Raw genomic sequence first — 72089 nt, 5'->3', positions numbered from 1 at the left:
TTGTCCTTGCTGTTTTGTTTTGTTTTTGTTTTTGTTTTCTGTCAAATTGACACAAGCTAGTCAACTGAGAGGAAGCAAATTTAATTCAGAAAATTCCTTCTAAAGAGTGGATTGAAGCCAACTCATGGGGGCATTTTTTAAATTGAGGATTAGTGTGGGAATGCCCAGATCACTGTGTTAAATGCTAAAAAATACATGAAACTAGAGATTGTTAAGTGAATTATGTCAGACTCAGACAGGTGAATTATTTTATCTTAAATGTAGAATGTAATTTTTAAGACATGAAGGACTGGGATATGGATCATTGGTAGAGCAATTTTTAGCATATATGAAATCCTGGTTTCTCCTGAGTTTCACAAAAAGGGTCATGAAGATCATGTGTGATGGCACATGCCTTTAATCCTAGTATTTGGAAGGCAAAGGAAGGCATGTCTTTGTGAGTTTGAGACTAACCTTATCTATAACAAGTTCCAGGACAATTAGGCCTGCATAGAGATATCCTGTCTGAATAACCAGTCACTCTCTGATTGGGGAATAGATAGATGACAGACAGACAGATAGATAGATAGGCAGACAGCCAAATGACAGATACGGATATATAGCTATAGTTTGAATGAAGTTATTCCATTGGGGTAATAATGTTACCCCAAGAATTATAGATTATCTACCAAATCCAGAGTTCCAGGCATGGGAAACTTCGCTTCAAGTTGTTGGTAACAATCAAAGAAACTTCTAAAATAAGTTATTGCTTCTGAGAACTTGAAGGTAAAACTCCATTGCTGAGGACAGCATGCACTTCAACACAAAAAGGAATTTAGAGGAGTCAGTCTGGAACTGACCTGGAAGCCTCCCAGTGAGGACTGTTTCTCATAGTATTAGAAGGTGCTATGTAGTTGCTCATGGAGAAAAGCCATCAAAACTCAAAAATCCTGCTCAGCAATCAGCCTGCTAACCACAGCAATGAGCAGCATGACAATATATCATGCCACTTATATCATGGCAGCAACCACAGCTGTCTAATTGGATTTAAGATCTGCACAATGGGAAGGAAGTATACCTTGTATGGTACACTAACTAATTACCCACAGCTAGTAAGGCAATGGACCCAAGAGGAAGACCTTTTACTGCTACTTTTCTAAACCTAACTTACTTTTTTTTTGTTTGGTTTGTTTTTTGAGACAGGGTTTCTCCATGGAGCCCTTGTTTGCCTGGGATACCTTGCATAGGCTAGGCTTGCCACAAACTCAGAAATCTACCTTCCTCTGCACCCCAAGGACTGAGATTAAAGGCATGCATTATCACACCTGCCTATAAATCTAAATTTCTAGCTGCATTTTAAATACTTATTCTAAATCCACAGATAAGCATATCTCTCATCAAAGAAACTTCTATTTGAAGGAGATGGAAACCATTATAGTAATCCACAACAAGTAAAAATGAAGGGAATAACTGACCATGAAGTGCCCAAGCCCAACTGACTGAGATACATGAATACCTGATTTTAAGATATAATGTAGATCCACAGTAATCCAAAATATATATATATATATATATATATATATATATATATATATATATATGTATTAAAACATATACATAGACAAGAGTATTAGAACAGAGAATCTCATGCATCGTCTTTGGACAAAAACTTCCCTGAATATGCTTAATATCAGAGGTTAAGCAGGGTCAGGCCTGGTTTGTAACTGGATGGGAGACCAAAAATCTCCCCTTACCAACATTCCACTGCTTATACACAAAGTTTCCAAAAATGTACAAGACAAAACAGTTTTTTTCTGCAAATGATGCTAAGAAAACCAGTTTCTCATGTAATGTACAAAGACTTTCTAATTTCATTTTTCACATTGTACAAAAGTAAACTCACCACTGAACAAAGACCTAAATGGAAAACCACAAATTTTGAAGCTGCTAGAAGAAAAGTTAGGAGAAATATTTTAAAACATTGGTGTACAAAATACTTTTCTGGATAGGTCTCCAAAAGAGTAGAATGAAAAACAAACATTAACCAGTAGACTCACACACCAAGTCAAAGGCTCACAGCAAAGGAAATGATTAACAGAGTCAAATGAGAATTTACAGAATTGGAGAAAAGGTCTCTAAGATACTCATTGAACAGATTTTGAATACCTAGAATACATAAAAAATGAAGAAACTTAATGATCTAAACCCAAATAATCTAACTTAAAACTGGGCAAAGGATCTGACCAAACATTTTCTAAAAGTAGAATTCCAAATGGCCAATAAATATATAAAGAGGCTCATCATCATTAGCCATCTAGAAAATGTGAACCACATTTACATTGAAATACCATTTCTTCACATTTAGAAATGACTCTGATGGAAAGAAAACCAAATTCTTGTGAGAATGTGAACTAAAGTGAATTCTTGCTGGGTGGTGGTGGCACACACCTTTAATCCCATCTCTTGGGAGGAAGAGGCAGGCAGATCTCTGTGAGTTCGAGGCCAGTCTGGTCTACAGAGAGTTCCAGGATAGCCAGGGCTGTTACACAGAGAAACCCTGTCTCAAAAAATCAAAAAACGTGAATTTTTGTATACTGTTTGTGGGAATGAAACTTGGTATACCAATTATAGAGACAACCAACAGGAAAGCCAGCATATGATCTTGGGCATGTTTAAGGAAATGAAGTCAAAGTACAAAAGACATTCCTACATACCCATGTTTATTGTGGCATTATGAATAACAGAGAAGAATCAGCCTAGATGTCCATCAACAAATGAATGCCTAGAGAAAAATATAGGTTATCTACACTATAGACTAGTATTATTCATCCATGAATGATGAAATTATGTCACTTATAGTGAAATAAATGTTAGGACCTCACCCTAAGCAAAATTATGCTACAGATAAAAAGAAAATCACATATTTTCAAATGTGAGAAAAAATTCAAATTAAGAAAAAGTTGATGTGCAAGGAGGATAGAAATTATTGTGGGCTGGGCAGATGTCAAGAATTGATGGTGCTCTGCTTTGTATTCTGTTACTGTGATAAACACCACATCCAAAATCAACTTGGTGAAGGGGGACTTATTTCAGCTTACAGTTTATAGTCTATCATAAAGGGAAGTCAGGACTGTAACTCAAGGCAAAGACTAGACAGGAATAAACTTATTGGCTTGCTCCTCATGGTCTTCTCAGCTACTTTCCTTATACAAGCCAGGATCACATTGCCAGAGATGGCACCACTCAACAGTGAGCTGGGCCTTTTTACATCAAATGAGCAGTTGAGAAAATGTCCCACAGACATATCCACAGGATAATCCAATAGAGGCAAAAACTGAGGTTCCCTCTTCCCAGCTGTGTCAAGCACAATTGTTAAAAGCAGGAAGGTGGTCAGATGGAAAGAACTGTATTAAAATATCACAATGAAGTCTATAAATATGAAAAGTCAATGTCTATTAGAAAAATAAATATTAAATAATAATAAAATAAAATATATAAGCAAGAAAAAGCATATGGTGACCAAATTTTTGGTGATGAATTAGTATCCATATCACCACAGAGAATTATTTTAGGAATCATTTTTATCTTTTTAAAATTTTATCTTATTTCTTAGTTTTTATTATATATTTTAATTTATGTATCTAATTTACAAATGACACATATATGTATGTAAATATGTATATTTCTCTGTTTTAATCTTACAAGTCCTTTGCATATATATATATTATGGCTTCCAATTTAGTGTTTTTATGAGATTCCTGAATGTGTGAATGAGTGGGTCTCTGTGTCTATATGCATTTCTTGTGCCTTCTGGGGGACTCTTTTTCCCCTGTTTGTTTTGTCCTATTCTGATGTGTTAGTTTTTGTTTTATGTTATTATGTTTTATTATTATTTCCTAGAAACCTATTTGTTTTTAAATGAGAGACAGAAAGAGGTTGGATCTGGATGATAAGGGAGGTGGGGAGGAACTGAGAGGAGTAGATGGAGGGACAACCAATATTTGGATTCATTATACAGAAAACATCTATTTTCAATAAAAGGGAAAATAAGAAGAAAACTTTTTATGACCCTGATGTCATTTTTCATGGCATTGTTTTCCCTGTGAAATGTTTGGAAAATTTCATGCAACCAGAGTCTTAATATTTGCCATTTAGTTGAGGACAAGGCTAAATTTGTAGATAGATAGATAGATAGATAGATAGATAGATAGATAGATAGATAGATAGATAGATAGATAGATAGATGTAATCTCCAGCTTCAACTTGGTGGGATGTAAGATATTCCCCATGCATCTATTTGGACCTGTGTTCCTCTTGGTTAATAATTGTCTCAAAGATGTTATTTGGAAGTAAAGGAATATATCCCTGAATTATTTAAGAGTAGCCCTATTTCTCCTTGACTTTACTCAAATTTTTCTCTCACTGGTCTGTTGTTCATTTTGGAACAGCACCCATCTAAGTCAGTTTCACAAATCGTTCTTGCATGGGCCAGACTTTCTATAATAGTTATGAATAAACAACTTTCTCAGTAGAGAAAGCATCAGTAGGTCCATTTGCTTGAGAGCTTAGCTGTTTTGACTGCTTTAAAAATATAGTAGCTTTTTAAAGTTTAATTACTAAGTTAATGAGGTTATTTGAGACAAGTATAGCTAATGTTGTGTTGTTTCCTTTAGTCAAAGTGGCCAGTTCCTCTCCTAGCCCTTTTGTAAATGCAGAGTATATAAGGCATCACTTTTGCCATCCTCAAAGTTCTCAGGAAGAATCATTGAGTGTTGTTTGAAAACTTTATTATTCATATAATCTTTTATCTACATGCATGTTTATATGCCAGGTGATCTGCTCTGTCAACTATTTGAGTTCCCAGGATTGATCTCAAGTGGTCATGCTTGGTAGCAGGCACATTTACACCCTGGCCCTGTTTATTTTTTTTTTTAAATTCTGAATTGGGGCTGGAGAGATGAGTCAGCTATTAGGATCACTGGATTCCCTTGCAGAGAGTCAGGGTTCAATTTCCAGCACCTCCACAATGACTCCTAATTGCTCCTAACTCCAGTCCCATGAAATCTGAAGCCTTTCTTAATCTTCTGACCTTCTGACAGGTATGCACAGAGTGCAAAGACATACATGTAGGCAAAAGACTAATGCACATAAAACAATCAATGGATGTCTGTAAGTTGGTTATAGTTTTTCTTGGCCTTATCTTACAGGATGTCTAGTCTCACGAATAGCTTCTGGGAATATTTTTGGCACTACAGTGCAGAGTAAGTATCTTATCTTAGTGTTTTATAGGCAGTTTTACCATTAACATCTATTTTGTTAAAGTACTAATGGTCTTTCCAATTTCCTAAATGGAGCCACCCCTAAGCATTGTTTCTTGAAGCCAATAGCTCTAGTAATTTATATAAGTCAGCAAACCATTGCTCGTAAGTCAGAAAGATGTTCCTATTTAGTTTTGAAAAGTTAAGAGCACCCTGTACAGATCAGAAATCCCTATAAACAACATTTCTAAGCTACTCTTTTGTTTAGAGAACATAGCTAATATAAGAATCGTTCATCCCTTTAGGTTTTATTTTAAATAAGGTCATAACAAAATTTCCCTTTTATATGAAACTTTGCCTTTGGTGAATCTTTGAGAGGAGAGTGGGTTGGGATTGTGATGGAGGAGGAAGCTCTAATTGTTTTTGTGGAGAAGAAAGCGCAGAGGATAGAGAGGAGCAGGAATTTGAGAAAAATTAGTATTTAACTTTAGCTTGAATGTAGTCTCTAAATTTTTAAAATTGATCTTTTAGTTTTAACATTTTTATAAAATTATAATAATCTTCAAAACTCTCAGTTTGCATTGGTTAATATTTCTATTCATGTTCTTAGATGCTCGGAAATTTCAACCAAAGTATACTTTATTTTAATCTTTTTCTGGGTTATTTCCAAGGATTTTTAACTTAGTGCTCAAAAGAAATAATTTAAGAATATCAAATTTTAGTTTTCAAAATTTTCAATGCAGAACATAGCTCTTGCTCCAGAGATAATAAGATATAGTTTATTCTGAGCCAAATAGGAGTGAATGTGGCCCAACAATGGAATTAATCATGTTTCACTCTGGAAAACTTTGCCACAGAACAAGAGAAAAATCATAAATCAATGCATTTACCAAATACATTGTGAGGATTCAGGTAGGTTAGCTGCAGTGGAGAGGAGAAATATCTTTTATAGATTTCATATGTGTCTTAGTTAATTTTCTGTTGTTCTGAATAACTTACGGTTTATCAGATTCTTTTGAGCTGTAGTTACAGGATGCATATGAGCCACCATGTGGATGCTGGAAGTGATCCCAGATTCCCTGAAAGAACAACAAGAACTCTAAATCACAGAGCCAATTCTTCACCTCTGAGCATCATGTTTTGTGCTTGTAGGAGCAAAATGATGTATGTGGAAGGATCATTCATATGATCTCATAAAGAGGAGTCTGCATTTTCTGGAAAGTTGTCCTCTGGGGAGAAATAATAACTAAAGCCCTTAAAGAAGATATCCCTTGATCTGTATCATATTAGTATTGTTAGCCAACAAGCTCCAGGACTGTATTTTTCTCCCTCTGTATCCTATATGACATTTATTTATGACATACAGTTGTAGTATTAAACCTCAAGGTAAATTAGAATGGTCAAAACATAGCCTAAAGGAAGAGTTGCTATGTGAGGTAAATAGGCATCTGAACCAATGGAACGTACTCTGTCATAATACATACAGGAAAAGGTTACATGAACTCAAGTCACAAAACAAAACAGAAATTTAAATCAAAATTGGTGGGGTACCAGGTGGCCTACAGCAGAGCAGGAGAATATTTTCAATACATTTCTGATGATATATTACAAAAAAAATAGCTTTAGAATTAGCATAGGTTAGTGGTATTTTGTCAAACAGTACATTTCAAAACACTTATTAGTCACAAAGGTATTAGACATGATATAGAGTTGAGCAATAAAATGTTATTAAGAAATTTAAATAAGAACTGGGTGGTGGTGTTGCACACCTTTATTCCCAGCATTCGAGAGGCAGAGGCAGGTGGATCTCTGTAAGTTCAAGGCCAGCCTGGTCTACAAGACCTAGTTCCAGGAGAGGCTCCAAAGCTACAGAAAAACCCTGTCTCAGAAAACCAAAAATAACAAACAAGAAGCAGTAGTGAATCATTTAACACACATGTGGCTACTTCAGAAGATACCAATCTATAGTGGTATCATAGTTTTCTTTTTGTGTCCTTCTGAATTTTTCAGGTATTGAAAATGATAAAAAGTTCTTGGTGAGATGCTTTACTTGGTCCTTATATGATGAATATTAAAAGTAACATGATCATCTTTTCTTTGAAATCTGTTATTCTGAAAGGTTAAAACAGAACTTATACTGGACCTTTTTTACAGTTTTATCTGGTTCAAGAGCAATATCTGGAATGTTTGTATCAACCAAGGAGAATAAGTTCAAAATCAGATTTGAATACCTCCTCAGGTGGAGAAAGGCCATGTAACATTGCTTTTGGAACTCTTGGTAGTGCTCACTCTGCGTGCCACCCATTCCTCCCATCATGTCTTTATTCAGCTTCATTGGAGGAGGAAGAGGCTTTGTATCTTGGTCCAAGATATACCCAAAATCTATGTGGAAGAGTTTGCCTGCTTTTGTTAACAGAAGGTTATCCAGGTGCCAATCTCCAACTCCAAGAATGTACATAATCACACATTAGCCAGCAGAGCTTTTGACGTAAGTGTCCATGACCTTGGCACTAATGCCATTTGGTCCAGTCTTGCTTGGGGCATACTTCCTAAAAAAGTTCTGAATGCTTCCCTCTGTGTCAAGTACTTCAGCAATAGGAACTGACTGGATGAACTGCATGGAGCCATGTTTTGTACACATTTGGTTAACACCTTATAAGGTGTCAACTTGAGATCCAGATTCTCCTTCTTTGGCAGCTTGTCCATCAGGGAGATGATCTGCAGATCATCAGATGGTCAGCTGGTCTTGATCCAAGTCTTCACCATGCTTGAAGATAACTGGGTATTTGCCCCATCTTCTGTCTTAAAGAATAGTTGTGCAGGCATAAGACCACTCTTAAACAGTGTGGCTGTCTCTGGGATGACCCTTCAGATGAGAATGCTGTGCATTACATGCAGAGTCTGATTGACGAGAGTGTCCATGCACTGTTTGCTGCAGTGGTGGAACAGACTCATAAGTTTGCCCAGTACTGGAGAAAATGAAAGTGGATTTGGTCATTCATGATACTTGACTCAGTAAGAAAATGTGAGAAGCCACTCTATGTATGCTAAAGAAATCAGAGAAATTAACAAGAAGGAGACGGTCTCCAGAACTTACCTTGTGGCCAAGTGTTGTCTCCTTGGATGCCACTGCTTATATCTTGGCATAGAGAGTTGTTTAAAGCGACTGTGTATAGAGCAGGACATAGTATCTCATATTTGTAACTCTGGAACTCCAGAGGATGAGGCAGGAAAATTTGCTGCAAATTTGGAGCCATCCTCAGCTATATAATGACTTCTGGGTCTGCCAAAAATCACTGTGCATATTTGTGTTATAATGTATAAAGATAAGAATAGAATTGTGTATATGTTTTAAAATTGCCAGGGAGTTCTATTATAAAACAGTAAAGCATTAAGCCCACAAGAAAAGAAAATTCTTCTTTTCCTTCATTTAGGTTTAAATTTAGCTGTAGTAAATATCTCTCTCAAATACTATATCTATCTATCTTTATCTATATTCTTATTACAAGGGTCCAAATATCTAAGATTGGCCTCGAACTTGTTAGCAAGCTATGGATGACCTTGAAGTTTTTATCCTCCTATCTTCATCTCCTGAATGTTAAGATTACTTATGCGTTCCCACCATGCCTGGTTATGTAGTATTGGCCCTCGTGCATGCTAGACAAACACTCTACTAATTCAGCTTTACCCTCGAACTTAATAAATTTAAGTTTAAAATTTAATTTAAATTAAATAAATAAATAAATACTAAATTGTAAATAAATTTATTAAGTAATAACAGTTGATTAGTAGGCAAAAATCTGTCATAAAGTGGATTGATTTACAAAACTTTCTGGGATCCTGAATCCTTGCCCTTGTTCTCATATATCTACTTCACAGTCCAAGACAATTTCTGAATTGCTCTCATTTAAAAGCTGAAGAATGGCATGCTTGCTATCTTGTATGGATATTTTTTTTAAGTTGTGTATGGTGCCACCTTCATTTCATTAGTCAGAATGTACATTTGTAGTTGAAGCTTGCTGCAAATGAAGCTAAGAAATGTTTGACCAGTACAACCATGGAAAATTTATGATTATGTTACTAAAGGTAGGATAGTAAAGAATTATCCCTAAGCTAGCTATCAGACTGCAATGCCTTTTACAGGAGGAGATGTATATTTTTCTCAGATACCAGATAATCTTGTGCTAATTAACCCCAAATGAGGCCACCTATTGGTGAAGTTTTCTATCGACGTTTAAAGTTTAGAGAAAAGGAGCACTGTTCTCTTAGTTTTTTTCAGAATATCACCAATTTATTCCTTCAACAGTGACTTAATTAAAATTGCCAAAAGCTAGTTCTTCTTTTCCTCTTTTATTCTCCTGGAACCAAGCTAGATCATGATTGCTCATGGCCATGCACTAGAATGTCCTGTATTGACAGTTTATATTTTGACATGTTTCTTTTAACTGGCATAACTTTATGCTGACTGAGAAAATCAAGGCCTACCACGTGCATCCAGCAACACTAAATTCTGAATGACACAAAAAGCTGATTTCTTTCTTTTTCTTTTAGAAATTGATCTTAATTAAAATAAAAATGAACTAGGAAATGTTCATGTTGACAAGTTTTTCTTTCTGTTCACTTATTCTCTCATTACACATTCTATCAAGAGAGGGAATTGCAGTTATATTTCATTTTTAGATTCTTTTGTGTTGCTTTATTTGTTTAAACTTTGGAATCTTTTATAGTTGGAGATGCATCATATTATTCAGTCACGTAAACAAGCAGAATAGTAGTAAATATTCTACAGATCACTGATCTACAACACCATAATCATAAATTCCCATATATAAATGGCAATAGCAGTGTGTGTTAGAGATGCTTAAAATTAGTCATATGAAGCTGGAGAGATGGCTCAGTGGTTAAAAGCCCTTGCTGCTTTTGTAATGAATCTGGGTTCAGTTCCCAAATTCCATAATCATGTAGTTTAAAGCCATCTTTAATGCCGGTTCCGGTTATCTAGTGTTCTTTTCTGACTTCTGTGGCACCTGCATTCTTGCGGTGCAAATAAACTCACACAGGCATTTTCGTATATACACAAATAAACAAGATGAATAATTAAAATTAGTCATTTATAAGTAAAAATTATTAGTGTTATTTTATTTTCTTTTTTTAAATGGGTAAAGATAAGCATGCTGTGAATAAGTTAAACACAACACAATTTTTATGAGTCTCTACCAGCACCTTGATTTTGATGTTGTGATATAGTTGACTATAGGATTAACATGAAAAGTTTATATAAGCTAAGGAGGAGGTCTAATACAATGAATGTTTCATTTTAGGTTATGTTGTTTTATTTTGAGTGATATTTTATATTCACTGTTAGAGACCTTTTGATCCGGAGCATATTAAGGCACTTGAAGAAGGAGTTGTTTTTATAGTGTTCACTAAGGAAATAAGCAACATGTTATAACCCAATTTTAATTTAAAAAATATTTGATATTTACTTGTCTGTGTGTTGCTCTAAAAGATCTCTGTAGAGATACATGAGATGTAAATTAAAAAACACTTCCAACCACACTCCAAAATAAATGTTGTGAGTAGACTTTTATTATTCTACCTGTACTTAATGAGCATTTACTAAATTTCTACTTTGTTCAATATGCTTATACCAATAAATAAAACATGCAAAAATTATCCCACTAGTAGTAGTATTCTAAAGAAAAATTATAAATTCCAAACTGGTATTGTTTATTCTGTTTTTATATTCATGTGGGATATATAAGTATCTGGTAATTTCAAGAAATATGAGATTGTCTTTAATAGCAACATTTTTGAACCTTCCTCAAAGCAATGTGCCTTCTTTTCTCTGAGGAATTAATGGGGGGTGGGGAGGATAGGTAGAGGGAATGGGAGGGGGAGAGGGAGAGAAAGCTGGGATTGGTATGTAAAATGAAAAAAAATATGTAGTTTGCTTTCTTTTTTAAAAGATATATTAAATAAAAAAGAAATTTTTTGCTATAAATCTTGTCAAATATGGCACAAAAAGATAAAAGAAAAACAAGTGTGTTTAAAATGAGAATGATATTCCAAAATAAAATATCAGTGGAAATCTCTTAAAAGACACTATTAACATGAAAATCTGACCAAATGAAAATTGCATTATTATACTATGCCAATTTTCACAAGAGAATTTTTTTGAATTTCAACAATATTTTTGATTAACAACATAAAGCATATGTTTTTTAAAAAAATTAAACAAATTTGACTTTGATTTATCTTATTTTGTGTATATCTGTATTTTGTTTCCATGAATGTATGTACATAACGTATGGTCCTGGTGCCTGTTGAGGTCAGAAGAAGACATCATAACTGCTAGATGTTTAAGGGTTGGTTGTGAGCTACTATGTGGGTATAGGTGCTAGGAACCAAGCCAGGGTCCTCAGCAAAACAAACAGATGTTCTTAACTGCTGGCTACACCATCTTTCCAACCCCAGGACATGCTTTTAAAATCCTGAGAACGAAGGCTTATATCCTTAAAATTATAACATTCATATAAAAATAATAGACAATAACTTTAATGATGACATACTAGAGATACTATAATCAGAAATCAAAATTCATTTTCTTTCAGTATATTAGTTTAATACTACTTGTAAAATCACTGTGAATGCATAAAAATATTCACATAGAAACCATGAAAGATCAAATATAACTATCTTATAGTTAGTGAGAAAGTTTTTAATAAAGTTACAAGTACAAAAATAAAAATCTTACATATTGGTAATCTTTAATTGGCAAATATGGAAGGAAACAAAAGGCCTACTTTCAATGTTAACATAGTACACAAAATACTCAGAATCAAGCAATAAAAGTAAGCTGCACATAATTATAAATGGTGATGTACAGAGATAAGATTTACGTCAATTTATGTAGAAAAATAAAATGTTTCTGGATGGGAAGACTAAGCATAATAAACATGCCAAATTGCCTCAAACTCAGAGGCAAATTTAGTGTTATTCAGATTGAAATCCCTACAGGATTTTTTGAAAGTCGAGAAAAAAAATTTAACATTCATCTGGAAGTTTTTAAAAGTGAGAATGCCAAGAACATTTTTTTATAAGAAAAAGAGAAGATCCTTACTTACAGAAAAATGTATCAAAGAAGCTTGTTTGAAAACACTGTGGTGTTGCTATAGGAATATGCAGGTGTGTGAGTGAAGAATATGTCATGTTTTAAACTGAACATTTAATCTCTATTCTCCACACTTGAGCAGTTATGCATTTCAGCATTGACTGCTACCCATTACACAGAGCTTCTCGGACTAAAGATGAGAGTTGGTCTGTGGATATAAACATGAATATTTTGAAGACAATATGACCATTTATCAAAACAGGATAGCAGTTTCTATGCTAGGGCCAATGACTTCCCCAGCCATGGGCTTTTCACCAGGATTAGAGTACTGGGCAAAAATAATTCCCTCCTGTATTTCAAGCCTCAGATCCTACCAAAAATTAGTTACCCATAATAGTCATGTGTTGTAGTATACAGAGTCCAGCACTGGGTAAGGTCATTGGCATCTTTTCTTCCCCAGTAGCCTGTATAGCACTTTATGGAAATATAAAATCTAGGCATCAGGGAAGAAGACAAACACATTCTTTCTGAGATATTGTGAGTATTATTTATATGTATTGATGTTCTGCCTGCTTCTATGTTTGTACACCGCTTGCATGCTACATACTCACAGAGGCCAGAAGAAGCAATCATATTCCCTAGAAATGGAGCTACAGATGGTTGTGAACTACCATGTGAATGCTGTGACTTAAGTCCTCTAGCATTTGCTGCCTCTAGAAGAGGAGCAAATGCTCTTAACCACTGAGCCATCTTCCCAGTCCTTTGAGGTATTTTTTAGTTTTTGTTGTTTTTGTTATTGTTTTTCCAAGGCAGGGTTTCTCTGTAGCTTTGGGGCATGTCCTGGAACTAGCTCTTGTAAACCAGGCTGACCTCGAACTCATAGATATCTGCCTGCCTCTGCCTCCTGAGTGCTGAGATTAAAGACATGTGCCACCACTGACTGGCTGAGGCATTTTTTAAATTAATGAAATTCTCTGTAATACTTTTATGTTTTATGTGATACGACCTATGCAAACTATCTCACATTTGTCAAGCTTTCTTACATTTTTGTATCATCCTAACATGAGAGAAAAGTAAGATCATCAATAAATTCTTTCTTAAGGAATAGGTGTTTGGGAAACCGCACATTCCATGGAGTTATCAAGTAGAACTCACATTCTTAGAAAGTCAGATAGGGTCACCAAAGTAGAACAGTGAAATGCACCATTATTTCTTTTTGGTCATGCAAGATAATTTGTGCATAGAAATGGGAAATGTCACTATCAGGCAAAGGAAAATATTTCAGTAAAGTTGACAGCACTTGAAATTATCAAGCCTGAGAAATAAATTTTTTTCAAAGCCACACACAGAACCTAATATATTTGTGATACACCCTCAAGGGAGTCAAAATAAAACAGGAACACAAGCAGAAAGATGATTTGACGAAATGATGACAGGAAACTTCCCAGATCTAAGAAAATATATAAATTTACAAGTCCCAATCTTGAATGGCTATCAAGTAGAACAAAACTAAAATACACACACCAAAATATATTATGATAACATTTCTAAAAATAAAATACAGAGAATTGTATAAGTAGCATGCGTCACATGAAAATACCCCAGTAAGTTTTTAGTGGACTTCTGAGTTGGTACCTCAAGACTAGAAGATACTGAGATAATATATTTAAAGTGGCAAAAGACAATGAATGTCTACTGAAAACTGGGCACTTGGAAAAAATAATATTATGATTAAGGAGTACCAAACCTGGTGGCACATGCCTTTAATCCCAGCACTTGGAAAACAGAGGCAGGCTAGTTTTCTGTGGGTTCAAGACCAGTTTGGTCTACATAGTGAGTTCCAGACTAACTAGAGATACATAGTAAGACTTAATCTCAAAAATAAAATTAAATTTAAAAAATTTAAAAAGAAAATAAATCATTTTCAGATTTTTTTTAAAAAAAAGGCAAAGATTTCATCACCAATAGACTTGTCCCACATGATCTACTCTAAGTTGAAAGGAAAGGTCATTAGATAGCAATTTACAGCATGAAAACAATAAAGTACTTTTATTAAAGTAAATTGATGAACAACTGTAAAAAATATACAAATTTTGTTTGTACCTCTTTTATATTCCTAGTACTACAGTATTTTTATTTTTATTAGATATTTTTTAAAAAACACCAATCCAATTTCCATTCCTTCCTCTCCTCCCATTCTTTCTACACACCCTCCCACCTCACCCCCTCAAATCCTAGAATAAGGTAAGGCACTTTACTTTATGGAAAGTCCAAGGCCATTCCTTTTACATCTAGGCTGAACAAGGTATACATACAAAGAGAATAGGGTCCAAAAAGCCAGTTCATGCAGTAGAGATAAATCCCAGAGAAGCAACACCTTTCACAGTAGCCACAAATAACATAAAATATCTTGGGGTAACACTAACCAAAGAAGTGAAAGACCTATTTGACAAAAACTTTAAGGCTTTGAAGAAAGAAATTCACAAATATACAATAAATGGAAAGATCTCCCATGCTCTTGGATAGGTAGGAGCAACATAGTAAAAATGGAAATCCTACCAAAAGCAATCTATAGATTCAATGAAATCTCCATCAAAATTCCAATGCAATTCTTCACAGACCTTGAAAGAAAAATAATCACCTTCATATGAAAAAAAAAAAACAAAAAAAAACAAGAATAGCCACAGCAATCCATATAACAAAGGAACTTCTAGAGGCATCACCATCCCTGACATAAAACTCTATTAAAGAGCTACAGTAATGAAAATGTCGTGGCACTGGCATAAAAACAGAGAGGTTGACAAATGGAATCGAATTGAAGACTCAGATATTAATACACACACCTATGAACACCTGATTTTTGACAAAGAAGCTAAAATTATACAATGGAAAAAAGAAAGCATCTTCAACAAATGGTGCAACAATAATTGCATGTCAACACGTAAAAGAATGAAAATAGGTCCATATCTATCCCCATGATTAAAACTCAAGTCCAAATGAATTAAAGACCTCAGTATAAATCTGACTACACTGAACCTGATAGAAGAGAAAGTGAGATGTAGTTTTCAATGCATGGGCACAGGCGACCACTTCCTAAATATAACCCCAGTAGCACAGACACTGAGAACAACAATAAATACATGGAACCTACTGAAACTGAGAAGGTTCAGTGAAACAAAAGATACAGTCAATCACACAGCAAGGCAGCCTACTGAGTGGGAAAAGATCTTCACCATCCTCACACCAGACAAAAGACTGATCTCCAAAATATATAAAGAATTCAAGAAATTAGACATTAAAATTCTAAATAACCCAATTAAAAAATGGAGTACTGAACTAAACAGAGAATTCTCAATAGAAAAATTTCAAATGGCCAAAAGATACTTAAGGAAACATTCAATTTCCTTAGCTATCAGGGAAATGCAAATCAAAACAACTCTGAGATACCATCTTACACCTGTCAGAATGGCTAAGACCAAAAACACTAATGATAGCTTATGCTGGATAGGATGTGGAGTAAGGGGAACACACATCCATTGCTGGTGGGAATGCAAACTTGTACCACAGTATTTTTAAAAAGACAAGTACAAATTATATTTATGTTAAATATTAGTTTGAATACAATTGACCCCTATAATCTTATAGGGAGTGGGACTATTAGTAGGTGTGGCTTTGTTGGAGTAGCTATAAATTTGTTGGAGGAAGTGAGTCACTGTGGGGGTAGGCTTTGACGTTTCTTGTGCTCAGGAGACCATGCAGTGTCTCAGTCAACTTCCTGTTGCCTGAAAATTGCAGGACTCTCAACTACTACTCCAGCACCATGTCTGTCCTCATTCCACCATGATCCCTGTCATGATGATACTGAACTGAACCTCTGAAACTGTAAGCAAGTCACCCCAATTAAATGCTTCCTTTATAAGAGCTTGCATGGCCATGGTGTCTTTCCACAGCAATAAAAAATCTAATTAAGACAATATAATATAAATATGTACGTGTGTGTTCATATTATATATGCATATTTTCAAGGCATTAAAACATAAAATGAGGTTAAAGGATTTCTAAATTAATCAATTTATGTAGTAAGATATAATGAAGTTGGAGATATTGCTCAGTGTTTGCTCATTCCTCATCTAGGAGAACAGAGTTTGGTTCTTAGCAACCACATTTGGCAGTTCACTAGCACCTTGAACTCCAGGAGATCCAGTGTTCTCCTCTGGCCTTTGGGGGCATACACACACACACACACACACACACACACACACACACACACACTCAGAGAGAGGGGGGGAGAGAGATCTAGAAGTTTGCAAATATGGCTTGTGAGTTAAGAGCATTAATTTCACTTATAAAGGGTCTAATATCAACTCTCAGCACCCATATGGAAACTCACAACAGTCTATAACTAGAGTTCCAGGGGTTCTTTCCCTTTTTGATTATTGAAGGACTAAGCATTCATGTGTTGCACATACGTATGTGCAGACAATCAGTCATGTGTGTGTGCATGTGCGTATTTTATGTAAAAAATAATAATTAAACTGAGAGAAAAAAATGCCGAGCAAAGTAACCCATGCCTAAAGACAAATGCTGCATGTTCTTTCTCAGATATCAATCCTAGCTTTGTCCCTTTGATTCTGGTTGTTTAATATAAAGTACATGTTAAAAAAAATAATAGGAAAGGCATATGAGGAGACTGCCTTAAGGAAAGGGATATAATAGAACAAAGGGAAAAAGAAAGAAAAGAGGTAGAATAGTGTGGACAGTAAGGTTTAAGCAGAAAGATGAAGTAGGGTTAAGAAGAAACGTATGTGCAATCGGAGGGAAGATTAATATAGATGAAGGGAATATAAAGAAGCCAAGAGGAAGCCTACTGTCTTGTAACCCAAATAAAAAAAAATATTAAAAGGGGATTGAAGATAGTTATCCAGCATGACTTGATGGCAATGCTCCTAGATAATACAGATTATTGAACATAGTTCCTGGTCTCAGATATCAGATACTTCCACAGGAGTGTCAAGAAAGCCACAGAAATTCCCTCAAACAATACAAGCTCTAGTCAATATTCTTGGCAACCCACCAGAACTAAAGGATAAGATCACGTTATGGAAGAGAACACATATCTTGGTTGTAAGATACAGAGAAAACAGACTGGCACTGAGCTGTAAACTTCCTCCATCTTGGCTAGCAGTCAAAACACCTAAGGGTACTGAGTGGGCAGCTGGGGGAAAAAGACACCATAGGGCTTGCTGAGTCATGAACCCTTTGAACCAGAATTTCAACTTGCTGGGCAAATTATGCCCACCTGCGTGAAAGGCTTGACTGTGTTGGGTGTAACTACCTGCTCTCTGATTGACTTTGAGGCCTACTCTGTAGGAGAGCAGGACAGGCAGCACATGTCTGGTACTGTGAGCCCTGGTAATAATCCAAACCTGGGCAGGTCTTAGTCCCAAGAAGGAAACTTATGACTGATGTTTAACAAAATTAACAAAACAAAACAAAAAATCCCTCCTTTTCTTTTTATTCTTCTCTCATACAATTTGACCACTGACTCCTCTTCCTCCATCCCTGTTAGGGGCCTGCTTGTTTGTCCCGGCCTCCTTAGCCCCAAAATAATGACACAAAAATTATATTCACATGGCAGTGGCTTACCAGCAAAGCATATCTATCTCCGGTGACAGCTCCATGGAGTCTCCTGACTCTGTTTTCTTCCTCCCAGAATTCAGTTCTGTCTTCTCTGCCTACTTAAGTTCTGCCCTATCAGGCCAAGGCAGTTTCTTTATTCATTAACTAATACAAGCAACACACACACAGAGGGAACTCTCACATCAAATCCCCTCCCCACCTTCGAACATCCCTCTCCCCCAGATCCACTGCTTCTCCATTTCCCTTCAGAAAAGATCAGGCCTCCCATAGACGCCAACCATGTACATCATAACAACACAAATAAGACTAAGTATAAACCCTCACATTAAGGCTGGGTAAGGCAACTCAGCAAGAGGGAAAGGGTCCTAAGAGCAGGCAGATGTGTCAGAGACACCTTACTCCCACTGTTAGGAGTCCCACAAAACCTCTAAGTTAAATATTCACAGCATGTGTACAAAGGACCCATGTGTGCACAGATTCATGCAGGCCCTGTGACTGTTGCTTCAGTCTCTGTACACTCCTATGGGTCCTTCTAAGCTGATTCTGGGGGCAGTGTTCTCTTGGTGTCCTCTACCCCTCTGGTTCTTACAATCCTTCCTTCCCCTCTTCTGTGGGGTTCTCTGAGGTTCACCTAATATTTGGGTTTGAGACTTTGCATCTGGTTTCATCTGCTGCTGGAGAAGCCGCTCTGATAATGACTGGAATAGGCCCTGAGCTATGAGTATAGAGCAACATTATTAAGAATCATTTTATTGATTTTTTTTGTTTGGCCAATCATGTTTGGTTCTTCTATCCCAGGTCTCTGGGACATCCAGCTTCTGGTTCCTGGCCATCCAGGCACAGTCGAACATGACCTCCCTCTCATGACAGGGGCCTTCAGTGAGACAAAGCATTGGTTAGACACTTCCACAGGCTCTGAGTTACCATTGGGACCCACCCATTGATCTGCCTGGGAGGGGTAAATAGAATAGATTTTACTAGCAGATTGGTACAAGATGGAGATGGGAGGGGGATCAGATAGGGAGTAGGCGGAGAAAGAGAGTGGGGGGTGAGAGGACTGGAATTGGGGGAGCACTTAGGGGGGTGTGGAAATCTCGTACAGTGGAAACTTCCTTGAATCTGTGAAGGTGGTCCTAATGAAGACTTGTAGTAATGGAGAATATAGAGTATCAACTGGCCTTCTCTTGTAGTTAGGCAAGGCTTCTAGTGGCCAGTCTGGATTGTGTTCAGTTAAGTTGTTGGCTGAGGGGGTCCTATGAAAATTCCCAACATAACCCGGGATGTTGATAAATCAGTGTGTTGCTCTCTACAAATTGACAGTAGGGGCCCCATTACCGAGGACAACATCCATACACCTCATTGAACATGGAGTTTATCTGTTTAAAAGAAAAAAAAACTTGTTCAAGTGAATGATGGAGGTTGCAGCAAAGGCAAGCATCTTTAAAGGAAAAAATGAGGAATGAATGCTTTTGGTTTCACACATTTAATGAATCTGTCTATAATCTGTGCTTTTCTCAACATCGTTCTCATGAAATCCCACCCCCATTCTCTCTTTCTAATGACCTGGTTCTACACCCAGTCAGGCAGTGCTCAGGAACCACCCCCTTCCTGCTCTCCTGGATGGTTCTGCTGGGGGCAGGATTATGAGGTCACAAAGAGGAGTGTTGACCTCATATGCACTATATAAAATGGGGCAGCAGGCAACCAGGAGGTAAAAGAAAGTTCTCAGCACCATCTACCACCTTGCCTGCCTAATTCAGCTGCCGCTATACCCTACCTGGTGGCAGGCACCAGAAAGCAACAATGAATATGGCATGTATCCTTGCAGTCAGTGTTTTCATCGCTTTTGTTCTTTCTGTATTGAAATTACTACATAAGGTAAGCCGTCTAAGATTAGACTGTCCCACGATTAAACTAGCTGAATATGTGAGTAGGCATATGACTGCAAGATCACGGTAAAAGGAAAGAAACCAAGGGAAGAGCATCAGTTGCCACTCGCCATCTCTACAGAGCCCCAGCATTTGTTTTCTCTCCCACATGAGCTTCCCAAGCTTTCACTGCTTTATTCAATAGTTGTGGTGAGTTAGAAGATGGACATAGGTCGCTAGCAGCTTGGTCAACTTTCCAGGGATCCTCTATCTGCGAGAGAAAAGGAAAGTTGCAAGCACAGGTTTCCCACCATCAATGTCTCATTTTAAAAATTGGCCCCTTTTCTTCTATAACTTCTCCCATTTCACCCTACACTATCCCATTGGGAGCTTTATGGGTACTGACTATTTTTTCTCTAAACTTTAGTGTCCTGGTGTTTAAAGTCATAAGCGTTTTCACATAGAATTTGTGACAGGTATAGAGGCTACCATCACACTTTTCAAGGCAAAAACAAGGCACTTTGGCTTTCCAAGGTGACCTCCATATTTTTTCTTGAATCCATACCTGCACAAAACACTTGTGAATCGGCTTCCTTTCAACACTTTTTAATCTAATTTATTTATTTTACACCTGACCACAGTTTCTCCTACCTCCTCTCCTCTCATTCCCTCCCTCCACCTCCCCTCCACCCCCAACTGCCTCAATCCACTACTCTGTTTCTGTTCAGAAAGGGACAGGCCTCTTGTGGGTATCAGCAAAGCATTCCATATCAAGTTGTGGTAAGACTAAGCACTTCTTCTTGTATTCAGACTGGGAAAGGAAATCTAGCATAAGAAACAGGCTCCCAAGATCCAGTTAAAGCACTGAACACAGTCCCTGCTCCCATTGCCAGGAGTCCCCACTTATACCAGATGTCACAATGGCACATATATGCAAAGGACCTAGGTAGGTCTAGGGTCATATGCCTGTGGCATTCATCCTCTGTAGCCACAGCCTGAGTGGAGCCTGTGCAGGTGGCTGGAAGCCATGGGCACATGTCAATCACTGTCACACAGACAAGTAGCCCCCTAGAGACCCAAGACAAAAATGAGGACACTAACATGTACATTCCCAAGCAAATACCCTGGTTGTTGGTTCAGACTCTTTGAGTTCCTCTGAGTCAGGTTGTTTGTTTCTGTTGGTTTGCTTGTCATGCCCTTGATGAATCTGGCTCCTATACAGTCTTTTCTCCTTCTCTTAGTGGGATTCCCTGAGCTGGCCTAATGTTTGGGTATGGGTCTCTGCATCTATTTCCATCAGTTACTAGGGGAAGGCTCTTTGATGACAGTTTGGGGTAGTCACCAATCTGATAACAGGCGATGACCAGTTCAGATACCCTCTCCACTATTGCTAAGAGTGCTAGCTGCAGTCATCCTAACTGATTTCTAATCTCTAGGTATTAGCGGAAATCAGTGACTTGGTCTAACTAGATTGTCATGAGGTAGGATTTGGAACTTGCCTGACTGCAGTAAACTACTTAGGTATATTAAATAAATGACTTATCTGTAATAGATAACCATATACAAGCCACCCCAGACCCATTCATTTTATTTTTTATATCAGCACACAAAGTTTGAATATCATTATGGCATTTTCCAAGAAAACATATTACAGTTAGTTGATTCTCCTTGTTCTCCCCTCTCTTCATCACCCCCATCTCCCTCCCTTGCCTGCCTACCTCCTTGTATTCCCTGCCCTCTTTTAGCTTTTCTGTCATATGTATTCTCTTTACTCCCCTTTACTTTCATGCACAAACTTTTTCTTCCTATTGGTTCTTCTTTATAGATGTTTTGACTTTATCTCTGTTTACACCCATTTATAGGTATACATGTACAGATTCGTACTAAAGTATGCTTGTAAGAAAGAACATGCAATTTTTGTCTTTCAGAATTTGGGTCACTTTAGTTAATATTAAACCTCTTTTTATTTTTTATTATATATTAAACCTTCTAAATACATATATTTCCATGCAAATTTTATTTTTCCTTACATCTGAGTGAAATTTCATTGTATATATTCATTAAATTTTCACTATTTATTTCCTTGTAGACATGTATTCTGGTTGCATTTCTTAGCTATTGTAGATAGCTAGCAAAATTCATGGATGTGCAGTGATCTTCTTGGTAAGATACAGAGTTCCTTTGGAAGTATGCTAAAGAATGGCACACCTAGGTCACATGGCACTTTAATTTTTAGAGAACTCTTAATATTGATTAATGTAATTAAGTTACTAGCTTGCATGCCCACCAGCAACGAATATGGGTTAATTTTTCCCTGCATCTTTGGTAATTATGTTCTCACATGTTTTCTTGATGGCCATCATTTTAACTGACATGAGATGGAATCTCAAAGTTGTTTTAACTTGCAGTTCTCTAGCGGTTAGGGAAATGAACTACCTTTTAAAAATGTTTCCTGGTCATTTGTGTTCCTTCTTTGGAAAACTATTCGTGTTAGTAGCCCATTTATTGATTCACAGAAGGCTTTAGCAGTTTAAGTTTTGTAGTTCTTTGAAAAATCTGGGTATTAGTTCCCTCTTTGACATATAGCTGGCAAAGATTTTCTCCCAGTCTGAAGCTATTTACTCCACTGATAATTTACTTTCTTGCAAAAGCATTATAGTTCTACTTGTTAATGTTTGGAGCTCTTCCCTGTGCTATAGTAGTCTCGTTTCAGATGTTTGCTACATCTACCTATATCTTGAAGTGTATCCCATATCTTTTGCCATGCACAAAAATCAATCCAAAGTGGACCAAACATCTTAATTTAAAACCACAATTCATTTTAGGAATCAATTCCTCTTTTTAATCTCATTTTTCCCATTGCACTCTAAGCCACCCATCCATAGCCAAGTTCCTATTTGTCCTGTTTTGTTTTTCTTCTGTCAGGGCTCCATTAAGCTGCATAAGTGTAATTACCTTTTCAGACAACTGCATGAATGGCTATCACGATCACTTTTATTTTATTTTTTACTAGCTTGTTAAGTGGGCATTTTATGTATATTCAGCTATTTCAGGTTTGAATGTGAATTTTTTGGTGCTTCTAATTTCAAATGAAGTACTTTAACAATAAAATCAAGGTCATGGGTAAAGGCTACTAATGGGCTTTCCAGAAAATTGATAAGTACAACACTTAAGTAATATAAGACAACTTCTGTGGCCTTTTTTTTCTCTCGGTTTATATGTAAGCAAAACATACTTGTGAATCAGGGTCACCCTTCAAAACTAATCTCTAGTTTTTAGGATGAATCAGTTGGCTTTTATAATTAAACTGGTATGAGGTGAGGCCCAGAAATTACCAGGCTGTGATAAACCATAATGGTATAATTTCTTTTGCAGATGATCTCATATGAAAGTCCATCCAAACGAAGACAAGGCACAAAATGGTCTTCTCGTAGAACAGCAACGATTCGGGCTCATTCTCTGAATCATAAAATGTTAACTACATCCACTTACAGATTTTCCAATAACCCGAGAACATCACTCAATATGAAAACATTGCAATGTAATCTTGATAAACCAGACAAGTTCATGTACTTCAAGGGCTTATATAGCTGTATGAAAACCAAGAATCCCCCTTTGCCAGTGGAGAATGATTATAGCGACAACAGTATTTAGAATGTGACGGGATTCAATTGATTGTGTTTCTTTAAGGAGTAAACGTGTTCAATACAGATTCCCGACACTTACTGTTTGCTTGCATTTTGTTTTAAGAATCAATTGCATGCAATGACTAATATAGATTGTTATATTATAGGGGAAGGGTGAAGAAGCACACAATACAGAAAAGGAAAGACAGTTCAAAACCTCATAGCCGACAATAAACAATGATAACTTCATTTAAGTCTGAGTATCTTCATTTAATGGATTGCAGTCTATTGCTTCACTTGTCCAATGGAGTGAGAAGAATTACATGGAACTCTTTTGTTCATTATGCACATAACCACTTGCTATTATCATCACATCTTTATAATGAAAAGAAGAGATGCAATATATGCTTGGTATAAATTAAGATAATGATTAAGATCTATTTCTTCACACTTGAAGGTAGTGATACAAGTCTTTAACTACTCCTTTTGGTTAGGATTTAGTAAACATTTGATTCCACTACATTCTCTTGGCCCAAATTTTCCCTACAGATTCCAAATGTCACCTCTAAAGTTTGCATGCACATATTTAATTACTGCAAACCCCAACCTTCAAATAGCACCGAAACACAATGGGAAAATGTTTTAATACAATTTGAACAGCATGAATAAAAAATTTTCTAAGCTTTGGTTTGTCATCTATCTTACATAATATTCTACAAATTAAAGTGTAACTGGGACTAAATCTCTTTATGCTTGTTCACAAAATTGGGTCTGTCCACAAACAAAGCCTTCCAAGTATCAAGGCAAGTTGATCTTATATGTGAATTATTGAGATTAATTATTTATAGGCCTATTGCTATTCCTGCATGCCACCTCTTTTCAGAATCATTTACTTGTACTTATTAAGAGACACTTAGTCAGTTTACTGCTTTGACCTTTAATCAAAAGAAGAAAGGAGGAGATAAGATGCATGAGAAAATTGTTCCCTCTTGGTACTCAGTTGCTAAGTACAAATTAGCTAGCAGTATATGGTTCTTAAAAGTTTGTTTGTTTGCTTGTTTGTTTTTTTTTGAGTCACAGTTTCCTTTGCCTTTATCTTGAAAGCAGTGGACTCACTCTCTCGCCAAATGCAAATCCACATCCCCAGAAAATAATGCTTAAAATTTTAGTCCTATTTTCTCCTAAAGCTTAGCATGACTCTTGAAATGTTCCCTATCTATTTAGAGTAGATTTTAATATTCTGAGCCGTGAATTTTAAATCATATGTTGAAAATACATAATAAAGCACAAGGTATCATTTGTGAGCAAACCAGAGTACAAAAATTTTATTAGTGACAGCTAATTAGAAATTAACAATTAATATATGAATACTCTATTTAAAATTTTATTATGACAACTAGATAACAATTAGCATCAATTAATATATGAAAACGTTATTACTCTAAGACAAAAACATAAAAGACAAGATTATTGCCCTTCATTTATTAGATATATATCATTATAAAAATGCCAGATCAGTAACAATTTAATGCAAATTCTATCTGCAGTTAAATCTAGAATTTAGAGAATGTAATGAACTACTTATTACATTATTATGAGCCATGAGCTGGCTTTTTGAAGTCCATTCCCTGTAGTGAGATGCCTTGCTCAGCCTTGAAGCAGGGGAAGGAGAGACTTGGTCCTGCCTCAACTGAATGTGCCAGGCTTTGTTGACTCTTCATGGGAAGCCTTACCCTTTCTGTGGAGTGGATCAGAGTGGTCGTGGGTAGGGGAGGGGAAGGAGGGGAAGGAGGGGAAGGAGGGGGATCTGTGGTTGGTATGTGAAATGAATAAAAAATAAAACATAAAGAAATAAATTAAATGAATTATGGTTTTATTCCAAATACAACCTGAAGAAGAAAGATACTATGAATAGTAAGATATACTCAAAACTTCAATATTGCATTTTCTAGACTTATCCTTTTCTGACCACCTGTTCCTCATTTTTGTCTAGTTTCACTCTAAGAATAACTTCAAAGTTTACATAGATAATGTGAACCATAATAAATGGATGACATGTTTAGACATATTTGGATTATAGGTATTAAACAGTCCGTATCATATATAGTTCTCTCCCTACATACTTGTAACATTCCTTTTAAAAGAGATTTATTCGTTTGTATCTTTGTGTGTGGGTGTTTTGCCTGCATGTATGCACACCATATGCGTGCAAAGTCAAAGAAGTCAGAAGAAAACATTGGATCTCCTGGGACTGAAGTTACAGACAGTATTAGTCATCATGTAGATGCTGAGATTTGAACCTACGTCCTCTGCCATAGCCATTGCTCTTAATCACTGAGCGATCTCTCCAGGCCCCATCTGTGACTTGTACGTGAGATGACTTTGTGTAACACTTGCTTTTAACTACACTGACTTATTGTTTTCCCCATTCTATGAATAATAAAAGTGCATATTAAGACTGCAGAAACAAATAATGTCTTTAAAATCACCAAATACAAAGTGTGACTACTTTCTAAGTAATCATCTCACAGGAAACCTTCAGGATACAGAAAGAAAGAAAGAAAGAAAGAAAGAAAGAAAGAAAGAAAGAAAGAAAGAAAGAAAGGAAGGAAGGAAGGAAGGAAGGAAGGAAGGAAGGAAGGAAGGAAGGAAGGAAGGAAGGAAGGAATATTACAAAAGTATTTACAAAATGTCATTATAAAACAACTGGGTTTACAAAATGTCATTATAAAATAGACCTGGGTATATGTGTTAACAAATACGCAATCCTAAAGTGAAACAAACACATTAGTCAACATTCATAGATTCACATTTTATATTTCATTCTTGATTAGGTGAAAAAAGTACTTATAACTCTGTACTGAGCATGGCATGTACATTTCTCTGTTTGATTGATGCACAAATAAATTAAAACATTTCCCCTGGATATCATCACATTATATAACAATCATATATTTCTCAAAAGGGGCATCTTATTCTGGTTTTCTACTGCCACTAATAGTAGGGATTTCGTGGTCAGTCTCCTTTGAAGGTTCAGTCATGTCTTTATATCTCTCCCCACGATGTTTTTCCAGGTATGGGCCCCAGTTAGAAGCTGGTCTACAGCAGCTTATAATACGCTGAAAATCAACCAAAAAAATCTTGTATTAGAATTTAAGTGCTATCATCTCTTTTAAAAAGCAAATGTTAAACTACACTTTTATTGTAAGTACCTTTGCTAGCACCACTGATATAGCAATCAAAGAAAAGTAATGTAACAGCCTAAATTCTTAAAATATCACCGAACAAGAAATTATAGACAAAAATTTTGTTCCAAATTGTTAATTGAATTATTCTACTAAATCAAAATGTAATGATTTAAGAAGAAGGGTATATGAGCCCATTAGAATAACAATGTTATTATAGGCAGCTTTCCTAAATTCATTTCAGTCCTTGTCACAGAGGGTCAGATGTGCACTGGAATATGTTTCAAAAACTGAGATAAGGTCTATTTATTTGAATTTTTTGGATATGCATAGGAATTTATTGAAATTAAGTCTCCTAAGCTTATCTTGTCATTATTCTAGTATGAGATTTAACTCTTATCACCCTAGGCCTCTGTGGAAGAGAGGCCTACAAAAGATGCAAGACAATTTAAGCTCATTCAGTTTAAATATACTATTAGGATTCATATTATAGCCAGATGAAGATTCAAAAGTGATTTCAAAAGAAACAACTGAGTTACATGCTTTTTGACATCTACAAGGATGATTGGACAAACAAAGAGATCACAATTGTTACACGCTGAAGAGTGTAATAGAGCCTGAGGAAACAGAAACGAATATCTACAAAAAACTGATAATAAAATACAAGTAGATATACAAATTATATTACCATATGTATTATTTATTATCATATATTTTTATAATACATATATATATAATATAATGTCAAGCATTATAATACTGGATGTAGAAATAATCAGAGGGAAGGAAGAGTAATTATTTTCAACCCATGTACTCTCTTATCTCTTCTACATTATTATCTACCTTTTATCACAAGTGCTTATATAAAATAAGAATTCAGTGTGCTTACCTGAATAATATTTCCTTCAGCCTGGATTATTTTTATGATTGCCATAATTGGTATCCAAATTATGCAGAAAATAATCATACACCAGCCTAGGGCAACTCCCCAGTCAGGATATGGAATATCACCATAATCAGGTCTGTGAAATTTCACCAGTGACCAGACTAGAATGGCCTAAGAATGTAAAGCATTAAAAAGACGATAAAGACTAGACTTGGTGCTATTAATGAGTCATAATTTAAAGTTTATCAAACAATAAAATGAAGCTATAATTAAGGGATTAAGATAAATGGATAACAAGTCAGAAGATAAAAACATAAAGTAAACCAAATTTCTAGTTTTACTTAGAGAAATTTTGAAAATTTAAAGCCACCACTTAATAGAGTTCTCTATCCCTCACTCCATAACTCAAATTTAAACACATGGTACTGGCACACGTTTAGCAAAGCATGATTCCCTCCTAGGCTCTTGACCACAGAAGTTTGATGTAAGTTCAAGCAGTGTGGCATCTGAAATCTCAGCATTCAAAGGATGGAGGAAGAAGGATTAGGAGTACAAGGTAATGCTCAGTTACATATTGATTTCAAGGCCACCCTGAAATACAGAAGACATTCCCTCAAAAAAGGAGGATAAAATTCGATAAACACTTCTCAACCTGTGGGTCTCGAACCTCAGGAGTCCATGAACCCTTTTACAGTGGTCACCTAAGACCATTGGAAAACACAATTATTTAGATTACAATTCTTAATAGTAGCAAAATTACAGTTATGAAGTAATAATGAAAATAATTTTATAGTTGGCTGGTCACCACAACATGAGGAACAGTGTTAAGTAGTCAAAGTATTAGGAAGGTTGAAAGTCACTATTTTAAATGACTTTTAGATATTTTTCAAAATTGACTAGAAATAAGTAAGACATTTTGGGAAAGTTCTGGAAGTTAATCTCTGACTTAAATTATTCTTTTGCAAAAATAAAGGTATATTTTATTGTTTAACTGATACATATATACACACATGCATGCGTAACACACACTTACGTATGTGAAAAGAAGAGAACCAGATGGAGCCAGTGAGGGAATTATTGAGAACAAAGTAAAATTGTCCATGTATACACACATATGAAGGTTCATGTATTTACTAACTTAAACTTAATTTTTCAAAAGCTACCAATCAGGCCTAATATAGGGAAAAGTCTTTAATCCCTGTCTTCAGGAGGCAAGCACAGGCAGATCCTTGGGAGTTCAAGGTCAGCCTGATCTACCTAATGAATGGCAGAATTGTTAGGGCTACATAGTAAAACTCTATCTCAAAAAAAAAAAGCCTGTTACCAACCAGTACTCAAGGAACACTAGGAATATATTTTCTTTCTGTGTTTTAATCTATTTCAAGGCTCATCCAAGGAGACACAGTCTGCCAAAAGTGTCTCAATGCTGTAAAGATTCAGCTCTTGAACTTTCAGAGACACGTCCATTGTGAATACTCCCCCAAGAGATTGAAGTCTAACTTCTATGAGTTTGAAGTACATGTGCATCTTTTGGAGATCACTTGGGAAGCTGAGAGAAATCTTTATTGCAAGCTTTTGCAGTATCCTATAAGGTGGTTGATTAGAATAGTAATTAAAGAGTAGCTTAGAAATGAGTGTACTCTGTTCCGAAGAGAGGGATATTGGAGTGTTATCAGAAAATTAAGAAAAAAATGACTCCAACCAAGGTGTCTTAGTGTGCAAGCCAGACTCCCATCAAGATGGAGAACTGGAGTTCAATCCTTGGAAACTACATGGTGAAAAAAGAGAACTGACTCCCACAGGTTGTCCTCTGACAAAGAACACTCCTTCCCTCCACCCTCTCTCTGTAGATTGAAAAATAAGTGATAGAACAGCTGAAAATATAGAAAAGCAGAGGACGACATAGTGAAATGGAATGGCCCATGCATAGCTACCCAGTGTGGGGAAGAGAAAGAGAAGCCCAATCTAAGTGACAAACCATAATACCCTGATAAAAGAGTCTGACAATCCTAATCATATCTCAAGCCAAAGGTTCTCACAAATCTTGAATCTGTTTATAGCATTTGGTGAAACAGTGACTCATCCTGTGTCACTATTGAAGAGGAAATCTATTTTGTTATTCCCCCAGTCTTATAGGGAGCATGACTGAGGCCCAACTAGACTCAGTTGTCCCCTCCAGTTATATGCAATAGACCCCAACCACTTAATTATTGCTGACACTTGCAGCCCCAAGCCAAATTCAGTGGACAACCCAATGTCTGTATATCTCATGTGTTACTGCAGGCAAGGCTGAAAGCTTCCTGAGATTCTGGCCAAGCTGAATTTTCATCTTCTACCCCTTTCTGACAATCCCCTAAGATGTTTGAAATTTATCAGGATTTCAAAACACTGAGGTTAGTCTTCAGTACCTGTCTCAGTGACAAACTTACGGTTTGAACATTAGCCACCCTGCATATGAAAACTAGAGATTTTGATCCATGGTTGAATCTGCCCATGAGTTTCAAAACTGAGTGTAGCTAAAAGAGGCTCCTGGTATACACAAAAGGAAAACTCCTGAAAAGAAATAAGTATTACTAGATGTTTGATGCTGAACTGGCTCAGGATAAGCCTACAAGGTAAGAAACACAGGAGACTCCATTTAATCCACACCTCTAGATAGCAGATTATAGATGAAAGAAAACCAGAAAGAAGGGGTGTTTTAATACATTGTAATCTTTTTTGGAAAATATAAACAATGGAAATTTATCAAGTCATAATGAAGAATGAAAATACAATATTTGCAGAAAGTAAGTAGAATTGAAGATCATTATGCTAAGCAAAATAAGGTAAAAATCATCATATATTTTCCATTATGCAGAAGGGAATACCACTCAGTGGCAGACTGCTTCCTGAGATAACAAACGGTCTACTTGCAATCACCAGCAAGATTAGAAAAGAAAGGGTTAAGAAGTCTATTTATATCTCATAAGTTTACAGGATTCTTATTATATTGAAAAGACTTTTCAAATAAGAACAATGATATTTAAAGACATCTAGCAAAGCTAGACACATACACATGTTTAGATTTTTCGAATATAATCCTACTCACTATTTAAAAGTGATATCAAATATTAAACACAAAATCTAATACATCCATCAACAATGAAATATTATGCCATATAAGTGAATCAAATGTAACTATTCCATGATGTTCTCTAAGAAATTCTTTGAATGTTGTGAGAGCAACAACAGATGTTTAAAACTATGATACTCTCCACTTGTGTGATTAACTCTGGGCAGCAAAAATTCTCCATCTTGAGAACTGTTCAATTTTATCACTCAGGAGCCTAATCTACTGGACCATTCTTTGATGATCTTGTATCTATATATCAAAGATAATCAAGAAACCATCGTTTACTTTTCCTCATCTCCTAAGTAGTGTCTATCATTAAATTTATCATATAAACCATTGCATATATTGACACAAGTGAGTTTCTTCTAGCAATTTAAGATAAGAAATACCTCATACATCAACTAAAATGTATACTGAATGTTATTAATATCTTAATTTTATTTTTTAAAAAATTATTTAAAGACATCATCTAGCTATGCAGTGGTGGAGTATGCCTCTAATCTCAACACTCCGGAGGCAGAGACAGGAAGATATGTGTGAGTTTGAGGCCAGTCTGGTCTACAAAGTAAGTTTCAGGACAGTCAGGACTATACAGACATGTCTCAAAAACCCAAAACAATAAAAAAAAATAAGAAAATGAAGAAAAATCAGGCTTTGTATTTTCTGGGAGAAAAGTTAAGAAATGGCTCACCATATATTTTAGAGAATGAGTAAATTTATGATTTGCTTTTGTTTATCCTACTAATGATTTCATCCTATTGGTCATTTTAAGTTGTTGATACCTTTAATTCTATAGAGAGCTATTTTTGTCTCAAACGTGCAATGTTCAAACCCATGGCACCAAAAATAATATTGCCAAGCGCATTTTAATTCAGACAATGTGAAGGCACTGGTAGTAAAACTACAAACTTGGAAACTATTCACCCCCAAATTATTGACTTGTTTTCCCTAATGGGAATTATTCATCAAATTCCTTACTAACATTCAAAGGTATGAGATATTTTATCGATACCAAATTCATTGTATATTGTTACTTACAGATAGCAGGATAGGCGTGATGACAAACCAGCAAGCTCTCCACCAGAGCCAGAATATCCATCTCTTTGCTCCAATCATCATTTCTATGTCTTCAATGAATCTATTCCCTCCTAGGGAAAACAATTCCACATGATGAGCCCTTTCTTACACGACTCCTTGGAGATTAACATACATATTATCTTTTTTTCATTTAAGCACCTTCCTAAAAGTCATTAGTGAAGTCATTACCTGGAATTCCATCTCATTCATAATGTATTTTGCTCAACAGATCACATTTTACTATTATATGTGCTACTAAAATTGGATGATTACATTTTCTTTTTTGTATTTTAATGTTTTGTTTTATTTTTTATTTTATTGATTTTATTGAGGTCTACATTATCTTCCGGTCCCCTCCCTTCCTCTCCCTATCCCTTCAACCCTCCCCCAAGGTCTCTAATGAAAAAGAGTCAAATGATACTGTATAAGACTTATAAACAAATCCGCAATCACCATTTACCATAAATCCAGATGATTCCTAAAATTTCCAAGATAGCTGCAATCAAAATGCCCCATCCAGCACAGAAGTGATCAATCAAATGAACCCAGTAAATTCCAGCCTACAGAAAACAAAACAAAAACAGAAAAACAAACTCATACCAGTTATTTACAACCATATTTTCACTATTTTTTTAAAGTGTTCAAATAGAATACATTCTTAAACAATATATAAAAAGTATGCTTTGTGTATAAACTCAAACATGTGTTTAATTGCTTAAAATGCCAAACAGTTTTTTTGTATAATATGCTATGACAGTGACAAAATGCAAGCATTTAAAACACATGATTATATACATGGCACATAGTATCTATGAGCTCTGTAATGGCCAAGAAAATTACAATCTTGTTACTTGGAAAATTGTCATCATTGAGCCTCCTCCTCTGAAAAACATGTGTTAGCAAAGTTACAAAGAAGAAAATGGTTGATACGTGGAAGGCACCATAAATACAAATTGGACCTGTAATGAAACACCTCCTTGAGTCTTAACATATTTGTTTAGATTTAAAAGTATAGTCTAACTAATACTTGTCTACAGAAGTTAAAAGCTAAACTGTACCTGAGTCACACAGACGAGACCAAGGAGAAACAGAACCAAGCAGCAGCCCAACGTTATAGGAGCTCTCATGCGTTTCATTGCTTTGGGAAACAAATCTTGAATTGTTGTTGTAATTGTTTCTAGAGGAGTGGAAAATGGGTTATTACATTTCAACTGAGTAAGACTAATACAGAATTCAATATCTATTAATCAAATTCATACATATAAACTGGGAGTATTCTCTGGAAATTGCTCTTTTATAAGTCAAGAAGGTTCTCTCTCACATTGTTTTGTTGTTTGTTTTTCAAGACAGGGCTTCTCTGTGTATCTTTGGTTGTCATGTAACTCACTCTGCAGACCAGACTGACCTCAAGCTCACAGAGATTCACCTGCCTCTGCTTCCTGAATACTAGGATTTAAAAGTCCTGTGCCACCACTGCCAGGCAAGGTCTTTTCTCTTAGTCCCTGGATTTAGTTACCAGCAGACAGAAGAAGGAAGGAAGAGAGAGAAGTGAGTGCAGCACATGGAAAAAGAGAAGGAGGAGGCAGGGGAGAGAGGGGGAGGAAGTGGATTATGGGAGTTAGCAAGGCAGGCCAGAGAGATAGAAGGACAGAGATGAAGAGATAGGAAGCAAAAGGTGTGGGAGAAGGAGGAAAGAAAGGAGTAATAGTGTCTTCTAAACAGGAACTTCTCTAAAAGTAGAAAAATACATAAGCCAAAAGATCACAAGAGATATATTTGACATTTTTGAAGACTTTGGAAATCAACCAGACAAACCTTGAGTTTGTCCTATAATAAACTAAGAAAATGTGTTATGTAAGACAATGATATAAAAGTTGTTTCAAAATTTTTAGTTGTATGCCTTAGAGAAATTTCTTCTGTGTATATAGAATCATATGTATGAAATGTTATCCCATCAGTGTGTATAATGTGTGTGCGTGCTCAGTCACAAATGGGACACACACACACACATGCACCAAGACCCCAAGGATTAGGAACCATCACAGAAGAGAGGACAGAAAGATTTGAAGAGCCAGAGGTCATAGAATAAGACTGGTACAAGTGTTTTCTTCTGGTCATGACAGAACCAATGCCCTCCTGAACTCACGGCGGCTGTGGCTGTCTGCACAACATCAAGTCAATCAATAACCCAGTCTAGAGTGGGAGGGGTCATGTGTTCACACCCTTAGCTGGAAAGTTAGTGACAGTTGACGACTCTTAGTTGAGAGTGAGAGTCAGTTTTCTGTAAAGGTGTGACAGTTGGTAGATCACCCAAGCTCTAGGAGATGGCCCCATGCCCACTATGTATATGGGCAGGAAAACTGGACTCAGCGGCTTATTAAAGAAAAAAAAGAAGACATGAGGTCTGGAAGGATATAGATGCAAGGTGGATCCGGAAAAAGTCAGGGTGAATTTGATCGAAATACATTGTATGAAATTCACAAAGAGCTAATAAAAATAAATTTTCAAATTTGTTTCAAATTTTCTAGCTGTATACCTTAAAGAAATTTCTTTTGTATATACAGAGTCATACATAAGAAGAGTGCCTTCATTGTGTGAAATTTGTGGGATTTGTGTGTGTTTGAGCATATGCAAGGACATGTGTAGGGATGCATGTACACATGTGTGTTCCATGTAAGTGAGCAGAGATCAATCTCATTTATTGTTTCTCAAGTGTTTTCCATCATTTTTTTGAGACAGAATTTGTCACTGAACCTATAGCTCACAAATGGACTCTACTGACTATCCCATGACTCACCCCCTCCAGGGATGCTCCCATCCCCATCCCTCCAGCACTGGGATTATAGGGGTGTACCACATTGCCCAGATTTTATAAGGATACAGGAGCTCGCACTAAGTTCATGATGACTGAACAGCAATTGTTTTTCCTCCTAGGACAACTCCCCAGCTGCAGTGTGCAGAGTTTTTAAAAGAGGAATCAAGCCAGGCGGTGGTGCATTCCTTTAATCCCAGCATTTGGGAGGCAAAGTCAGGCAGATCTCTGTGAGTTCCAGGACTGCCTGATCTACAAGAGCAAGTTTCAAGACAGCTGGGGATGTTACACAGAGAAACTCGATCTCAAAAAAAAAAAAAAAGCAAAAACGAAAATCAATAAAAAAGAGGACTTAAAATACCCATCAATAATGTTATCAATTAAAGATCCATATGCCTTGTTAGAGTAGTATATATACCATAAAATATCATACTCAAATGAAATGGTTAAATAACTTATGTTACTGATGAGCATATGTTAAATGTGTGTGTGTGTGTGTGTATACACATTCATGATGTGTGTATACACATGTGCATGCAGACACAAATGAACCAATTTATTGCCTATCTAAAAATTGAGAAATTGTTAAAGAGAGTTTTATTAAAACTCTCTCAAGCAAGAATCAAGTTTTCAGGGAGAAATAAAGTTGTCGAGGGAACTGTCCCCAGGTACAGAGGGCAGGAAAGAGAAAATAGTAGCTATTTTTTCATTGTTTTCTAAAGTATACATTGAATTAAGAAACAAATACAAAATTCTGACTAAAGGGACCAAAAATGACTCCCTCTAAAATATTTATCCAGAGAAAATATAATAAAACATTAAAATTTGAGGTTTTTAATGTCAATTGTGTAAATATATTGTGTTTTGTGCATTTAATTTTTAAGTTGAAATAACTCATAAAAATTCTTCTCTTAATAGCACCTGAAAGAGATACTAGAATAATAAAACATGTTTTCAAATAAAGGAATCAGGAATAAAATATCAGAGTTATTTAACACAAAAAGTATTACTTACCAATAGAAGCAAATTGAGAATCCAGACCCAGTGTTAAAAGCATGAAAAAAAATAATATGGACCAAAATGGACCAGCTGGGAGTTGGGCTAGAGCTTCTGGATAGGCAATGAATGCCAAATCAAATCCTAAGAAAAATGTAGAATATTTTAAATTAATTGCCAAGTAAATTTACACATTTGAACATTTTCAAAGTAATGTACTTTTAAAATCTCATCATTATTTGACAATGCAATTTATGAATGTACACTCTTTACCAATTAAATTCTTAAAATGTTTTATTTAGAGGTCAGAGAGATGGCTTATTGAGTAAAAGCACTTGTCATTTAAACTTGATGACCTGAGATCGATCTCTAGAATCCATAGTAGAAGACAAAAACAGATTTTTGAAACTTGTCCTCTGTTGTCCACACAAACACTGTGACCTGCACATCCCCTCACTCACTCCCTTCATTTCTCTCCCTCCCCCTCACTATATATATCTCCCTCCACCCATCCCTCCATTTCTCTAATACACAGTAATAATAAATATACAAAATGTTTGAATTGTTAAGCTAATGTGAATGTGTGACATGAATTAAGCTAATACAATTTTGTTCATGAAAGTTGTTTTAGAATATTATCACATGTACTCACTCATAAGGGGCTTTTAAACATAAAGCAAAGAAAACCAGCCCACAAATCACAATCCCAGAGAACCTAGGCCACAATGAGGACCCTAAGAGAGGCAGACATAGATCTCATCTACATAGGAAGTAGAAAAAGACAAGATCTCCTGAATAAATTGGGAGCATGGAGATCATAGGAGAGAGTTGAAGGGGAGGGGAGAGGCAGGAAGGGGAGCAGACAAAAATGTAGAGCTCAATAAAAAATCATTAAAAAATTTAAAACTTTTAACATTTCAATGTTTTTCAATGTTTTAATTTCTCTCTCTCTCTTTCTCTCTCTCTCTCTCTCTCTCTCTCTCTCTCTCTCTCTCTGTGTGTGTGTGTGTGTGTGTGTGTGTGTGTGTGTGTGTGTGTGTGTGTGTGTGTTCACTCATAAAAGAGTTCAGGAATTCAAGTGCCATAGCTTGTATGTGCAAAGAACAACTTTGGATGTTGATCTTTGCTTTCTGTCTAGTAAAAATGTGGTCTCTTTGTTTTTCTGCTGGATATTCCTAGGTGCTGGCATTATCTTTAGGTCTCTTATCTTTGCCTCTTATCTCTCAGTTGAAATTCTGGTATTACAGATTTCCACACTATACAGAGGCACACTACACATACATGAACTTGGGAGATTTGAACTCAGATCCACATTCTTAGATAGCAACGGATTTTATCCAGTCCCTAATCAACTAATGGAAGGTGTAATGTTGCACACCTGTTATCCCAGGACTTGGGGTGTGGGGTAAAGGAGGAGCAGGAGTTCAAGGTCATTCTCCACCCCATGCAGAGTTTGAAACCAGGCTGGGCTGCATGAGACCATATCTCAAACAACAGTACCAAAAATATCAGTGAAGGAGAAGAACATATTTCTTAAATGACAAAATCTTAAGTTTATCTTATTCTAAAATTTATAAAAAGTAAAATGAAATGAAGTTGAACTATCTAGAAAAATACATATATGGAATGGGCTTTATGGTTGTTGTTGCTTTTTGAGACAGGGGCTGTCTATGTTCTAGAATTTATTATGTAGACCAGATTGGCCTCAAATTCAAAGAAATCTCTACCATCCTCTACCTTCCTGGTGCTAGTATTAAAAGCATGCACCACCATGTCTAGCTGGAATGAATCTAAGTCTTCTGCCATCTTATCAAATGTTTACCCAGAATTATTGTGAGTAATAAAATTTCAACGTAATTATTATAAGTAATAGCATTTCAGTTTACAGATACCTGCAAAATTGAATATAACAAAGTTCTAGATGGAATCTCATCTTCAAGTCGATATTACTTTTAAAAAACACTTTGTAGTTTGTTGACTTTTTTTCTATGTGACCCTCAGTTTTAGGTATTTTCGGTTTCTCTGACTTCCCAGAGGACAGAAATAGAATTCATAGCATTGACTTTTAAAGTAGGCTCTATCACTTTCTAAATATTTGCACTTGTGCAAGACATAGTGTTTGTGTGTACCACTGAACTTTAAGGAAATGGACACAAAATGATCTCCAAAATCCCTTCTAATACAGGGCTTCTACTATCATCCATTGGTGTTCCTGTTATATCAAACTAAACATAATAAGAGTTCCCAAGCAGTTCCTGCTTAAGAATCCTAGGACTCTTTTTCCACCAGACTTTAGCTGGGTAGTAAGCATCCCTTAACTATTGCCTGCAAGGTTAGAAAACTCATTAATCAGATTCCTTGAATGCTGGACTCAATTATGCTCCGAGTCACTTTAATATTCCTATTACATTGATAAGGTTAAAAGTTCAAACTCAATACTGTATTTTCACACGGGAAAATGTCATAATTGTTTCTCTCATAAAGCATAGAATTGTGCTGAGTGGTTCATACTAAGGATAAGTAAAAATACAGAAAAGAAAGATGTCTTTATTTCATATATTTAGGTACTCTCATGTAGCCTCAGCTGGCCTCGATTTTTCTCAGTAGATGAGGTTAGTCTTCAACTTCTATTCCTCCTACCTCGACTTCCTAAGTGCTGTGATTCCATACATGCATATGACATAACACATGGTTTCTGAGGTACTAGGGAAAAAACTCAGGGCATAGTACTTGCTTGACAAGCACTCTCCCAATTGAACTCTGTTCCCAACATTATGTCTTTTTAAATAACTGCTCCCTAAAATGCTTTTGTGTTTTCAGATCTTTTAGGAACCATTACATTAAAATGCATTGTGTCAGATGGACCAATAAATACAATAACTCTAATCATAAGTATAGATGCCTGTAAATTGGACCAGAGTTTCATAAGTGAGCTATATTCAATTAATTCAAAGGAGCATCCAGAATTGTATACCTGATTTCACAACTTGAGAGACTTCCTTTCCAGATATATGAGCCATGTGCCCCAATATAGAAAAAATCGCAAACCCAGCAAACACACTAGTGAGGCAGTTTGTCAAGCAAACTACAATGGCATCAGAGTAACAGTTGTTGTTAAACTTGTTGTAAGATGATAAAGCGACTAGGCCACCCCAAGCGACAGAAAGGGAATAAAATATCTGGGTAGCAGCATCTTTCCAAACCTGTAAGATAAATTTTAAAAACTTTTAAACATATGCACTTAAATTTAACTCATAGAAAAGAGTATACAAGTAAATATAAATGCACATTAAAAAATAATGAAATGAATGCCGAAATGTCAACCATCAAGAGGAAGAAAACAATGGTATGGGCTTTTTATTTTGTGTGTGTGTTCTTTATACTTCAGGAGTAACTGTGGGCTGCAACCCTTGCATATCATATATTTACATTATGATTCATAACAGTAGCAAAATTACAGCTATGAAGTAGCAATAAAAATAATTTTATGTTCACCACAACATAAGGAACTGTATTAAAGGAAAAGTTGAGAACCATTGCTCTATAGCATTGGCAACATTTCATCATTTTTTTTCTTGTTTGACCTAATCTAAAGGCTTTAAATCAAGAGTCCCGATTAGACTCATTACTTACCAAAATTAGCATTTTCCACAGTGTAAAGATTGTTCTGTCTCTTTAAGAGACAAGCCACGCCCACTCCCTTTCCATTTTGCTGAGAAGTGCTGAACTGCAGCTTCCAGGCTGAGTCCTCTCTCTTTTCCTTCTCTCTCTTAGAGAGACAGCTTCCCTCTCTCCCTCCTCTCCTCTCTCTCTCCTCTCTTTCCTCTCTCTCTCTCTCTCTCTCTCTCTCTCTGTCTGTCTCTCTCTCTCTCTCTCAATGGTATTTGTATAGACCTTGCTGATCTGCAACACCATACATAGAGCTCACAGAGATCTGTCTGCTTCTGCTTCTAAAAGTATGTGGTGGAATTTAAGTTACGCATACCACACCACACCCAGGAATTCATTTTTGAAACTGAATTCTAGTCTTTGGTGTGTTGGATTTCTCAAGGGCTTTTTCCCTTCCCAACGTGTTGCTTGTTTTTTGTCCTCTTTTCTTTGTGTCCTTCAATGAGCCAAAGTATTTTTGCTATTGCTACTTAATGTAGCTGAAATTATTCACCTGTGCTTACCTGTACATTTCTTCATCTGTGTTGTCTGCAAACAAAGCTAAGCTCAAGATTATAAGGATGTTATTCTGTATTCTCTAAATGAAACAGTTTTGTTTACAATATCAAATTTTCAATTTCCCTCCAATTTATTTTACACACATTAATTGCACATCTGTTACACACAATTTATGCTACATGTATTTCCACTTCACATTATTTTCAATTTTTAAGGATAACTGATGCTACAAATTACATCAATGACATCTAATGGATCATCCATCCTTTTCAGACTGAAATGAATTGTTACCTCTGCTAAATACCAAACTTTGTTTCTTGATAAATATATTTTTGAGCTTATTATTCTGTACCATCTCTCTATATAACTGTTCCTATGCTAAAACCACATGATTTGTGCTTTTTGTAATACTGTCTTTTGTCTGACATGAGAATTTCTCCACACTTATCTGTGCTGGGACTTAGGTTGGAATTTTATTAATTCTATATGTCAATGTGATATTAAAACCACATTAATTTTTAGCAAGGGTGTTACTAGACAGCCCAACCTGGCTCTGTGTCTTTGTCTAATTCCACTCCTTTATCATTACTGACATCAGAATTTCCCCCTCCTTCCTCTTTGTGAAAAGCCGACAGTTAAGTCAGAGATTTACTCAGGTTCATTTATTTTAAAATTGGAATTCTTTGGATATAATATCAACCAAAAGAGAAAAAAATGACTTGTGTAGATTGCAAACAACAGGACTAATTTATATTTGGCCAAAAGTGTCTTTTCAGTCCTCAAAACCTCACAGAGGTCAGTGGAAGGTAGACTGAATAGTGTGACCATATGCCACTAAAAATTCTGGTTCTAGAATTAAAAGGAATAAATTTACATCCAAATCATTCATGCATGTCATTTTAATTTAACTTCTTCAACTCATTGGTAGGTACAAGCAATAATAATGATGATTAAAAGATACTCCATGGTAATGATAATTGTTATTATGAGAAACAACCATAAAGTAATTTTAGTATATTGTAGTGATCTTAAAAACATTAAATTTTCATTTTCAAATAATTCGATAGAAGCAAGTTTCCTAGAGAATAAAATTTCACTGGGTCTATAGAATATACTTTTTATGCTAGATTATAGTAAATATGTATGAAGGAAGATAGGTAAATAGGTAAATACATAGATACATACAGAGAGGAACACATAGACAAAGATATTTTCATTTAGATATTAATAAATCAAGTTTGAAATGAAATATCCTTATTTATTTGGTTGCCGTCCATCTTAGGAGATGAACTGCATGCTTATGTTGATCTCTGAGTCTCTGTACTTAATATGTTATGCATGCATAAATGATTTAAGAGGACCTGAGGTGGATGAGTCAGATCAGTGTTGAGAAAGAACACTAATCTGAGGGAAGCTATTATCACTAGCAAACCCAAAACACATGGAATGTGGTCATTTGCTATGGGGAGTGGAGGACTAAATTGCATGTTTCACAAGGAACTTTAAATGCAGGTCTGATTCTTTTTTAATAATAGAGACACAGAAACAGAGACAAAATGCATATGAAAACTACAAGATAGTTTCAAGGGAGTATAAAAGTCAAGGGTCTGAGACATATAAAAAGCCACATAAATGTATCAAAGTGGCTTTTCATCTGTGACCAAAGCTTTGAAGTTTAAGTAAAATGCACACTTCTTAGGGAAAATGAAGTAACCAGACTATAATGCACCATCAATAGTTAAAATAATTGTACTCTAGTTCACATTTGCCTGAGTTTTCTAATTCCACAGTTTATTAACTTATCATGCTTAATAACCTAATGAAAAATGTTTACCTAGTTGGGGATGAATTAGTAAACAACGTTAAAACGAGTAAGGATTAAGACTTAAGGTGCCCTGAGGACACATCAAAGAACTTAAATCTCCAAGACTATAATAATAAAGTGCCATGGCTTTAAAATAATTAGAAATGCTGTCGTTAATCATTGAGGGAAAATTATTGGGCACAGCAAAAGAAAACAAAAATCAGAAATTTGCATTTCAACTTTTCAAGTTAAGTAATAGATTTCCATGACAGAAACTGATCAACTTGACATTGGTTACAGAAAACCTCTATAATTAAATACATATCTGATTTTAAGTATTTAAAAAATTGTCAATGACTGGAAGTCGGCATGTTTTTAATGTAATAGACAATAGAAACCTAAAACTATCCATTTTGAATAGCAATACTAATGTGGCAGATAATATTAGCATAGGTTTCCCCCCTCAATTTTAATATACGATTAAGAGTAAGCTTAATTTGTGACAAGAATTTTATGTAACTTCTAAAAACATGTAAGCCTCCTTGGGCAATATCAATAGAATAAAATTTAACCTTGTCTTTGACACAATAGCTTTACATTTAAATATTAAGAAATAAAGTTAGAAATGAAATATCCTTATTTATTTGGCTGCCATCCATCTTAGGAGATGTATATAGTAGACCATCAAATTTTTTCTGGCATTCTTCCCATAATCATAGCTCTTAATTTATAGGTGTTAAGATATGAAATATTCTTTTATTCAAAACAGTGAAGCCCCAAATCTGTGGTCAAATAGAATAAGTTACAGTGGTACAGTGAGTTTTAAGACTATCACTAAAATTGATTTTACTTCATTGATGAGAGTTTTAATGCTGTTACATACTTTTGTCAGATATTCTAGTGGATAAAAACTAATTGTTTAATTGCATATGCTCTTGGGAAATACCATAGAATAATACACACACACACACACACACACACACACATGTATATGGAACAAATTTTTTATATTTAGCTTTAAGTTTTAACTTCTCAAGTAATTTTGAATGTTCTTAAGTCTTACCTCAGCTTCTCTGAGTTTTGTAAAATTTGACTGTGCTCCAATGTAATATGAAATGCCTTTTGATGCACCCTCCAAAGTTGCACCTCGTATTAACAGAATTAGGAGAACCACATATGGGAAAAGAGCTGTAAAATATACCACCTAACAAACAAAACAACTAAAAGTTAATGCCACTTTAAAATCATGGCATATAATTTTCTATGAGCAAAATTAACAACCAGTTGCAATCTGTCAAATAATTTACTTCAGGTTTTAAAATGTAAGTAAGTCCAATAACACCAATACCAAGTTTAGGATAATTTCCTTTCTATATTCTCACCACTCCAAAAATAGATCCATGTTTGAAAGTACTTTGATGTAGGGAGCAGTATTTCTAAGGTTCCCACTGTAAACAAACACAGCAGTGATCACGTGAGATCTAAATGGAATGCTGTCCTATGTGGATCCTTATATATGGCTGAGGAGACTGAATGTCTCTTCAGTAAACTGGGGTGAGAAATGTAAAACTGGTAATGGTGAGTACATTCAGTCCCCAAGGACAAGGAAAATATCTTCTAGTACATGTCCAGAGCTCACAAAAGCTTCACTAGAGTAAATACAGAGCACACTGAATACTTGTTACTTAAAGCTACTGTTAAGAGAGGCTGATAAGATACACATAGGCACACGACTCTTGTCTTAGATACCACTGGGTTTCAGACGATTAGATTGCCCTTGAGGCTGGCTATAATAACGTGTAATTTTTTGAACCATAGATATCCTATGTTTCATAATATTCCCAATGTGTTGATTTAAATAACTCACCCAAGACACCAATAAATTCCAATTGCTTAATTAAATTGCCTTTAATGGACTTTTTGTCAGAAAACTACTGCATCATAAAGGAACCAAGGGTTTAAAATGTACAAATGAAGCGTATAGGAAAGTTGCCACTGAAGTTTTACAAAGTATTTGTAGCATTTTTTTTTCAAGAAATCATGAGTGACATTGCATTCACATTAATTCAACATGCTGGCTACTGTACTAGGAAGATGACAATAAGTGTGTGCAATTATTCCTACCCTTGAACTTTTAAGCAGCATCACTCTGATCAGCTAAAAATGTATAAAAATACACTTTTCTGGGTAGTATGCAATTCTTCACAGGAAACCGTTTCAGTTCTTCTTTTAAGTTGCACCTAAGCTTTCTGAAGTTTTTTTTTTCTTTTTAAGCATGAAGGGGGAAACACAAATGCTATGCAGAAAAGGCCCATTCAACGACAAAGAAGAGTCTTACTCCATTGGAAATGATTAATTTAAAGGAATGGTTGTGTATTATTTTCTCTGTGTCTTCAACTGATGATGTTATCCTAGAAAACATTCTACAATTCTACAATTCAAGCTGCTTACTGTGGGACAGAAGCGTTTAAAATATACTTTCAAGCCCCAGAATGCTGTATTCGCTAATAGAGTCTGAGTTTTAAACAATTGCACAAGGATTGTATTCATTTTGCTTTGCTTTTAACAATAGAACTTACCCCATGTTTATGCATGAAACAAGAATGTCTTATGTAGAAAGGCTTTCAAGAATTTGAATGTTCCTATTATACAAAACTCTATTAATATTTTTAAATTTGATGCAATGAAGTTGCGTCACTAATGTGACTTCCAACTTACTTTACCAGAGGACTTGATTCCTTTAAACAATGCTGCTCCAACTATGAGCCAAGCTAGAAGAAGACAAAGTGCTAAATACCACACAATTACTCCAGTTTCTTCCATTCCACTTGACCGCTGAAGAGCCACTTTGCTGAAATACAGAAGACCTTTTATAAGCACAGAATCAATTGTCTTTGCTTAAAAAAAATCAATGGGCTTTGTAATGTGTTTCATCCAAAGGGAAACTTCAGTATTGTGGCTTAGTTTTGTAACCTTTTTATTGATAGATAATGTGTGAAGGGACAAATATTATTCCTTCAAAAGTCAATCTTTGAACTTCAATGGTCCCCAAGGCAGTCCTTGAAAAAAGGACTAGAAAAAAAAAACATTACTCATGATTTTCTCCCAATGTTTTAATTTCCTGTATGTAAAGAAATTAAACTTCTATCTGGTACCTTCATGTGACTCATTATGGGGTTTTCTCAAAATTAATATAATAAATAAGACATTTAACTTTGTATTATGTAATGACTTATTCAAAACCTGTATATATAATCATACTGAAATAGTCTGATTCTTCATATCTTCAAAGAGTTTCATAGAATTCCATTATTTCCCAGAGTAACATGCATAGATCTATAATCCAAGTCCTAAAACCAGAGAGATGAATCAAGGTTAAGAGTACTTTTTACTCCTCCAGCGGACATGAATTTGGTTCCCAGCACTCTCATCAGGTGGCTCACAACCACCTATAACTCTGGATCCTGGGAGATCTGATTCCTCTGGCCTTTTCAGGCATCCATACACTCACACCCTCACTCTCTCTCTCACACACACACACACATACACACAAAAAAAAACCCAGCATGACATTCGGAAAACTTCTAAAACTGAAAATGTTAAAGCACCATGCTGGAGAAAACATTATTGAGCTTTCTCAAAAAAATTAAAAATATATCCACCATATCATCTAGCAGTCCCACTATTTACTGTGTATTTAAAAGAAATAAGATCAAATTGTCCAAAAGACATTTACTCTGTCAAATTATTCATTCATATTTACAGCTATTCATAAAAGTCAATACAAATAAACAACTTAAGTTTTCATCAAATGATGAATGGATAAAGGAAATATATTACACAACTCACTAGAATACTATTCGTCATGTATATTTATTTTTCTAAATATAACATATCATATAAATAAAGTATATAACATATAACATGTATGTTATATATTATATACATTATATCTCTATAATTATAAGTAGCATATTTGCATGTTATATTTATATTTTATGTTATAATTACATTTTACATTAAATATTATTTGTGTGTGTTATATTTCTATAATATATACCCTGCTCAGTCTGCATAAGACTACCTGCATGGATATTTTGAAGACTGAGTATTTGGCACTGGACAACCAATTGGTGTTCTCCTAGGGGAAGACCAGCTTTTCTGCTTCCAGCTTTACTCAGTTTCTTATCATTCTTTGTGAAAGGCTGAGGCCATGTGTGGCTTTCCCCATCTAATTGGACATGTACATTGGTGCCATCCTTGTTCAGCTCATGTTTTGGCAATCATGTCATGGAGGCTTCATATGTCCAGCTTCTGACTTTATTAGGAAATATAATCTCATAGAAAGCTACCCGATCCTCTTGCTTTTTACAATCCTTTGGCCCCTCTGAAATGTCCCCTGAGCCTTGAGTTTGGGAGTGGTGGCTGATATTTTTATCATTTGTTCATTTTATTTTATGTGTATGAGTGTTTTGCTTGCATATGTGTGTGTGAGCATATGCATGCCTGGTGCCCTTGGAGGCTATAAAAGAACACTGGACCCCCTGGAATTGAAATTACAGACAGTTATGAGCCACCATGTGAGTAGTGGTCCTCTGCAAGAATAGTGAATACTCCTAACCTCTGAGTCATCTCTCCAGACCCTATTTGTTTATTTGAATTTGCTTATTATATTCAATTTTTATTTATTTATTTTTTGTGTGTGTGCACATTCCACTGTACATAGATGTTTTCAGAGGACACTTTCAGTAGTCAGTTTTTTCCGTCTACCATGTGGGTTACAGGAGTAAAACTCAGATTGTCAAGCTTGGCAGCTGGCACTTTCATGTGCTGAAACATCTCCCAAACTCTATAATTCTCTAACATTAACTTATACCTAATAATTATTAATAAATTATTATTTAAATGTTATTGCACTGAACAACTAACTTGTAAAAGATACATTGTTAAAAATGAGAGCCTTTTCAGGTAGTTCAACTCACCTACAATAGGTAAACATTTGAATCAAAATATTTATCTGTCATGGTTCTACTTTCTATTTATGGGAGTGAAAATGAGGGAAGGTATACAGATAAAGAGAAAGGAGCTCAACTCATACGTATACTTATAATAAAATTAAAAAATAAAATGGGAAATAAAAAAAGCTGTCCATTATTTCACTGTGGCTCAAAAATCCTTTCAACAATACCTGTTTAAAAAGTCAGTCAATACTTACTCCCAATACTGTTCACTGGGAAGTTGTCCTGGCTGAAAAACTTCACTACCATTCAAGCAGGTCAGGTTGTTGATAGTTACCCAGCTTATATTCATAAACATGTCTCCTGTCATTGTACTCACATTACAGCCTGTTACTAAAAAAAAAAGATAGATACATGAATAAATCAGCAGAGAGAGAGAGAGAAAGTGAGAGAGAGAGGGAGAGAGAGAGAGAGAGACTTAATTGTAGAAGAATATTTTCATGGGGAGAAAAAAAAGGATTTTAATGAGAAATACTTAAGGTACTACTTAAATTGTTACTTTGTAAAGGTAGAATAAATAAATTCCAAATAGCATAGGGCATGTAACATTCAATATATCAAATCTTCGCCACCACCAATTGGTAAAGCCCTTAATTCTAACTATCCATTTAAACTGTGGTCATTTTTACAGGAATAACTTGCTACAGAATAAGAGGTATTGCGGTTGACACTTAACGTTTAGCAGAATTTTCAGTAGGGAGTCTCAGCTAGTCTGTATAGATATGCTACCCCTTTAAACCCTTCCAAAACATTAAAGCTTAATCTGATGGGTATGGATAATCCCACCTGCCGTATCCTCCAGTAATAATATTAAGAATCTCATATTGACATTGGCAGCACCCAGTCTTTACTACTACCATTTAAGACTGTTAATGATAGCACTTAAAAAACCACTCTCTTTTTCTTAGTATCTCTTGCTTAGAACCTAGATTTGCAAGAATTACTTCTAGGTGTGGCTTGGCTTTCCATAAAAGTGTACTTAAATTGGTTAGAAAATTATTTAATCATTTGAACTTACTTAGCCAATATGACAGAATTATAAAGTTAGTAATATTTTAAAAGTAAGACAATGGAATTTACCTATTGGTGATCTGCTACAGTTATCGTCTGCCCAAGAAGAACAATTGGCCCATGGTAGTACACTTTGAAAAGAAGCAAACAAGTAGTAAAGACTGTAGGCGATTATGACATTGTAATAGATTGTCACAAAAATGGATATCAAGACCATTGTGATTCCCACACCTGGAAAACAAGACCGTTAAAAGGTGAAGTTTATTTTGCTGATCCATAGGAGAGCTGAGTTCAATTTTCACGAAAGCCACAATAAATGAAAATTCTCTTTCACATAAGTCTGTGTTGTAATTCAGAAAAAAAGTGTGTCTGAGATGGAGGGTGTTTCCCTGTCAATATGTTTCTTCCAAAATTTAAAAGACTCGTTTGTTATTATCTTTAGCTGTGTCTGTGCACTGCACACCTATGAGTGTGCACACTTGAGTGCAGGTGCCTGCCGATGACAGAGGCATTGGATGCCCTGAAACTGGAGATACAGGAGACTCTGAAATGCCCAGTGTAGGTGCTGGTAACCAAACTTGGACTCTCTGGAAAAGCAGCGAGTGCTTTTAACTGCTGAGCAATCTCTTTAGCTCCCTCTTCCCAAATGCAAACCAATTTTGATGACTGGATTTTGGAGAATTTTTCAATTCTTAGAAAAGGCTAGTATAGCTAAGGGGGAAAGACTTAGATTTAGCCACAAAATTCTATTCAATTATTCTTTCTAATTAAGTCTTCAAATCCCTCTGAGAGCAGGAAATACAGGTATTAAAAAGTTTCAATGCTCAAATCCACCAAAATTTACATCTTTATCTGTAAAACAATTGTCAACTAGTAAAGGAAGATTGTGATGTAACATCCTTAAAGGACACAATCCAGTACTTCTACACAAAAGTACACAGAAAAAGTACAAATTCAGAAACAATCTGAATTTAAACTCCAAAAGTTCTGTTACTCAGTAGGTTCATAATGCAGTTTAGCATAATGATTATAACTCCAATTATTAAGACTAGTATTTGAAATAGCTTCTCCAATCATTCAGTAAAGAATTCTATTTACCTCCTTATTGTATATTTCTAATGTTGTGTTGAGGTTTTTACAAATGGTTTGCAGTAAATAGTAAATGCTAAAATTATATTAAGTCTTTAAAAATAAAATCAAGGCATTTTTTTCATCTAGACTGTTCTATTCTCCTATTAGGAATATCCAAGAGGAAATAGTGGCCTGCCATCCAACTTTTCTCAATGATGTTTTATAAAAGATATGCAAAGACAGTAAAAACAAATCTGTACAAGAAATAACTTAAAAGACAGAGCCTTGGGGCTGGAGAGATTACACAGTGATTAAGATCACTTGGTGCTCATCCAGAGGACCAGGGGACAATAGTTCAGCACCATATTGGGTGTGTCACAACTTCCAGTAACTCCAACTTCCAGGTGATCAAATGCCCTCTTCTGGCCTCTACAGGCACTCACACACATGTGGCATATACTCATGTGCACATATACACACATTAAAATAAAAATGGTACATTGATGAAGCTGTTATCTTGAAGCTAATGCACAACAGGACTATGACAAAATAATTCAAAAGGTAAAAATTGTCAAATAATTACACAATGACAATCATCTTATAGTGTCATTCCTATATGTGCATCCAGGTAAAAGTAAAAGTTAATATTTAAAGACTGGAAAGATGGCTCTATAGGTAAACAGTTTGCTATATAGAGAGAGGAATAAGTACATGAATTTAGCATCTGTGTTTAAAAAAAAGCCTGTTGTAATAGAGTGCACTTAAATTTCACCACTGAGAAAGTAGAAATAGCATCTCTGCAGTGCTTACTGTCCATTCAGTCCAGTCTAACAATGAGCTTCAGGTTTAATGAGAGACCATTTCAAGGGAATTAAGGAAGATACATGACATTGACTTTCATGCTCTATATCCAGGCGCACACTTATGTGTATACAAATGCATATGTATATGTGTATGTGCAATATATATACAAAAGAAGCAATGCCATCTTTGCCCTAGTGTGTCCTTTTTCTGTACTTTTAGTTGAAAGAGAAAACCACATTTTTCATGCACTGTGTGATGATTGAATTGCATATATATTGTGTAATGAATTAATCTTCTGATTGGCAAGCATATTACCCCCAGGTGGCTATCACTTTATTGGTAAGAATACTTAATGTCCACTGTTTCTCTTTATGAGATTATAATATATGAATATAATATATTGTTTGTTCTCAACGATAGAAACTATACTATGATTTTTATTTTTTCAATTCTCCAATTTATAGACCTATAGATTGTAGGTTTCTTAGATTTGTTTCTTTTTCTGAGACAGGGCTTCTCTGTGTAGCCCTGGCTGCCCTGGAAGTTACTCTGCAGTTTAGGATGGCCTCCAACTCAAAGATCTGCCTGCCTCTGCCTCTGACTCCTGAGTGCTGGAATTAAAGGCATACGCCACCACACCCAGCAAATTTATTTCTCTCAACTATAACTATATCTTTTTTTGACCAATATGGCTTATTCCTTCCTGTCCACTTCTGCCTCTGTGAGCATTTTCTGCTCAACTTCTATGAAATCAAATGTGTCAGGCTTTAAATTCTCTTTTCTTCCACCAAGTGAAAACAGATAAATGTGTATGTAGACCAACAATCATGATGCTGAAAAGTCTTAAATACCAACCTTGAAACAATGGCAGAATCCTCCAAACTGAAACTGGACCTAAGCTAGCAAATTGTCCTAGTGAACATTCCAGAAAGAACAAAGGTAAACCAGCCAATGCTAGCATAATTGTATACGGTATCAAGAAAGCACCTGAAAAGCAAAGAGATAAATTTATTATTACATTTGAAAGTCTTGGTGGCACTTTGACAAAGAACATAGCATTTTAAAGTGTACTAATACAGTGGAAATGGAGGGATTTGGCTTCAGGTCCCAAGATTTATTACTTTTTGTGAGAAAGTAACTTGAATGTATTAACTGAGTTTTCCTTTAATCAAACGGTAATGGGAATGTTTCCTAGTGAAGTTACTACAATTACTAAAAATAATAGCTTATAAAAAGTCAGTCAGTAAAGTTTAGAGATCAGAGACTACAGAGCCAAATAGATATACATTAAAATTCTGGCTCTATCATCTATCAATTATTTGACCTAGGTTGTTTTACTGGCCTGTGAACTTTTCCTTCTTCTAAAGGGGGACACAGTACTAACTCATTACTTCCTGTCTCGAGTTCAAATGCTGGGCCTCTAGCAATTATCAAATTTACTAATTTACTGATCAAACAGTGGCAACACTGCAAGCACATGACATGTGTTCAATGTTAGCTCCCTTTCCTCTGTCCCTTCCTTCTTACCTTCCTCCCTCCCTTCCTCCTCTCTCTCTCTTAACAATACATGGATTACTTTTAAAACTTAGAATGTAAATGGTAAGTAGAGTTGAGAATGCAAATTACTGCAATTAGGTTCATAATTCTTTTAGTAGTCACAAGGCTCTTTAGTCAATGTTACTAAGAAATGGTTTTGTTAGAGACTGACCATCTGAGACTTAGCTAACTTCCACTGTCACAGGAGCTAATCTCCCATAAAAGAATATCAGATAATCTCCCATATAAGAATATCCAACTCCTCCCCTCCTTTTAAACTTTGTGTTTTACTTTTTCTGCCCATATTTGGTTTATGATACTTCTCACTAGAATGTTTACCAGGCTACAAGATGAAACAGAGACATAATGTTAAATATCCCAGCCAAACAATCCAGCACTCTTGGCAACAGTTAATAAAAACAAGGTAGAGTTCAACAAATGAAAACAGGATTTCCGATATGTATACCTCATTTATTCTGTCACAATTATCCTTAATTATTTTCCTTGATACTCATGAATTCAAAAAGTACTTAGAGAATGTAGATTATCTATTACCCAAATGACGTGACCTTTAAAATTTGAGTACCAATGTGTCATATTAACTTTTAGAAGATACATAAAAAGAGGCAATAGCATAGGAAAAATATTTTTTTCATTTGCATTATCTTTAAAATTTTTCTATTAAAGTTAGTTTTATTCATTTCCTGGAAAGTTATGCTGATTATTGGGTGAATTATGATGTCAAGTTACAGGGTATATCTTCTGGCAAACACAATTGCAAGAATCTCAAAAGAGCCTTGGGACACCAAAAAGATTGTGATTATTGACTCATTTTCCTGCTAATACTTACATCAAAACCACTATTGGATGACCTAAGTCCTAGATGAGGAAATTTAAACTACCCACACTTAAAGTGTTTAATAAACAGAGCTGAGAGCTCCTTTTTTGAGTCTCTGATGGCCAGTGTGAATGTTTTAAATACTCAGTTAACAAGAAATGTGGTTAACACATCACCACACACAATCCTATTGTGCCAAGAGAAAAATAATTATACTGGCAAAATTCCAAAGGTGTCCAATTATGAAATACAGGCACATGTCACCTCTATACTTCTAACAGAGCCTGTAAGCACAAGTAAGTTAAAATGCTGTAATTGAAAAGTTATTTCCACATTGCTAAAATATTGCACAACTCATTCTCTTTCCCTTTGTGTTTCATCTTAGTTATCTTTGTGTTCTGATTAGGTCTACTGAATGATCTACAAGATATAAAAAGTATTACTTTTGCAACAATAAAACTGCATGGCCTTGAACTAAATTGTATTTTATTTATATTCTGTATGGTTGGTGGCATTTGAAATATATGTAAATTAATAGTATAATGAAATATTAATTAATAACCATTCCTTTCCACACTTAAATTATAAAAATGTCTTACTCTAGCTAAAAGTTTCCTTTAGCTTTTAAAAAAGATTTAGATGTCTCTCTTTTTACATACTTCAACTTCAAGTTCAACCTGAGTATGAATATACTTTTAAAAGTCCTAGTTGAAGATTATATGATCTCTCAAATCAACTCAGAAGTACTGTATGTAACACTCTTATCAAGCTTATATCAGAGTTTTCTGAAGCAGTTTTCAAACTTGAGCTAGTAGCTTACAGTTCATTAGTAAATGTTTTGCTTGTTTCTCATTCCCTTTACTAACTGAAAGTATCATATACCTCTCTTTGGTTCATATTTTATTATATGCATATAAGTATTATATATGTGTATATTATATTTACTTATATGTGTTGTATTACATAAGTATTTAGAATTTTCTATATGTGGATATAAACATACATACATACATAAAGAAGTTATACAACATCCCACTAGAGGAAAAAGAACGGAAGAAAAAACCTACCTCCACCATTGATGTAAGTCAGATATGGGAATCGCCACACATTTCCCAATCCCACTGCATATCCAACCATAGACAGAAGATAATCCGATTTTTTGGACCAGTTACCACGGTCTGTATTTTCATCATTTTCACCAACATGGAAGTTCTCAGATGAAGCTGTCACTTTCTAAAAAAGGAAATATTTATCAGTATCTTCCCTTTCTGTTACGAATTCCACAGAAGCATAATTTCATAAATTCACAGTGTTATAGAAAAGAAGGGTGAAAACTCATAGGGAATTCTTCTCAAAATCAAGTAGATTTTCTCCATCCAAGTATTAACCAGGCCCACTCTGGTTAACTCTGCTTAACCTCTAAGGTCAGATTGGGAACACTGAGAGTGTACAGCAGTAGACGAAACTAAGAAGATTTCTGCTGGTAGCTACGTTTATTTAGCATTTGCTTCTTCAAATTAAAGAAAAAAGTTTGTAAGTAAGATGTTTTTACTGCCCTTTCAGCTAACATCGCCTGAAGTTTAATGTCACACCAACATAAAGTGCAAATGAAAGTAGTCAAGTGTCAAATACAAAATTTTTCAGTATAAATTCAGAGTCAACATTCCTAAGATTATAGCAGGTTATTGAGAAGTATCAGATATAGCTTCTAATTAAATAAAATTAGTCCATACACTTTCTATGCTCTGATTAGAGCACATAATCGGTGTTTTCCCAAAATCACGAAATAATATGCAGAGACAAATTTTCCTGTCCCACCAGGTGGAGCAACTCTCTCTCTCTCTCTCTCTCTCTCTCTCTCTCTCTCTCTCTCTCTCTCTCTCTCTCTCTCTCTCTCTCTCTCCCCCCCCCCCTTAGGGAGGGTGGGAGGGTTTCTCTTCCAACCTCTTAGAATGCTCCTAGGGTCAGATAAGGACAGTCCATTTTTGCATTCCCCTGCAGCATATGAGCACAGTGTAGAGAAAGACAAAGAACGGCATTCTGTAGGGTTCCCAAGGTACAGGGTGAAGTGCTCTAAGTCTAACTACCAGCATAAAAGTTGTTTTTCACATCGTTTCTGGGACGTGGAAAGTTTGTGGGAATATAGCAGGCATACTTGAAAAGAGTTGAAGAGAAAGAAATATGAGAAAAGGAACAACTACAGAAAGCAAAACTTGAGACTCCCCCGCCCCTTGTTTCCCCTCTCTGTCCCTCTACACCTCCAGAGACTTCCAGACCCCTACCTCCTTCTCTCTGCACTTGAAGAAGCTCGGGCACTTCAATCTGTCCATGGTTCACTCACTCCCTTGGCTTGCTCCGCCTCGCCTCTTCTCACAGTCTGGCTGAGCTCGACTGGTGGCAGGTGCACACTCCCCCGTTGCTACCTGCCAAAGTGAGCCACCTTGCCCAGGGGTGGGACCATTTATGGAGGGAAGCTCTCTCCTCCCCCTTCCTGACGCTCAGTCCTTTCAATTACTGGAAGGGACCAAGTGAGCCTCTGGTTTTTTCCCCAGGTAATCCTGCATGTAGCAATTCCCTGCCCCAGCCCTAGGAAAGGGCTGGGCTGTGAGCGAGTGAGCTGCGCAGCCAGAGTCAAAGAAGACGGACAACTTTTGACTCAGAGCAGTGCAGGTGCCTGAGCAATCTATCTTGCTTTCCTGGATACCTGGCTTCCTCCTAACCTTGCTTCTCAGTCAGGCCTCTGTCCTGGGGCCAAGTGCTGATCGCCCCTGGTGCTGGAGGTGGGAGAGACCCAACCCGTGGGGCTCATTTTGTTTGCTATGATTTTGGTGAACAAAAGACTTCTCTGGGTCTCTGATTTCTCCAAGTTTTGATCCTCACTAGAAAGCTCTTCATCACGTGGGGCAAAAACTGCTCCCGGAGAGAAAAGCCCCTGAATTGGGCACTTTGAAATGTAGCCAGTTAAGATAAGATTACCACGCTGCCTCTACCTGAAGAGAGTGACTTTGAATCTATGTCTCTAGCTCCTTTCTCAGTCTTCGGGACAGTCTTGCCTTTTACAAGGATTGCTTTGTGTGGTATTGCAAAGAAGCCAAACACAAACAAATTATTGAGCAGGTTTATGGGAAATTTGAACCTTAACAAAAGACTTCACTCAGCCGAGAAAGGTGAGGCCTAGAAAGTAAACTATAAGGAAACTTCCCCGCTTACCACAGAGAAAAGCCTTACTGCAATTCTGATCATGGGTCCAGCACCTCTTCATCAAAAACTCAAAGAATCTGGACTCAACCTGTCCATTCAGAGAGGGTGGCAGTTCCACCTAATTGCAAAAATTCATGCAATCTGAGGAACCAGCAGGGACTCAAATTTTCATTTATGTATAGTTCCTTTGTTCCACACTGGAAGACAAGAATTTTCCATTTGCAGCAGAAATATGCCCTCAGGAGTCCAGGTGTGTAGAGTAAAGTAGAATGGGATGTCCAGAGGTTGTGAACAGAATGTATGAATTCCTTGACCTTGGTGGTGACTATAACTCAGACTGGTTTGGGATTTTATATGCACACATACTTACGTCACATACACATAAGTGTATGCGGAGAAATAGAAAAAATAGAATAACAGTATTCTAGACTACTGGTATGACCTAATACGGGAGCTATTAGTCTATCTTAACCATAGAAGAAAAGGTCTTTATAAAAGAACTGAAAAGCAAATCAAACAGTGTTCAAGGAACTAGCAAAGTCTCATAGAAAGGAAAGTATGCCAGCATAGGCCAGTGTAAACAGCTGGTAACTAAGGAAAGAGAAGAAGAAGCAAGATTCTACTAATAGGCAAATTGTGGGGAGCAAAATGGATGTAGAACAGGCAACAAAACACAGTTGAGAAGTTTTAGTCACTCCTGAGATTAAAGCAACTAAGACACAAAATTTATGGTAAAAGGTATGCTAGTGAATATATACATTTTGTGGTTTATTGGGAAAGAACATTTTTCCCATTAGTAGACATGGCACTTCATGACTCTGCTAATGTCTACATATTTGCATGATATCATCTTTTGCCATTCTTTGTCACTGACTCTTAAGCTTGGGTGTCCTATTCTGTACATGGTGTTTCTCACCTATGTGAATTTTTTTACTGGTGGTTTTTTTTCCTTCTGGAAATTCCCACCCTCCTCCATACTTGGTGAACTACTACTCAGTCATGCTTTAAACTTGTACTTAGCTGTCATCTTCTCTGGACCTTTCCACAGAGTTTCTGTCTGTATTACAACACACTATATTTGCATGTTTCTCTCTGTATTCCTATGCTACTCTACATTCATGGGAAATTGTGTCCTTTGAGTACCAAGAAGCATGTCTTAAACCTCCTTGTGTTTTAAGCACTAGAGCCCAGTGCAGTTCAACAAATGTATATCATTTGCCTAAGAGCTGTATGTGATAGTATGGGGCCTGTAATCCCAGTACTTGAGACATTGAGGCAGGAGGAGGAGTTTAATGTCATCCTTGGCTTTACAATGAGTTCAAGACCTGTCTGGGTTACAGGGCACTCTATTTAAAAACAAACAAAAGTGTGACTCAGACATGCCGTTTAATGACTTTACTACCAAAGCAAAGGAAAGCAAAACTGGTGTTAAGAATTCTCTCTCCAGGACTAGAAAGATGGCTTGGCAGTTAAGAGGACTTGTTCTGACAGATGATACAGGTTCGGGTCTCCACACCCACACTAGGCAGCTGAAAACTCCCTGTAACTTCAACTCCAGAACATCCAATGCCTTATTCTCATCTCCTAGGGCACATGCACGTACAAGGTACAAATTCAGACAAGCAGGCAATACACACACATAAAATAAAAATAATTGTAATAGAGTTCACTTCCAAGACATCATGTAATTTCAGAGAAATGTTTTGTCTCCTTTTGGGTCTAGCATATCAATTGATGAACAAATCACATTTTAAAATTAGAAGGAAGATAGAAGTAGAGCTGGTGAAATGGCTTAGAGGGCAAAGGTGTTGATCAACAAACCTGACATCCTGCAATCTCCAGGACCTACATCACGGTGAGGAAAGAACATTCTCCTGAAAGCTGTTTTCTAATTTCCATATGTGCATAGGATCTCTCTCTCTCACACACATGCATGAACACACACACACACACACACACACAAATATATGTTAAGTATATAAAATGAGTGAATAAAAAAGTCAGAGAACCATAGAAACTCATTCACAGGAATATGAATGAGCAGTTGCGGGAGCTCTTAACAGTATTACGTTGACAGTTGGAGTAACAAGAAATAAAGTTAAGGAAAGAGTAGAGGTGAGTGGTCTGTGCAATGAATGCATAAGCTATGGTCCAAGAGGCAATAATAAAGTGGGAATGGCACTTGGCAAACTCTGCTTTAGCTGTGACTAAAAACCCTAAATGAAAAGGAATGACCCATATGCAATGGGTTATGCAGTGTTGAACTTTCAACTAGCGGCTTTCTCTTTCTTAACACCTACATACCACAGACGAGAAAATAACTGACTTTCTAAAAGTCTTATTGTCAGAAATAGGAAGATTGATTTAGAAGTAAGTAACCATCAGCAAGTAAAGATCAATTTCTAATTGCAGTTTTGCTCAGGGAGCAAGGACAGAGAATTCTTCCAATGCTCTCCTACAGAATATGAAAGCTAGCATTCCAGAGAAAGCTTGGAACAAAACAGGAGCTAGTGATATCTAATTCCATAATTGTTCTTTCTAAATTCATAAGGTAAATCCATAAACAATCATGACGTTTATTTTTACTTTGGCTGTAGCATACCACAGTCCTTTCTTAAAGTTCAAACTAACTTTCAACTGAAGTGGACATACATAGAAACAGTACACAGGTTATGATTCCAGCTTGATGAGTTTTCACAAATCTCACACTGTCGTCCGACTGGCAACATGTTCACGAAGCAATAATACCAGCACGTTAGAAGAAGCTACATTACCTTTGCAAGTTTGATCACTATTTTGACTTTTAAAACTACAAATTGCTTTTGACAAATTGTGAGCCTTATAAATGGAAAATGACAATATAGAGACATCTTGAAAGATTTATCTTTTATTTTTGTTTTATTAGAACATATTTGATTTATTCTTTATGTACATTGCTGTTTTGCCTGCAGGTATGTATATATGAGAGCATCAGATCCCTTGAAACCGGGGATACAGACAGTTGTGAGATGGCATGTGGGTGCTGGAAAATAAACCTGGGTCCTCTAAAAGAGGAACAGTGCTCTCTTAACCTCTAAGCAATCTCTCCAGTCCTCTGCCTTTTACTCTTAAGTATATGTTGTACACAGAGAGAGGTATGTGCATGTGTGTGCAGGTACCTACAGTATCTATAAACATTCAATCCTTCTAGAGCTGGAGTTTCAGACTAGTTAGCATAGTAACTGCTCTACTTAAATAAGAAGCTAAAGGCAACAAAATCTTAGCAGTTTTCTGGGCATCCCTGAGGCATTGAGCTTGCTATTTGATCAGTGTTAATGACAACGTGAAATAATCAAGCATCATTTGATTTTCCATATCAAAAAGAATATACATGAGTGAAATTATATTTAGCTTTTTTCTCAGTAAGACTTAATATTCTTCTCTGTGTGTAGTCATTGAAGAAGATAGAGCTTAGTCCACACTTGTGCCTCCATCCAATGTGTGTGTCACTTTGAGAATTTACAGGAGCCAACTGTGAGAAATTGAGATTCAGGTGAGGCATATGAGGACAGGCAGTGCTGAGTGCCCCAGGACAGCTAGATTTCACCAGCTATAGCCTAGATTCAAATACAGACAAATTTTCTCTAAAGTATTGCAGATACACAGAGTCTGGTACCTAAAGGAACACATAAATGTGCAGATAACCATCAGGCACAAAGCACCATTTTCCTAAATCTCTTTCAACAAACTAAATCCTTAATGTGGCATATTCAAATTAATTGGACAATGGAGATGATGCAGCTTTGGGAGTAAACTTCAGAAAACTCTTTGTTAACCCAGCAATATTCATTCTTTCACACTGAAGCTGAATATTAGTAGCCACTAGACTCACTCTTTAAGTTGTTAGTACCAGTGAATAGTTTGCCCTGACCTGGTTGCTTGTTACTATTGTAATGGGTCATTTAATGCACCCCGGAAGCATGGATGTTTCCACTTTTAAATGTGTTGCTGTAAGGGGTGTTTGTTTCTGGTTTGTATACACAGTAGTTAACTTTGGCACACTTTAAATCTAGGCCCCTAAGAAAGTAGGAGACTGACATTCTTGATTTCCCACCTAAGAAGATCATTCACTTCACATGTTCAAAAAATGATGGCTCTTGTGATCTACTTGAAAAATAAACATGAAAATTTCAGTATGGAACTCAATTGTAATCTTTCTACTACTAGATTAATATGAAGAGATGAAAATAAATCAAAGAATATGAATTGCTAATACTGTGTTCATGAATAATTGTTTTCAATATCTTTCTGTCCATTTAGGGCTAAACTGTATCACTACATATTCTAAAGCATTGTAAAAGGAAGTGCTACAAGGCAATCATGTGGAGCTTTAATTTTTCTCGCTTCGCTGAAGCTCTCTAATGTGAGAATGACATGCAGTAGAATGTGAATGTGTGAGCAATATAACGTGGCTTTATTTCTGGTTTGCCATGGCCCCAAAACATCCAAACTTATTTTGCTAAAATTGACACCCAGAAGTCTATTTGAGGCATTCTTCATTAATGTGCCTTATGTTCTTAATTAAAGTTATGGCAATTGATTTGTTTGTGCATTATCACAACCAGACAACATTGTACCTGACAGTAACAATGTGACCGTCTGTAACAATAATAACTAGCAATAACCACTACCATAATATGAGCCTTTTTTGAATACTTACCATACACCACACCCTATATAAGTGTTATTTTCAATCATCGGACCAACTTACCTCCCCCAACGTAGTTCCTATTTTTACAGCTGAACAAAACAGTCACAGAGAAGTGAAGTAACTATCTAAAATAGTAAAAGCTGGAAAATGTTAGGCTGGCATCAAGATCAGGTAGCAAACCCTTACCTGTTCCCAAGTAATTATACTGTGGTGTCTGAATATGTTTCCTTCCCATTTTGGCATTTTTCAATTATTCTCTGGCTTCTTTCCTGCTGCTCAACACTCCTCCCTCCTGTTTACTTCTTCATCTACTACTGAACCTTGCCTCACCCAGTCCTTGTCCCAAACTATTTTCCCTTGCCAGGTAGGCTTCCCTCTTCTACACCTCCCCTCTAGGTCTCCCCTTAAAACACAAATGGCAATTAGCATGCACCACCAGACTGAATAGATAACCCCCGAAACAGCTGCCGATGCCTCACTGCTGAAGTCAGGGCATCCTTCATGGGAAACTGCTGAAGGGCACAAGGATGATCCCGTTTTCTAGGTTTTTCTGCCTACAGTCAGAGATCAGTTTATTAAAATAGCACCAGCACCTCTACTGATACCCATGAGAGATTTTACAAATGAAGTGACATTCAGCTCTGTAACTGGCATTTATGCAGTTCTTAGTAACAGTGAAGTGCACCAATCATTTACTAGTGCTCTGGGTGCCCATGACCCTATGTTACTTGAATATTGTTGTTTTTAGGCCTAAGTGCTGTGATACACCTGCCCTGTAATTACACAACACTAGCTAATGCCTCGGTGTGGGTTATGGCGTGACTCATTTGTTTAGAGCTTTTGTGTCTAGAAATGAAGGAAGCTGTGTGATTAAAAGTTACAGGAAAATATTACTTGAAAATACAGAAAATGAAGTGACAACCACCTTCTTAATTCTTTGCTAACCAACTGGAGTCACTCATTCCAATGATGTGTACTGAGTGAAATAGGAACCATGTATACTAGGTCTATTTGTCTAAATTGTTAAGAAATAACCACTCATATTGCTATTATATAACTTCCTTATGAAGAGAAAACTGGAGAGCGGTAAAATGCGAATTTTCTGACACATAGCTTATTCTAACTAGATAGCCTCTAGAAAACAGGAAACTGCCCATACCAAAATCCAGTTTATCGAGCAGCAGGAGGCACAAATATGTGTTTTTATTCCAAGGACTTCCTTGACCAGAGTATATTCAATTCCCATTTTTCCCATAAGACAAGGCTTTATGTAACCCAACTAGTCAGGTAGGCAAGGACGGCCTTGAGTTTCTGATTCCCTATCTCCACTTCCAAAGTGCAGGGATTACAGCTATTAAGCCTTATTTGTTCAGTGCTACAGTTTTGTGCATGCGAAGCAATCACACTCTGAATTGAGCTGCATCATCAGCATCAAACCTCATCTCTAATATCTAAAAACTCGTTCTTATCTCCCCCCTTTATATATTGAAAAGTCCAGCCTAACCTTTCTAACCTTTTGTGTTCACACTCCTTCCTGCTTATCCCAGTCCCTATTGACCACTATTCTACTCCTGCTTCATGAGATTGCCAGGTCTGGCTCTCAACAACAGAACAAGGTAACTACTGTCTCCAATATGCATGCACATGGATTGTGTACAATTACTTGAGTTAATAGGGTTTGAAACCAAACAGAGGCTTAGACATACAGGGAATGCACTGCTGAGCAATACCTTCAACTCTTTTTATTACTTTAGTTTGAGACAAGGTCTCATTATGTTGCCCAGGATGGCCTCAAGTTTGCTATGTAGCTCAAGCTGGCCTTGCACTTTCAACCCTTCCACTTTCCTTAGTAGCTGAGACAATGTGTCAACAACAAAATAAGGTTTAAGAAAAAAAACAGAAAAAGTTTAGCCTATTACTTTTAAAATATTTATTTTAAAATATATATTCAGGCCAGTGATGATACATAGGATAGAGGCACCTGTTACTCAAGTTGGAGGGGACTCAAGTTCAATCCCTGGGGCAATGGTGGAAGTAGAGAACTAACTCCCAGAGACTGTCATCTCATCTAAACACATATACTAACATTACTCACACATAATAATGGTGATGATGATTATGATGGGTGATGTCAATTTTTAATGAAAAATAGTCAAATACAAAGCTAAAATTTTAAATGGATGTGGTTCACTGTTTGTCTTCCTATGCCACTGGTACTGCCACACTTCACTTCAAGGAGCTCAGCAAAGTTAAGGAATACAAATTACTCTTTGATTTCTTGCTTGTCTTTTGAGAGTCCCTTTCTCCTCCATAGGATCAGAGGTGAAAAGAGTTATTGGTACAACCTGTGCTCAACTGTCACCAAATCAGTGGCTGCGAATGGCTGGTCATCAATGTCCACTACATGACAAACATTCAAACCATTGTTGCAGGCAAGTTTTGGGAGCTGTGTAAGCATGTGACTTCTGCTGCATTGTACTAGGACATCAAATTTCAACCTTTCGGGATAGAGATACACCTCAAAACAAACTTGTGTTTGAAAATATTGTGAACTCTTTGAAGTTTCTTTTAGTTTCCTCTTCTTATAGCCTTCCAAAGACCCTCTGGCTGCTGAGAATACTTTCATTGACTTGCATCCCTCTAGGGTCCAGTATTTGTCAGAAGACTCAGAATTCTGGCTTCCTTTGGTAATCCACGTGCATGCTTTTGATGCCAAACTTGAGTTCTAGCTGTTCTACCAACACCTCCATTCTATATTCTGCCATTTAATATTTTCCTTTGTTTTTTTTATTAGCCATAGAGGAGAACTAAAAGGTCCTCCTAGATAAGCAGTAGTTAAAACAAAACCACTCTAATATCTCCTTTTGTCCAGGAAAGCAGATATCTTGCAGCCCCCTTTACCCTTTCTTGGCTTGAAATTCTTTAAGAACAAAAGGGGGGGGAAATATAACACATGCTTTACCATATAAGTTCTCATATGATCTTCCTAATAACACCATAAAATAGTAAAGTGGTCAGTGTCTCCTTTCAGCATAGGGAGGACCTAAAGTCCAGAGTCTAATATTCTACGAGGTATTGTGATTTCAAAAGTCCTCTCCTCAAGTGCTAGATGGATTACTCAATACTTGAGATTACTTGCTGTTTTTCCTGAGGACCAGAGTTTGGTCCCTATCCTCTAAGTCAGGTTGCACAACTCCAGCCTCAGGGAAATCCAGCAGTCTCTTTTGCATTCCTAGAACACCTTCACTCACACGTACACATGCCTACACCCAGACACACATACACACATCATTTAAAATAAAATAAATATTTCAAGTCCTTTATAGCGAGTAGCAATGCCAAAAATAAACACAGATTTCTTGTCTCTGTGGGGCTTTGCCTCCAGGAGTTCTGTCTTACTCTTGTAAATGGACTAGCATAAAGACTTTCTGAACCTCTGTGGTAAACTCTCCTTAGACAGGGTTCATTCAAAACAGGAAGAAAAAAACTTCATGCAGAATTTCATCATGTACTAATGCAAAGTTCTGAGATACTCATTATATTAGCTGCTATATCTATAAGGAACTTGTAGTCTTTCCAGGGAAATATGAAGATATCAAGTAAGACACTGGATAATCAAGCAGTAAAATGTAATACATATTTAAATGTTCAAATGAATAAAATACTTAGAACTTCACAGGAGACTTAGAAAAAGCTTGGGCAGAAAACACTGGAGTTAGGAGATATCACTATAATTTGGCAAGAATTTTTATAAAGTAGCACAATGTTAGTCAAAAAGAGACCTAAATTTTTTTTGGATAGGGTTAGAGATAAAATAAATGGTTCTGATACTGTCATAGAGTTACTTTGACTAGGGACTTTGTTTTATTGGCTGATGTTACCCCCCCCATTGCCTTGAAGAAAATCTCAGAAAACTTGTACTTTGCTGAACTTGAAAATAGATGATTAAATTCATATTTTACTCTGTGGCTAAAAAGTAACCTTTAAAATTCTTATCTAGAAAAAGAATATGCTATTCATTTTCTTCAACTAAAACAGAATATCACAAACTAGATCAATTGTAGTCCAAATAGTATTTTGTTCAGCTTGTGAATTCTGGTGGTTGAGAAGTTCAGAGGTATGGCCCTGGAATTTGTTGCATCCTAATATGGCTAAAAGGCAAGAAAGGTTATACAAGACAGAGAGGAAATCAGGCAGAACTAATATTTTTAATCAGTACTATGCTCCCAATAATAACAGCACTAATCTATTCATGAGAGCAGAACACTCCAGAGCTAGTCACCCACCCGCCCCCAATAACATAACAATGGCAAGGAAATTTCAACATGAATTTTGAAAGGAACATCAAAATCTTAACCCTAACCATCCAAAACTATTGCAGATTTAATTTTGTATGCACTGTCCATTCTATACCTTACTCTGTTTGAGACTATCTCAAAGTAAAGAGAAACTGTAGGACTGGAGAGATGGCTCAGCAGTTAAGCATTTGTTCCTCAGCTGAAGGACCTGGGTTAGATTCCCAGCATCCACGTGGTAGTTCATTGCCATGTGTAACTCCAGTTCCAAGAGATCCAACACCCACTTCTGGCTTCCTTTGGCACCACACAAGTGTGTGGTGCACAGACATACATACAGACAAAACACATATTAAAATTAAACATATAAAATTAAATACTTTTTAAAAATTAAATAAGAGAAACTTTATAACCTACTGGGCTGTATTTCCACCCCTCTTTATGTTTTGAAAGATAGAGGTGGAGGCAGTAGGATCAGAAGTTCAGGGTCATCCTCAGCTATATACCAAGTTACAGGCCTATATGGATACAAGAGATTATGTAAAAAATGACATTAAATGAAGGAAAAGAAAATTAGGAACATGTCCAAGAGATACATTACAAAAAAATAGAAGCTATTATGCTAAAATAGCAAAGAATGAATTTTCTCCAGGTGATTAGATTATCAAATTTACATATGTTTGAAATGTAAAGTTTTACTGTATAACTTAATTTTGAACCTGTATTTTATCCTACATTCATGTTTGTTATGGAAAAATACAATGTGAAAGGGAACATAGAAATAATCAATAATGATGGACAATGGAAGGATATACAAGTAGGTACCTATGATCTAGGCATGAATATTCTTGAGCCTATTCCTGGGATAATCATGCAATTCTTTATATATTTAATGTTTTGTCCCTGAAGAGTTATCTATGTAAGTAAACACAGGGGGGAAGAAAAGACAACAATTAGAAACAAAAGTTCAAATTCTCTGATGTCCCTAGGAAGAATGAGGGTGATGTGTGTAGTTTTAAGCAACAGAATACTCTAAAATTTACCCAGTCTATTCTTCTGTTTCCTCACCATAACGTTGATTGGAAACTTACTATTGTTGTATTAAAATGTGATTTTATATCATATATTTTGATCATATAGCCACTACCCCAGCTCCTCCCAGGTCCTCCTTACATCCCTAACCACCCAACTAGTAGTCTTTCCCTCTCTCAAAGAACCAAAACCCGAAACAAACAAAAACCAATAATGAAAAAATAACAAAGCAAAACAAAAATTACACACATACACACATGCACATGCACACACACACATGCATGCTTAAGACTCAAAGCACAGAGTCTATTTTGTGTTGGTCAGCTACTCCTGAGCTTGGAGCCTGCTCTGGAGTCTGGAAAATCACCCAGTGATACTCCATTGGAAAAAAGAAAACTGGTTTTCCCTTTCACTGCAGATACCAATTGCAAATAGCTTCTTAGTTGCAGGGAAGGACTTTATGTATACTTTTTCTTCTTAGTGCTTGGATTTTTCCTGTTTTGAATCTATGCAGGACTTATGCAGACTGTCACAGTCTCTCCTTCAGGTCATAAGTTGAATCAGTCCTGTTGTGTCTAGAGGACACTGTTTCCTTGGAGTCATTCACCACCTCTGCTGTTCTTTCTCTTTCTTCTTCCCCATAGAGTCCTGAGTCTTGAAGGGAGGGGCTTGAGGAAGACAGCCCATTTAGGACTGAGTCCTCTGAAGTCTTTTGTACACTCTATGCTTTGTCGAGTTCAGGTTCTGTATTCAAGGAATTGGTATCTAGGGGTGTTGAGTATTTGCTCTACTTTCTCTCAACTTGGTGATTAGTATCATTAGGAGATGGGGGGATCATCTTCAAGGGATCACTTCTCTGTTGGCTAAATTTCTGTGGACATCATGCCTGATAATGACTTGAAAGTTGAAGGGAGAGTGGTTTTTAGTGAACCCCTGGGCACTATGGCCTGTGCCCTTTCTTTCACCTCACCCTTGCTTCCATCTCCTGTACTATGCTCACACATAGTGTCAGCTAGTTGGAGCATGAAACTACTATAGTGTGACAAGTTCAGGGTATAAACTATATGTTGATTAGATAAATTGATAGTGTACACACTTGTTATTTAATTGAGTGAGACACAGCTTGTTCGTTAATTTGTCCTTTCAAGAAGCCATTCTTTAGATTTTTCTCCAAGGCTAGACAGTACACACCTTTACCTTCTTTTTTCCTATTTAGCAACAATTCTATCCCTCAGTACTAAAGAAAAACTTGGTTTTACTAAATACTTCAAGGGAGACATGATAGCTCATGCATGGAATCCTAGATAAGGCAGAAGATTACTATGAGTCTGACACCACAGTTGGCCAACCTAGGCTAAAGACTGAGACGATCTTCACAAAAGTGGTCCAAAACTTCATAGGATATAGTATGCATATTAGCTACTACTATTAAAGCTATATATATATATATATATATATATATATATATATATATATATATATATATATATATATATTGACTTTTAGAGACAGGGTTTCACTGTAGTTTTAGAGCCTGTCCTGGAACTAGATCTTGTAGTTGTCTTTTTATATTTTTAATAAAGTAAAAATTCAGAATAAAACAAAACCTTCTGTAACTTCTTTACCCATATATACCCACTAGTGTTTAGTATATACATTCATACTTATAACAAAATTTAAATTTCAAAAATATCCTAGTAATTATTTTTGTACTTAGTATCATTCTTTGAGCCTTTTTTGTAGTTGTGAGAATGGAATTTATAACCTTGTATATGTTAGACAAGAACTCTACTATTGCTCTATAGCCCCAATAATTTCATTTTACCATTTCTATTGAAAAACGATCTCTCTATATTTTTCTCCTATATTTCTCCCTTCCCCCTGGGGCCATAAAATTTCCCCAGTTCAGCTGCCTTGCAAGCTGAGCCTGCATTGTAAGCGCATCCCGAAAGAGGGAGTGCCTGTGCTTCAATAGCCTGCCTGAGGAAAGGTGGGCATTCTGTCAGTGAAGTCCCTGCCCAAGAAGGGAACCTGACCCGGTAACAGAAGTTCCAATAGAGAACATTTGAAGTAAGAGATGGGCAGACGCCAAGGCAAGACTTCATCCAACAATCTGAAAAACAACATGAAAACACCAGATACCAAGGACCCTACAACAGAAGGACTTGAACACCTTAACCCAGAAGAAGTGGAAAAAAGTGCCATTATGAAAGCAATAGAGTCCCTTAAACAGGATATGAATAACTCCCTTAAAGAATTGGATGAGAAATATAACAAAAAGTTTGAAGAAATGAGTATAGAAATAGATGAGAAATATAACAAAAAGTTTGAAGAAATAAGTAAATCCGTGAATGAGACCCTGAGAAACCAAGAAAAAACAATCAAACAAGTAAAGGAAACAGTGCAAGAATTGAAAACTGAAATGGAGGCAATGAAGAAAACACAAACCGAGAACCGGCTGGATATGGAAAACCTAGGTAAACGAACGGAGACTACAGAATCAAGCATAACCACTAGAATACAAGAGATAGAAGAACGAATCTCAGAATCTGAAGATACCATAGAGAAAATAAATGCTCTGGTCAAAGAAAACGGCAAATCCAACAAATTCTCTTCACAAAACATCCAGGAAATCTGGGACACAATAAAAAAAAACCAAATCTAAGAATAATAGGGATTGAAGAAGGAGAAGAACTGCAGATCAAAGGCCCAGAAAATATATTCAACAAAATTATAGAAGAAAACTTTCCCAACCTAAAGAACGATATTCCTATGAAGGTTCAAGAAGCATACAGAACACCAAATAGACTGGATCAGAAAAAAATCCCCTCGCCATATAATAATCAAAACACAAAACATACATATTAAAGAAAAAAATTTAAGAGCTGCAAAGGAAAAAGGTCAAGTGACTTATAAAGGTAAACCTATCAGGCTTACACCGGATTTCTCTATGGAAACCATGAAAGCCAGAAGATCCTGGATAGAGGTACTGCAGAAACTAAGAGACCATGGATGCAAACCCAGACTACTATACCCAGCCAAGCTATGGTTCACAATCAACGGAGAAAACAAAATATTCCAGGATAAAAACAAATTTAAACAATACGTAGCTACTAATCCAGCCTTACAGAGAATATTAAAAGGAAAATCACTACCGAAGGAATCCAACATTCCCAACACGCCCTACAATAACTCGAAAATCTAGCGACCATTCACAAGCACAAACCAAGAAGAAAAACACATACAGTCTACAAACAAAAAAAAATGACTGGAGTCAACAACCACTGGTCATTAATATCACTTAATATCAATGGACTCAATTCACCTATAAAGAGGCACAGACTTAGAGACTGGATACGAAAACAGGATCCAACATTCTGCTGTTTACAAGAAACACACCTCAACCACAAAGACAGACACCTACTCGGAGTAAAGGGTTGGGAAAAGGTTTTCCAAGCAAATGGACCTAAGAAACAAGCGGGCGTGGCCATTCTAATATCTAACAAAATCAACTTCAAACTAAAATCAATCAGAAGAAATGGAGATGGACATTTCATACCCATAACTGGAACAATTCATCAGGAGGAAGTCTCAATCCTGAATATCTATGCTCCTAATATAAAGGCACCCACATATGTAAAAGAAACTCTTCTAGAACTCAAGGCAGTCATCAAACCACACACACTAATAGTAGGAGACTTCAACACTCCTCTCTCACCAATGGACAGGTCAATCAAACAGAAACCAAACAGAGAATTGAGAGATTTATTGGAGGTATTGAATCAAATGGACTTAGCAGACATCTATAGAACACTCCACCCAAATAGGAAAGAATATACCTTTTTCTCTGCAGCTCATGGAACCTTCTCGAAAATTGACCACATACTCGGTAACAAAGCAAACTTCCACAGATACAAAAAAATATTAGTAACTACCTGTGTCTTGTCAGATCACCATGGACTAAAATTAGAATTCAACAACAATGCTTCCCCCAGGAAGCCAACAAACTCATGGAAACTGAACAGTCAACTACTAAATCACCCCTGGGTCAAGGAAGAAATAAAGAAAGAAATTAAACTCTTCCTTGAATTTAATGAAAACAAAGACACAACATACTCAAACCTATGGGACACTATGAAAGCAGTGCTAGGAGGAAAGTTCATAGCACTAAGTGCCCAATTAAAGAAAACGGAGAAAGCACACATTGGAGACTTAACAGCACTAGACTTGAAAGCTCTAGAAAAAAAAAGAAGCTGATTCACCCAGGAGGTCTAGAAGACTGGAAATAATCAAACGGAGGGCTGAAATCAACAAAATAGAAATAGAGAAAATAATCCAAAGAATCAATGAATCAAAAAGCTGGTTCTTGGAGAAAATCAACAAGATTGACAAACCCCTATCCAAATTAATCAAACGGCAGAGAGAGAACATGCAAATTAATAAGATCAGAAATGAAAAGGGGGACATAACCACAGACACAGAGGAAATTCAGAGAATCATTAGATCTTACTATGAAAGTTTATATGCCACAAAGTTGGAAAATGTAAAAGAAATGGACATTTTTTTAGATAAGTACCATATACCAAAGTTTAACCAAGAACAGGTGAACAATCTAAATAGACCTGTTAGTCACAAAGAATTAGAAGCTGTTATCAAAAATCTCCCTACCAAAAAAAGCCCAGGACCAGATGGTTTCAATGCAGAATTCTACCAGAACTTCCAGGAAGAGTTAATACCAATACTCCTTAACGTATTCCACAATATAGAAACAGAAGAGTCATTGCCTAACTCCTTTTATGAAGCTACAGTTACCCTAATACCAAAACCACACAAAGACACAACCAAGAAAGAGAATTACAGGCCAATCTCACTCATGAACATTGACGCAAAAATTCTCAATAAAATACTGGCAAACCGAATCCAAGAGCACATTAGAAAAATTATCCATTATGATCAAGTCGGCTTCATTTCAGAGATGCAGGGCTGGTTCAACATACGCAAATCTATCAATGTAATCCATCATATAAATAAACTGAAAGAAAAAAACCATATGATCATCTCACTAGATGCTGAAAAAGCATTTGACAAAATTCAACACCCATTTATGATAAAGGTGTTGGAGAGACTGGGGATACAAGGATCATACCTAAATATAATAAAAGCAATATACAGCAAGCCGACAGCTAACATCAAACTGAATGGAGAGAAACTCAAAGCCTTTCCACTAAAATCAGAAACGCGACAAGACTGTCCACTCTCTCCATACCTCTTCAATATAGTGCTTGAAGTTCTAGCAATAGCAATAAGACAACATAAGGAGATCAAGGGGATTCGTATTGGAAAGGATGAAGTTAAACTTTCGTTATTTGCTGACGATATGATAGTTTACATAAGTGACCCCCAAAACTCTACCAAAGAACTCCTACAGCTGATAAACACCTTTAGTAATGTGGCAGGATACAAGATCAACTCCAAAAAATCAGTGGCCCTCCTATACACAAAGGATAAAGAAGCAGAGAGGGAAATCAGAGAAACATCACCTTTCATGATAGCCACAAATAGCATAAAATATCTTGGGGTTACTCTAACCAAGGATGTGAAAGACCTATTTGACAAGAACTTTAAGTCTTTGAAAAGAGAAATTGAGGAGGACACCAGAAAATGGAAAGACCTCTCCTGCTCTTGGATTGGGAGAATCAACATAGTAAAAATGGCAATTCTACCAAAAGCAATCTATAGATTCAATGCAATCCCCATCAAAATCCCATCAAACTTCTTCACAGACCTTGAGAGAACAATAATCAAGTTTATATGGCAAAACAAAAAAACCCAGGATAGCCAAAACAATCTTATACAATAAAAGAACTTCTGGAGGCATTACCATCCCTGACTTCAAACTCTATTATAGAGCTACAGTATTGAAAACAGCTTGGTATTGGCATAAGAACAGAGAAGTCGACCTATGGAGTCGAATAGAAGACCCAGATATTAACCCACAAACTTATGAACACCTAATTTTCGACAAGGGAGCTAAAGGTATACAATGGAAGAAGGAAAGCATCTTTAACAAATGGTGCTGACATAACTGGATGTCAACCTGTAAAAAAATGAAAGTAGATCCATATCTATCACCATACACAAAAATCAAGTCCAAATGGATTAAAGACATCAACATTAATCCGTCCACTTTGAACCTGATAGAAGAGAAAGTGGGAAGTAGTCTACAAGATATAGGCACAGGAGGCCTCTTCCTAAGTAGGACCCCAGTAGCACAGACAATAAGAGAATCAATGAATAAATGGGATCTACTGAAACTGAGAAGCTTCTGTAAAGCAAAGGACACTGTCAGTAGGACAAAAAGGCTGTCTTCTGACTGGGAGAAGATCTTCACCAACCCCTCATCAGACAAAGGTCTGATCTCCAAAATATACAGAGAACTCAAGAAACTAGACACTAAAACTCTAATTAACCCAATTAAAAAATGGGGTACTTAACTTAACAGAGAATTCACAACAGATGAACTTCGAATGGCCAGAAGACACTTAAGGTCATGCTCAACCTCCTTAGCGATCAGGGAAATGCAAATCAAAACCACTTTGAGATACCATCTTACACCTGTCAGAATAGCTAAAGTCAAAAACACCAACGATAGCCTATGCTGGAGAGGATGTGGGGTGAGGGGAACACTCATCCATTGTTGGTGGGAATGCAAACTCGTGCAGCCACTGTGGAAATCAGTGTGGTGGTTTCTCAGGAAACTGGGAATCAACCTCCCTCAGGACCCAGCAAGTCCACTCTTGGGAATATACCCTAGAGATTCCCTAACATACTACAAAAGCATTTGTTCTACTATGCTCATAGCAGCACTATTTGTAATAGCCAGAACCTAGAAACAGCCTAGGTGCCCCTCAATAGAAGAATGGTTAAAAAAGGTGTGGAACATATACACATTAGAGTTTTACTCAGCGGTAAAAAACAATGACATCTTGAATTTTGCATGCAAATGGATGGAAATAGAAAACGCTTTACTGAGTGAGGTAAGCCAGACCCAAAAAGAGGAACACGGTAT

At 36.2% G+C, this 72089-nt stretch overlaps 1 protein-coding gene and 1 long non-coding RNA gene across 3 annotated transcripts; one reads left to right on the top strand and one right to left on the bottom strand.

Moving 5' to 3' along the window:
* Nucleotides 1-19696: 19696 nt before the first annotated feature.
* LOC146889296 (uncharacterized) lies at nucleotides 19697-23569 on the top strand. Its single transcript, XR_015000457.1, has 3 exons — nucleotides 19697-19869; nucleotides 21949-22022; nucleotides 23235-23569. It is a non-coding gene; the product is annotated as an uncharacterized LOC146889296 (long non-coding RNA).
* Nucleotides 23570-25341: 1772 nt separating this feature from the next.
* Slc6a14 (solute carrier family 6 member 14) lies at nucleotides 25342-54280 on the bottom strand. 2 transcript variants are annotated; one of them, XM_048450300.3, is made up of 14 exons: nucleotides 54085-54280; nucleotides 52870-53035; nucleotides 50284-50415; nucleotides 47623-47784; nucleotides 46740-46875; nucleotides 44243-44375; nucleotides 42588-42728; nucleotides 38528-38756; nucleotides 35572-35697; nucleotides 32804-32922; nucleotides 32206-32305; nucleotides 31707-31816; nucleotides 27560-27727; nucleotides 25342-26604 (listed from the first exon to the last, which is right to left on the bottom strand). In XM_048450300.3, the coding sequence occupies exons 1-14, from the start codon at nucleotides 54130-54132 to the stop codon at nucleotides 26458-26460; spliced, it is 1917 nt and encodes a 638-aa protein (XP_048306257.1). In that variant the 5' UTR covers nucleotides 54133-54280; the 3' UTR covers nucleotides 25342-26457. The 2 variants fall into 2 exon arrangements, with proteins under 2 accessions (XP_048306257.1, XP_085541227.1); XM_085685101.2 differs by lacking the exon at nucleotides 54085-54280 and adding an exon at nucleotides 53536-53635.
* Between the last annotated feature and the right edge of the window lie 17809 nt (nucleotides 54281-72089).

The sequence above is a fragment of the Myodes glareolus genome, chromosome X (assembly GCF_982192425.1).
Source record: "Myodes glareolus chromosome X, mMyoGla1.1, whole genome shotgun sequence".
Lineage (NCBI taxonomy): Eukaryota > Metazoa > Chordata > Mammalia > Rodentia > Cricetidae > Myodes > Myodes glareolus.
The sequence above is the reverse complement of the archived record's forward strand: the minus strand, read 5'-3'. Positions and strand labels throughout refer to the sequence as shown.

What these genes read in the sequence shown, in the direction of transcription:
- Slc6a14 (XM_048450300.3), bottom strand. Translation starts at nt 54,132, where the DNA reads ATGGACAGATTGAAGTGCCCGAGCTTCTTCAAGTGCAGAGAGAAGGAG. An exon ending in CTGTAGCAGATCACCAATAG is followed by an intron (nt 46,876 to 47,622) that starts GTAAATTCCATT and finishes TTTTTTTTTTAG; the next exon opens with TAACAGGCTGTAATGTGAGT. An exon ending in AGGAATCATCTGGATTTATG is followed by an intron (nt 31,817 to 32,205) that starts GTAAATGGTGAT and finishes TGTTTTCCCTAG; the next exon opens with GAGGGAATAGATTCATTGAA.